This window comes from Peromyscus eremicus, chromosome 2 (genome assembly GCF_949786415.1).
Source record: "Peromyscus eremicus chromosome 2, PerEre_H2_v1, whole genome shotgun sequence".
Taxonomy (NCBI): Eukaryota; Metazoa; Chordata; class Mammalia; order Rodentia; family Cricetidae; genus Peromyscus; species Peromyscus eremicus.
Genome location: NC_081417.1, coordinates 10,875,671 through 10,947,759, shown reverse-complemented (window position 1 = coordinate 10,947,759; position 72,089 = coordinate 10,875,671).

The window sequence follows — 72,089 nt, the reverse complement described above, 5'->3', positions numbered from 1 at the left end:
CCTTTATATTTGAGGTACGTTATTAGTGTTGTTTTTTGTTTTGTTTTTGGAAGGAATTTATTACGAGTTTAAGCTTCTAATACTCCAAATCATTCTCTAATATGATGAATTTAAGACCAACAAATCTGAAGAATTCTTAGATAAATACAGTGGACTTTTTTGTTGCATACACTGAACAACATGGTTTTACACTGAGACACATATACACACACATGGATTTAAAAGCAATATGTAAATGATAGACTATTAAAGAATAAACTTTTAGTAACAGCACTGATTATAACTGTAAATAACAGGACAAATGTAAACAACAGGATGTGTGATTTTACTGAAAGCCGACTATGTGCTTACAATTTTTCCAAATACTCATAGACAGGTTGATGGTAATAATGTATATTATTAATAAAGTTATTCTTCTAAAACAGAGTTTTTCAAAAATTTTTATTTGTTCTTTGAAAATATCAGACACATTACAATGTGTCTCCACCCTATCCACCTCATACTATCCCCTTTATCTCTCCTTAAGATTCCTCATCATATGGCCCTCACAGTTTTGTGTTTTCCTTTTAAAGCTTTTGTTTACTTTTTCATCTATGTTTTAATATACTGAGTCCAGTAAGTGCAACTAAAATGCATATTGGCAAATGGTCATCCATAGGAGCATGAGGAACCTGCCCGTGGCTATACCCCTAGAGAAAAGCAAACCTCTCCCATACGCTTCCATTTCTGCTTGCCTGCAGCCGTCAATGTCCAGTAACCCTCTTCTTTCCAAGCTGAGTTGTTTTTCCAGAAAAGGTTTCTTAATATCAGAAGATCAAGAACCACCTGTCTTACATCTTCCCTCTTAACTACAAGAATACATTCTTTCCATAAATCTGTTTCTGAAATAAGTACTAATATACAAATACAAATCACAAACAACAAGTATTTCCATTATACAGCAAGATGCCTCTACTGCTTAAAACTCCCACTTCAGTTAATTTTTATACAGATATATCAATTCACATATATACATTTGTCTGTACCAATAAATCATACAGAAATAGGCCCATTGGCACATATATTTATAAAGCCTATGCCTATATGTTGTCATAAATCCCAAATGGCCATTATCAGGGGATAACTCTAGCATATTAATTAATGTAAGTATATCCTTGGTACCTTGAAAAGCTCAAATATTGTAGCAGCGGAAATAGTTAAAGGAATACTAAGAGCTACAAACCCTCTTCCAGCCAGGACACCTCTTAACCACAGATGTAGTCAAAAGTACTCAGTGTCCATGCTACTCTCTTTGCAGATCTAACAAAATATATTTTTAAAATTTGTATTTCAACATATTAAACAGTAAAAATAAGTAACCTATTTGTATATTTTTCTTTATTTTGATATAGGGTCTTTTGTAACCCGGAGGGCTTTTGACTGGAACCTGATCATGTACTTTTCCTATATTGCTAGTGCCAGCCACGCTGAATTACAGGCCTACTTCACAGTGCTCAACTAATGTACGGGTATATTTAAAAACAAGTACTCATATCTTTAGAAATAGACATTAATTATTCATTTTCCTAATAGGTACCTTTATGATACTCCAAGAAATGAAGGTTCTGGATGTTTTGATTCCATTTACTTTCTCACATAATGTTATTTTCATGTTCTTTATTTCATCTTTATGTCTTAGTTTGGCTTGTCTAAGACAACTTTAGGTCAGAGTTTATTTGAAAAGTGACTTCAGAGAGAAAGTGATAAGATTAAGGAAAAGCCAAAGGGAGAAACTTGTTGACCAGGTCATGAGTTAGGTCATACTGAATTGATAGAGGCCCAGAAGAAAATATGTTCTTGTTCTTACCCCAGCACCTTTTGTGTTGTTTTTGTTTTTGTTTTTGAGACAGGGTTTCTTTGTGTAGTTTTGGTGCCTGTCCTAGATCTCACTCTGTAGACCAGGCTGGTCTCGACCTCCCAAAGATCTTGCTAGCTCTACCTCCCGAGTGCTGGGATTAAAGGCGTGCACCACCAACACCAGGCTAACCCCAGCATCCTTTAAATAAGACCTTATTTAGTAAAACAAGCTTTGTGGTTCTGATGAGTGTAAGGACCCAGACGAAGGTCATTCTGGGTTAAGGTAGACCCTCAATCTAATACTAGGTCAAGTGGAGACAAGAAAAGGCCGACATCAGGAAGGAGAAGGCCAAACAAAGTGAAAGTCAGAGCTTTGAGTGATGCACCCACAGGCTCAGGAACACCTGGTACGAGAAGCTGAAAGTGACAATGTGGGGGAGGGTTCCTCTTTGAGAGCATTTTCCAGAGCACAGCCATCCTGCGTCTTGGATTTTAGTCTTCGGCTTTCAGAACAATTTCAATTGTCCTGAGACAAGAAATTGACAGTAATTTGTTATAGCTAATATAGAGAATTAAGATAGGGTAGCTGTGGAATCTGTCTACTGGCTTCCATGTGAGGCATGCTAACTACTGCCTGGCATTAATGACCTCTCTGAACTTCTGAGTAGACTATATAGTGAGGAGCTGTGCTTTGCTGATGCCAGAGAAGGTAGAGGCCAGGACACTAGGGGTGGAAGGAAAGACGGGGGTGGGTGGGTGGGGAGGGTTGGGGCGTTGGGGGGTGTTGGGGGGACTGCAGCCCTGCATAGACAGTGACAAAGCCTGGGAAATACACTTGGTATTTTGTTCTATTGTTCACATAGTGTTCATTTCAATTTGTTATGTATCTCCTCAATTTGTATTATTTCTTATATTTCCATGATTCTATCTGAAATCATTTTTCTTCCAATGTAAATAATAGCTAACCATGTATTTTAATTTGGTCAACTGGCAAATATATCCTCTTAGTTTGCATGAAAATGTATTCATTTCTGGTCATCTTTGACCTCCATTTTCTGTTGATGGCTTATGGTGGGGGTGCAGAAGGACTCAGTTTTCTTCAAGGGGCTAGGCGATCATCCTCCAGTGAGAATACAGGCAACACAAATTAGACTTGGTATGTTTTTCTTTTCTCCTTTTCTTTGCCGGATGGATAACAAGGGTAGGGGTGTGGACCTGGAAGGACAGGGAAGTTAGTGTGATCAGGGTACATTATGTGAAATTCCCAAATAATCAATAAAATATTAAGTTGTTAAAAAAGAAAATGTGTTCATTTCATCTTTATTTGAGAATGTTCTTATACATGTCGATCTCTAGGTTGCTTGTTATTTTCTTTCACCATTTCCCAGACATTTCATTTTCCTCTGGTGGCATCCTTTGTGTAAAATGGTAGCTGATATATGTGTGTATACATATGGCTTTTACCCTGGATATGCTTCTATATTTGATTCCCTGTATTAAAAATGTCTGAATATATTATTTTAAGTACTTGAATTTCACAAATCCATACCTTTCTTCAGTCTTGGGAAGTCTAATCATTATTTATCAGTCTCGGATCCTGCTTAATTTTATTTATATTTCAATTGGTTAATTTTTCAGTGTGGAAATATCTTCATGAGTTTAACTATAGCTTTCTGATAACACTCAGATGACAAGTCACAGCATTCAACCAGCAAGTTGTTATCAGATGACGCCAATTCTGCCCCTGCTGTTTCCAGTATCTGGGCCATGTGTGAGTATGTTTCTCTGGCTCATTTTCTCCTCTCCCCTTAACTATAGACACTGGATACTGATGCTGTCAGAAGGTCAGATGATACCATCTTCCTACAAAGAGCAGCTATTCGTCTTGTGGTAAGTAATAAAACTAAACTCCAGAGCTCAGCATTGTGTCATACAGCCATAACCCCAGCATTTGAGGAATAGGATTGAGAGTTCAAGGCTAGTCTGTGCTACATAGCAAGATTCTAACAAACAAACAAACTGCATAAAAATAAAGAACAACAAAATTGATAAAAATGTATTCCCCTGATCAGGAAAAGTTCTCTTTGGTGTCTTTCTGGGGCAGCTTCTGCAGCCTCTACTGACTTTTTAGGGGATAAAAGCATTTGAGAGGACCATCAAGAGTCTTGGGGTTCACCTTCTTGGCGAGCCCTAATGATTCATCTTCTCTTTACTAAACATTGCTGACAGTCCACTCCTGCATCAGTCAGCTCCTTCCACTGCTCACCTGATGTAGTTGCGGTGCTGGAAGTTGTCTCCAGGGACAAAATGATCAGAGAACTTGGGTGGCCCTCCAAACTGTTCTGCTTTCTGGGGAAGCTGGGCCCCATGATCCTTGTGCATAAGATTGTTCAACTCATATATGAGCAATTGGCTTGTTTGTCTTTTCCTATTTTTGCTTATTTGATCTAAGTCTTACCACCAAAAGTGGGATCATTGTTTTAAGTTAGAAATCCCAACGGAGTGTGTATTTGTAGGGAATGAGATCAGCAGGAAGAGTGGGAACATTTGTCTCTGAGTATCTCTGATGTTTTGTTTCCTCATAATCATTAATGCTAAGACTATAATAACTGGCATACCTCTTTCGAAGGAGGAAGAGTACAGTGAGCAGAAGTCCAGATACTTTAAGGGATTGCTACTATATTATCTAGGCTGCTCTATTTTAAACCTCCACAACACTATACAAAAGCATGTTGGGTAATTATTTCTTTTAATTGATTATTATTTAATTAAAATAAGCTAAAATTTTAAAATATTAACTTATTACTATGTACCCATAAGTATTTTAAGTTCAAAAATTAGATGGATAGAGAAGATGGCATTAATAACATATAGACAGACAGATGGTAGATGACAGGTAGATACAGACAGATTTCCTCCTCTTCCTACTAAACATATAATCAAGTTGATTTTTTTTAAAAAAAAGTAATAACTATGAGAAATCAGACAAGAAATAAATGTGAATTATATCATGAGGATTGTAAGTTTTAAGGAAAATATAATGACATAATAAAGACTCTCAGTGTAAGTGATACTGTCTAAATGAGGTGTTACAGCTGTTATTGTGATAGAGTTATTTGCCACCAAAATTTCTACTAAGATTAGTTAGTCTCATATGTTTTATGATCTCCTCAGGGGAAAGCACTCATCTATTCAATATGTTTATTCCTCCAATGTATCATAATCACCATTATAAGTCCCACTGCATACACTATATGCATTTGTCCACACATAGACCATTCCAGCCAATAAATAAGTTTTGAGAACAAATTCTCTTTTTATGAAGGCACCATTCTCAAGCAAATGACAGATTAGAGACACTTGTTATTACAAATATTTGTATTTTTATGTAAACATGAAACATAATGGGCTTTTCTCCTGATAATTTCCAAGAGGAAACTGGGCAATGTTTTGTTGTGGTGTTCTAGTTCTGTTGTTTTAGTCAAAGGTATTAGAGGATTCAATTATCCTAAGTCATTTTTAAGATTACATGCTTTCCAGTTGCACATTTATTTATGATCTTACTCTAAAGCAAGCCAGAAAGAATAATCCATCACTGAAATGCTCTTTTTACAAACAACAGTAAGATCATGGATTTTAAACACTAGATGCTTTATGAAAAAAATGTTTTTGTGATAAAACCATAATTTTAAATGTGAAATATCAGTTTATTCTGAAACATAATTAGATAAGAAAGCATTATAAATATAATCTTAAAGTCTAAATTAACACAATGTTATGCTAAATTCAAGAAAGTAAGTTTAGATCTATGAATATATATAAATAAATACATATTTCAGAAAATAGCATCATGCTTTAAGAATCCAATAAAATAGACTAAATACCACTTAAAGTACACATGATGAAAATAACAACTAGTTATAAAATAAAACTTGAGGGAGGAGATATAATAGCAACAAAATAGCAGTGATGTTGAAGAAGGGAAACTTAAAAAGAGATGGCATCCATATGCAAGGAGAACATCCAAAAGTTCTGGGAGACACAATGACTAAAACACTCAAGGTTCTGTCCTGTTGTTTTCTGGTTCTGCTTGAGAGGATGTAAAGGCCTCACACATGCTAAGACTGAACTACAAAATGAGTCACATGTGCTGCTCAGTACCACTACATGGTTGGACATCAAAATCCAATGTGAATCTTATCAAAATATTCATAATATTTCTAGATTAATATAAAGAACAGGGTAACCTTTGTTAAAATCCATCCCACTATAAAGCTAAGAATATAAAAAGAGAATGGCACTTGCTTCTGACTAAAAAAAATAAGACAGTAAATCTCGTAGTATATGTAAGTCTAACTCCATGAGGCTGTTTGTCCACTTGATAAAGAATTTCAATTTAAATAAGAAAATGTGAACTAATCAATAAATTAAACAAGGACAATAGGCAAGCCATTTCAAAAAATAAGTTTGAATTCCTATTTCACATGTAATAAATTTCAAATGGGCCAAAGAATTATAGTTGATAAACAACCATAAAATGTTAGGCAAAAACAAAATGAAACAACAAATCATTCAGCATTATTTTATAACTTCAGAATAATGAAGGCATCTAAAGATGGTACCAAATTCCAGAAGACTTATGATAATGTATTAATAAATTCAAGTTTGCTAAATCATAATATTTCTTCTTGAAGAAAAGACATAAATCCAAAACAAGAAACTGGAAATACTTGTAACTCATATCACAAAATGTTAATTCTTTAACATTTAAACATCGACCAGTCACTAAGGATAGAAGAGTTATAAAACACATGTTTTGGAGTATATGGAAAGACAGTTCATAGAACATTAAACGCAAAGACCTGTCTCTTCTCCCTAAAGTGAAGACATGCTAAAATAAATGTTATTTATAATAAAGGAAATGTAAAACTAATAGTTACATTCATAGATCATTTTCCCTTATGCATACTGGCAAACAGCAGATGGTTAGCTAACACAGACATTTGAACTCACTGCAGAAAGTGTCACTTGGTACAACTTCATGGGAAACAACTTGATACTACTTATAAAACTTTTATTTTAAAACTGTTATTTCTTATTCCTATCTATACTTCACTGTTTATGAGACTATATAAATTCATAAACATGTATAAAGTAACCATGCTTAATTTTCTTCACTTAAACATCTTTTCTATTGCAAACACTTAGAAGGAAATCTGTTTACATCACTGATGGATGGATAATAATACTAAGACATAGCCAGGTATGGTGGCACACACTTTTAATTCCAGTACTCAGGAGGCAAAGACAGGGGTATTTCTTTGATTTAGAAGCAGTGTGTTCTACATAGAGAGGTCCAGTCCAGCCAGGACTTCAGTGAGACTCTGTCAAAAAAAAAATCTCTAACGTATTTTGTAGGAATATAGATGATGAGAAATTTATTTTTAGCAAACTTTCCCTAATGGGTTGAATCATGTCTGAAATTTGTGTTGAAGCTCCTACCCCAAATGCTTTCAGAATATAATTATGTTTGGAGAGAGGAGCTTTAAAGGGGGAGTTAAGATAAGATGAAGTCACAGGGGTAATTCTCAGTTCAGTGAGTGCTGTTCTTACATGAAGAGATAGTATGGAAAGAGAACATGTATCTGAAGGGTGCCATTGTGATGGCTGTTTGGAGACCTTTATCTGAAAGCAAAGGAGAGCTACCACAGAAGATGCCACGTATGTTCACAGGTAGACACATTTCTAAACAGTCTTATTAAATAAGAAACACAGAGCCAAATACAGGGGTAATAGCCAAAGAGATCAGAGAAATAGCGAATAGCATCTGACTAACCTTAGCTTACCACCACGCTGTAGCTTCCCAAGAGAGCTTCTTCCTGTCTAACCTGTGCTTTTATTGCCTTCCTGTTCTGCCTTCTCCTTGGTTCTAAGCCCAGCCACATGACTTCCTCATCACTGCCTGTCTATTCAAACATCCAGGTCTCTATGGTCGGTACTGGGATTAAAGTCTCGTGTCATCATGCTTGGCTGTGTCCTGGACCACACAGAGACTCTGGCTGCCATGTGATACAATTAAGAGCATGGGCTACCACCACCTGACTTCTGTTTATGGGTCGCTATGACCTCTGATCTCCAGGCAAACTTTAATTATTAACATACAAATAAAATATCACATTTCAGTACAAATAAAATATCACCACACCCATACCTTGAACTTGGATTTCTAACCTCTAGAACTGTGGGGACACAGACACCTTTAAAAAAATGTCTGATATATGGGATAAGAGTTGTTATGTTGACTTCATCAGCCCAATATATGAACATTTCTGTAAAAAATTACATTTATATGCATGTACATATGTGTTTCCTTGAATGTTTTTAACAACTAGTTAAACTGGTTGGGTGCAGTGGTATCTCTGGTTGTTGATGAAAAGATGAGGGTGACACTTGTGGAAGGAGATAAGTCCTTGGAACTGGGAGGTCCCAGAAGCATCCCCTGTCTGTCTATTTGCACGTAACCTGGGTAATATGCAAACTTAATATGCCACCAAGGTACAATATGACAATCAATGACATCCTAGTATCTACAAATGAACACATAATGACTATTACATTGTTTGATGTTTTATTTGCATAGGACAAAAGTGATAAAATATTGGAAATATGAGAACACTCTTTATCTAGCCAAAAGATTAGTATTATGCCATAAAGACACAAATTAAAAAGATGCTGAGGTTATGGACATGATTTAGCTCTGTCCTGAGCAGGAAAATACAGCTAAACTGTAATTCTATTGGTTATGGGCAGATGGTTTAAAGTTAGCAAACAATAAAGAGAGGAAACAGGAATCTCCTATTTTATTTCAGTCTTCCCTGTCAAAGAGAATGATTTTCAGGCTGGAAAGAGTGGGGAATATAATGTGTATGGGGAATTGAACCTGAAAAATAAGTGAAGAGATTGCAAGAGAGCACCCAACTACTGAAAATGAATGCAATTTTCTAGACCCAGATGAATTCTAAGGTGGTGTGTGAACTGGTACCTGAGAACCCTTGGCTACCATCAGTAATCATTTAGAGGATGTTAGGGAAGAATAAACATTGTCCTGACTTCACAAAGTTCCTGAAGGTTCCCTCTGTGAAACGTAGGTGCATGTTCTTTTTCTTTTTATTCTTTTGTTTCTCAGAGTTGTTATGTGATTCAAGAATTTTAAGGCAGCAATCCATAGAAAATAATGAATTGATTGAGATGGGAGGAATCTTACAGCAATAAATATGAACCAGGTTACATCCAGGGGGAACTGACCATAGCATGCCAAGAGTAAAGTTGGTATGTTACTTTTCTCTGCTCTAATAGTTTGTTCTGCTCCATCTCTCTTCTTTTTATTTATTCATTTTTATATTAGTATATATTTACTCCTATACACACTTATCATTACCTCAGCCTTGTTTGAAATTGCATAGATTTTAGACATACCGAGAAAATTTACAAATCAGCTAATATTGACTGAGCATTGTGCTGAACTTTTCTTAGAGATGACCGAGTTGACAAGGGGAAGCTCAGTCCTTACTACTGCAGTATTTGCAGCTAACAGAGGCAACAGATAAATACATTTGAAGCAATCATTGGCTGCTGAACCTTCCCCATTGGAGAAGTTTGGCATCAGTGATGTCATTGAAGGGATGCCTGTGAGGCTTCTTGAGCTTCCCTCCCTCCCCACAGGAACATGACTGATTTAAAATGACTGTAATTATCTATAAGAGGTATGAGAGGTGCTCTGGAAGATTCTGCAATGTGAACCTATAAGAAGATCTGTGACAGAGAGTGCTATGGCAGAAAGCATAGAGAATTCAGGGGTTATACAACGGAGGCTCTAACCTAATCTACAATATCAAGCACACGATTTGATTTAGTAGAAGTGACATCATGCTGCTTAAACTGTGAAGACGAGTAAGGGAACAGGTGCGAAAATAAATAACAAATTTTGCAGATAAAGGAACAAGTACCTGCCAAGTTCTAGAGGCAAGATTTAGTTCTAGGAATGGACTCTGACTAGAGCACAGATTGAGAATGGAGGGATATAACATAATGAGCCTGCAGGGAATGGTGTAAAGAGCCATGCAATTACCAAAGCACAGTCTGTACTTTATTCTTTGAATAATGGAAGCAAATATAGATACTTAGTGCTAGAGTGTAACATCATCAGGTTTTTTTTATTTTTAGCAAGACTTCTTAGGCTGGGGAATGGATAGGAGGGGCTCCATCTGGAGACAGGAAGCCTGATGAGAAAGCTGTCGCCATGGTAAGAAATACTGGTGGCCTTCAGAGTAGAAATTCAGGAGGGAGGATGTCTATGAACTGTTTTCAAGGTCATATTGGTAGAACTCTGGGATTAATTGCATGAGGAAAACAATAAAGGGACAGTCATGGTAAGTTTCCAGGCTTCCAGCATGTACTCCTGTGTGGTATTTGCACCACTCACTGAGCTGAATTACTGGTCCTTAGCAAGTCTGGATTTTTGGGAGTAGATGAGGAACTCACTGTTGTCTTCAGGAGAGATCAAGCAACACTGTGTAAATGAATCTTTTTTAATGATTTCCTTTAAGGACTATATGGATACTATAATCTAAAATAAACAAATGCTTGACAATGCTTGTTGTTGTAGTTTGAGTGGTGCCTTCATAGGCTTGATTTGAACACATGGTCCTCATGGGGCTGTTTGGGAAGGTAGCAGAATCTACTGGAGGTAGAGCCTTGCTAGAAATACTTTATTTAGGGCCAAGTCCCTGCTCTCTGGGCTTTTTGATTGCAGGGTTAAGTAATGCTGCTGCTCCGTGCTTTCCCCATCATGATGGAACTGCAAACCAAAACAAATAAATTTTTTTCTTTAAGTTGCTTTGGTCACAACAGAAAAGAAATCAAAACATTCACAAACTTTTTCTACGCACTCCACCCCACCTCACAAATTCTAAATTAATAAACCTTAAAGTGGAGTGAATAGAATCACACAGAGATTAGTGAAGGATCCTGAAGGAACAATAGCAGTAGATAGAGAATAGTAATCCAACAGGATGACTAAAGGAGTCAAACCCAATTTAGAGGGAAAAAAATAAAAATAATAGTGTGCTACAGAAATAAAGTGAAAAAGTCTTCTAAGCATGAGGAACTAGTTCTTACTGAGAGATACAGGAGTGATGGCCAACATACTGGCTGCACCGATGAGAATGTACAGTTTTTCAAAGGCTAGAAAAAAGCACCACGCCTCGAATAAAATATTGACTATTATTAAATGCAAAATACTATACTTAGGTTCAAATTGTCAACTGGAAAATGGTAGCATAGGATTTGGGGTGTGTGTGTGTGTAGCTGGTGATACACCCAGATCTTTGAACAAGCTCAGTCTTAAACATACTAAATATGTACTCTGCCAGTGAGAAATATTGCTAGTCCTTATGGGAAATTTTTGTTTAATCAAAATACACAGAAGACTTCAGAGTCAGTGTGGTCCATAGCACAATGTTTGTCTATAATAACAGACATAACCCTGAAAAATAAATACAAGTAACAGTATATGTACTAAACAGGATATATATATATATATACATACATACATATAATTATTTATATATTATATGTTTATATGAATATACATATATGCATATAATAACAACTAATGAACAAAGAGATCATGAGTTTGAAAGAACCTGGGGAGGGATACTTGGGAGGGCTTGAAAGGAGGAAAAGTAAGGGATAAATGTAATTAAATTATAATGTCAAACTAAAAATAAAAAAAAATTAAATTAAAAAATAAAACCTTTTTTTAGATGCAGAATCATGTCAACAATATTTTGTCCTGATTAAAATCTAAATATTTTATCTAATCATTATTTTGAAAATCTTAAGGAAAATAGATACAATTTTTTCACCTCTAAAAAGTTTGTGTTAAACACAGAAAAACTTTTATTATAAATGATTAAAAAAGAACATTTTCCAATATTCCAGACAATTTTATAAAACTACTGGGGAATAATAGGTTAAAGATAAAAAGAAATAAAAATTTCACCAATTGACAGAATTTGTTCAAAGCAATCTGTTTCTTGTATGTGATGCCATTTATATTTGACAGTAATGAGATATTCTAGACTTGTTTCTCCTCTCAGCTGCCAGAGAAGGGGAGGCTGTACCTATACTGGAACTCGCTTCAGAACATCTACCCACAACATTTTATTCTAGCCAAACTCCTAGGGCTTTTTGATTCTGCCAGGAAATGAAGGAAAGAAGCCTAAGAAGAGTGTTTGAGTGCAGCTAAACAAGGCTGTGTGTTTTCCATGGCTCTTTGTCATTTAGGTCCAAAATAACTCACTACTCTTAAGCAAGGATAAGCTTTAAAAATTAGCCCATTTTCCTCTACCTCAGGCTTTAGTGTCCCCAACAGCCAAACCAAGCAAAGAGCTCATTTTGAAAGAACCCTACAGCAGACAGCAAATTACAGCCACAAAAGGTCCATTTGTGAAGGGACTGTCACCAAGGCAGCTTGTGGTTCCATACCTTATGACTGAGGACAAAATTCACAGGAGCCAGAGTCCTATTCAACATATTTCTTTTTTTTGAGGGGGGTATGTGCAGAACATCTTCCAGTAAAGCTTTTTATATGTAAGAAAATGGCTAAGCATAAAATCCTGGCCATAATACAGAGAGGGATCACATGGTAATAACTGTGTTTTATGTATATCTGAGGCATAGGGAATTCACCAGTGAGAAAGGAGCAAGTCCCGATGTAAGGTACTGAGCAGAGGTAATGAGACACATGGCAGAACGTAGATTAATATAAATGGGTTAATCTAAGTTATAAGATCTAATTGGGAACAAGCCTAAGCTAAGGCCAACTTTCATAATTAATAAGTCTCCATGTCATTATTTGGGAGCTGGCAGTCCAGAGAAAGTCTGACTACAGAGCATATGATAAAGATACAGGAGCCAAAATGAAGGGGCTCCCTCTACCCACATCAAATAGAATTTGAGCACCTCACTCATTAGGAATAATGAAGACTCTTAGAATCTTTCTGTCTCTTCTTCCTCAATTTCTTGCAGAGGTATCAGGTGAGGTTGGGCATATGTACATATGAGCAAAGTCAAAAGAACTCAGTAGGTTGTGTGTGTGTGTGTGTGTGTGTGTGTGTGTGTGTGTGTGTGTGTGTCTGTAAATATATGTATATATACATGTGACAATAATAGTTGAGGAGTCAGTGATTTGAAAAGGAATAAAGAAAGAGTTGGAGGGGGTATAGTGAGGGGAGAGAGTGATGTAGACTCAGTGTTCATGTTTGACAGCTCAAAAAATAGTTACATTAAAAAAAAAAAAACAGAATTTGGCCGGGCGGTGGTGGCGCATGCCTTTAATCCCAACACTCAGGAGGCAGAGCCAGGCGGATCTCTGTGAGTTCGAGGCCAGCCTGGGCTACCAAATGAGTTCCAGGAAAGGCGCAAAGCTACACAGAGAAACCCTGTCTCGAAAAACCAAAACAAAAACAAAAACAACAACAAAAAAAAAAAACAGAATTTTAAATCACCAAGGAAAAGAATAATCTATTAGCTCTCACCAAAAATATATAATCATGAATAAAAGATTAGATAGGTGCTAGTTAGATGATAGATAAATAGATAGATAATAGATTAATATACAAATAAGGTGGTCATTCAGATGTTAGATATATAGAAACTGGTGTAGTTGGAAAATGAAAGCTTTAAATTATCATAGTAAAAAGTGCATCAAGCAAGAACTATTGATAAGTGATTGACCTATAAAGTGGGATTTTTTTTAAACTTTATTTTGAGTTGTTAAATTTTTTAGGAGGTTTTTTACATGAGTAGGACATAAAGGGCCATAAAGATTCTACAAACAGTTTGCAGTAAGAAATCGGATAGCACATCAACTGTCATCACAATGAACATCAGCAATGAGGAGCAAGTGGATGACATGTGTCTCCAGACAGGCTAACCCAAGGAAAGCATGTTGTCACTCTGTATCATCTCAGGCACTGACCAGACCAAAGGTGAAAATGGTCTCTTTGCAAAGACAGAGGCGGCATTCACTCACAAGGCTTGTGTAAGCCAGCCTTGCTGATTGTTACTTGTAATCCCAGTCCTCAGGAGGTTGAAGCATGAGTATGGATGCAGTTTTGAAGAGGCCAGGCGGAGCTAGATGGTGAGGTCTAGGCCACCCCACCCTGGACTCTACTGAGAGGCCCTGTTTCAAAACAACAAAGTTAATGTAAAAAGAAAAAAGGCAACATAAATTTTTAAAAAATTGAAGAGAACTGGGAGGGGTGCAAAAACTAAATACAACAATGAATCCTGCACTGGGTGCTGTGGAGGAGATACACAATTAACACAGGTGAAGGAGAAATGGAACAGCATAGCATTTGGAAGTGCTCCATAAGGAGTGATGACTTTAGGAGATTATGTAACAATATTCCTATTCTGAAGAAATGTGCACTAAAGTCCTTAAGAGGAAAGAGTGTTTTTCAAGTAACTCACAAAATGATTCTCTCTTTGTCTCTGTCTCTGCCTCTGCTTCTCTGTCTCTCTGTCTCTCTCTCTCATGCCATTTTGTACTCTTGGAAAATAAATTCTACTTAGGATTGGGGCACTAACAAGAATATGCCAATAAGCATTTTCAAGGATCATAAAACAATTGCTATAAAATAGTTATATCTTACCTTTTGAATACAGACTGCTTTTTCTGATCTATGCTTCAAAACAAAATAGAGAAACTGATGCTGGTAGCTTAAATGAGTTTTCTGTTAAATGGTTTTACAGTCAATTTTCTTGAATCTTATATCAGATGTTCCTTACATGATAGAAACCAGAAAAGTTTCTCCTTTACCTATGATGGTCTCGAGAGCTCAATAATTATCTGATATTTAATAATTTACCTTAGAGCAGAAATACTGAGAATCTCTGAACTGTAAGAAAATATAAACCTGCAGGGTAAAGGGCAGGAAACAGCAGAAAGTAACTCATGTATTAAGTTGCAAGGATGAGCTTCAACCCTCACTTAGCAGCAAGACTTTATTCCGAAGAATGCATGTTACTATGGAAACATGAAATGGAAATCCATGTGTGCAAGACAACAATAAGGGATTCAAGTCTTACAAGAGGAGGGTGATGAAAACGCACGCGCGCATGCTCGCGCACACACACACACACACACATACACACACATACACACACACACATACACACACACACACACACACACACACACACACACACAGTATCATCTCTACAGGAAAGGAACATGAAGAAAACTATTAAGAAGCTACAAACTAAGACCTTAGGCCTGAAATGCTTGTGGGGCATAAAAAACCATTACAACCAGGAAATCTATGATGCTTTGTGGCCGTGTTTATCCTTGATGAAAGGCCTCGTTCAGCCATTCTTCGGAGTGCTGACATAGTCAGATGGCATAGCTCGAGGTGATGAAAGGGATTGATTTGTTCCTTGAGGTTGCCAGTCACTCATGCCATGCCCTCATGCTGTCTGTCTCTTCTGCCTCAGACATTTGGTATGCCTGGGCACACTATGGTGCCAGTGTCAATCACCCCAGCTAGGCCTATGGCTTGGGTATTCATTTGACTGAAGAAGCATCTTTTTTCCTCCAGAAATCATAATTTTCTCATGGGCAGTTACTTCTCCATAACACGGTCACTGAGTGGAATGAGAAATCCATTAGAAGGAGTGGTTTCTAATTTCTTTTTGGAGGATTTTTCCTTTTCAGGGCCCCCTACATCATTAATAAGTGGTACCCAAATCTAGGCCAAACAAGTCTTCTTTCTAATGATTATGAACCATAAATAAAGCTTAAATACAAGCCAGGCTGTGATAAAATAAAGAATTAAAAGTAAAGCAAATTGGGTTAATTAATCAGCCAGCACTGCCTGTCTCAATTCTATGAACACATTCCCTTCACCCAAACCCTGTGTTCTTGCTCTCTATCACAGTCTCCCAGGAGGCACTGCCTTCTTGATGCAGACTTTGTTTTGTTGTTTGCTATTAAAGAAAACTATACTGCAAAATTAATCACTAACCTGTATGGGTATGAACATACATACACATACATGTTGCAGATCTAAATGGATGCTAGTTTTATCCTTCTTGAAGAGACATTTATTCTGTACAATGTGCAGAGTGTGAATGAATTTGCAGCATTTAGTCCTATATGGGATGTTTTCATCAAACTCCTACCCTCAAGCTTCAGGATCTGTGTTGGAAGAGGAGGCAGAAAGATTGTAAGATAGGATGACACCAAGGAGACAGTGTCTTCCAGACACAACAGGACTGATGCACACATGAACTCCCATAGACTGTGGTAGCATGCACACGACCTGCACATTCTCAAGCCAGAAAGGGTCCTTCATAGACAGAGAAGGGACATTGTGGCTTCACCCTAACCAAGTAGTTATTTGCAATTGATAGCCACTGACAAAGAGAAAATCGATTTTCTTCAGTGAAGTTTCACTGGGAATATCAGCTGCACTCTAGGACAGGCCCAGTGCCCAGGAATAGCTCAACAACACAAAACAAATTCAATAGTTTATTGTGGAATTTTTTGGTTCATTTTGATTTGTTTGGCATTTTTTTCATCTTACTGGTTTTTGTTTGTTTTGATTTTGTTTTTTGTGCGATTTATTTCTTTGAAAGAGAAAAAGAACAACATTTGATGGGTAGGGAGGTCAGACAGGATCTGAAAGGAGTTGTGAAGGAGAAAAAACATGATCAAAACATATTTTATGAAAAAAAATTATGAAAAAATACAGTCTAATAGGTATAATTATTGAGATACATGAGAAAAATTTTATCTATACTTATTTCCCCTTTACTCTTTGTTATACTATCTTCCTCTCACTGTTAAAAATGCATACATGCATACACACAACCTATTATACACACATGCCCAGATGCATATACACATATACTTATGTATGCATATGTGTGTGAATTTATGTCCTTCCTAGAACTTTATATGGATTGACAAATAAGAACTCTGTATGAATTTCAACTATAAGTGTACTTTATATTACATATAATATAGTTTATAATGTGTAATTACAAATTAATATGCAATTATATGATAGCCAACAAACTAATGGACTATCTACTGCTTTGTCCTTATTTGCACAGACCCTGGGGATAAAGATATTTTCTAACATTTTGAAGGTGTGACTGCTGACTTTTGACTGCAGGAAACAGGCTGGTTCTAGAGTTTGACTCTGGATTTATGAGCTGCTCCTTAAGTCTGGTTTCTGCCTTGTTTCACATTTGGAATTTAGCATTGGGGCTCAAATCTAGAGTCTCTCAAAGGCACAGCAATACTCTATCACTGAGTTACAGCCCCAGATCTGCCACCTAGCTTTTCAGAGATCACAAGATTTTGTGTAAGAATTAGAGCTTAAGATGTTATTCTACAATGATGGTTAATTCAAGGTGTAGTTCTGGAAAACTACAGTTTTGAGAAGAAGCCACAAGCACAGCATAACCTTAATCTTAAATTATGGAACTACAGCATAATGGGACAAGCCAGAAAAGAAGCATCATAAATTTACAGCAACCATCTTTATAACTTGGCTCAGGGTTTTCTCTCCATCATTACTAGGATTGTCATTCAAGATGACTTCTACATCCCAGTGAACACCTGGTATTCCAGTCTTGTAGTTCCCTGGTCCCTTAATGCCAAGTGATATTTTACTCTCCTCATTCCTCTCAACTGCTTGTCTCAATCTTGGACATTATCATTCTTAGTAATGTCATCCCTTTCACATTTCTAATTCATGCATCATCTTCTCAGCTCCTCAGACACTGTTTCCGGCCCACTGCCCTACTCTGCACCCTCTGTTTATCAGGACCTGTAACCACCTGTCTCAAGGCACCTCCCAAATACTCCTCACTTCATTGCTCCTTCAACTCAAATAGGTATCTGGTCTTAATCTCAACCTAAATTGCTGTGTATTTGGGCACAGTGCCCTACTAACCACAGTGAGGACTATGCTTGGCCATTATTCATTCTCTTCCCTTGATCAATAAAGACATCCACACAGCTGCTACCTAATTGCCCTCCTTTCCACTTCCCTGCAAATGTCTTTTGCTACTGAATCATTTTCAACTGCACAACTTTAAAAATCAAAAACAGACAAGAACACATTCCGCCTTGCAATCCAGGTCCTTTTCATCTGCTTCCACTCTGAAGAGAACTATTTAAAAGACCTGTTTTCCGTATGGTTAGCCTCTCAGCTGTCTTCACATTCTTTCTTTGGTTTTTTCTATGGTTTTTCGCCTTTGCTCCCCTGGAACTCTTATTGAGATAAGAAAAAAATCACTGTGTTTCCAAATCATTTCTTATGTCTGTCTCGACTTATCACATTATGCGCCATTGGTCACTCTTCTGCTTTCAGTGATTCATTCTATCAGTTCCCTGAAGACCACATTCTGCTAGTTTTTCTATCATCCAATGGTCTCTCCTTCTTAGTCACTTCTTTGGCTCATTTTTCTTTTCAGTTTTGAATTTTGAAGTCTCCAATACTCAGTTCTATACATTGTCTCTCATGATCCATATGCTGATGCCATCAAAATTGTGCCTTCAGCCAAGACTTTTCATTGAACCTCACATTCATCTTTAATACTAATTTCTATAGTTTTCATAGATACTTCATATTGTCAGTAATAAATATTTTTATCTCAGCTCTCCACAAATTGCTTTCCTTCTGTTTTCAGCAAATGGTACAAATAGTGATATGTTTTCAGAGGATAAATCCTACTGGTCTCTTTCTCTCCTTACCCCAATCCATCTAATTTTTACCACTGTTTAACATTTCTACAATTACTGTTATAATCTGAGCTTTGGCTATTGTAATGATCTCCTAACTGGTCTTTCTACATCTATCTCTACCTGTCACTGGTACTCTGTATAAATGTCTGATTGATTCTCCCAATACAAAAGTCTAATATTATCCCATCCAAAATCATCCAACAGTATCTCATCAGCTGCAGAATAAAATATAAACTCTTCATGAGGCCTGTGAAATCTTTGTCTTTCTCATGTCTCCTATCTCTGTGTCTTCACATTCAGGCCACACCATACTATTCACACCATACAGTTCACACCATACCATTCACACCATGCTACTCACCATGCTCATTTTGCTATCTTGGGCTTTTTCTTTGCTATGTTCTGTATCTAGAAAAATATTTCTATGTATGAATTTTTCATGAGGATATATGATATATTTGGAGTGGAATATGTGAGATACAGTATTTTGATTATTGTCATTGTCCTACTTACTTTTCTATTGCTGTGATAAAATATTATGACCAAGGCAACTGATGAAGGAAGTTTATTTTGGGCTTACAATTTCAGAGTGTTAGAGTCCATGAGAATCATAGCAGGGAGCATGGCTGTAGACAGGCAGTCATGGTGCTTGAACTATGGCTGAGAACTCACATCTTAAGATAATAATCACCATAAGGCAAAGAAAGTGCTAACTGGGAATAGCTTTGGCTTTTGAAACCTTGAAGTCCACCCCTAGTAATATATTCCTTCAAATAACACCATACCTTCTAATCCTTCCCAAACAGTTTCACTAACTGGGAACCAAGTACTGAAATATGAACCTATGGGGTTCATTCTTATTCAAACCACCATAGTTATCACCTTCAAAAACAATTTAATTGCACCTTACATGTACTGGATTAATTATTTTAATAGTAAAAATAGGGCTGTAGTGCTTTTTAACTTTGTATTAAGTAGTAGCAGTATTAACAATGATGGCTTCTTTATCCTATGAGTTGTCAGAGGATGTATAGCACTATTACCTCTTAGTGCCTCTTACTACTCACCATGCCTGATTGGTATAGTGCTTGGAGAAATACATGTCGATTATTAACACTTTTGAGATTTGGTTTTAAGGTAGAGACTTTTAACCTCCATGTAAAACCCAAAATGGAGATCCATAAGGAAATTGCTAAGAGACTTCATATGTGGTATAGAATGGGACAAATAAAACCATGGTTGTAGTGCATCACATCATACTACTCCTTCCATCCTGTGCTTTCTTCCACTTTTAATACAAAGAGTTCCACAACAATAGAAGAGACTAACATAAACATAGCCCACCATGACTAGACTGAGTGAATGGTACAGTGTAGAACTCAGAACATCAACTTCTGGTCAGTGAACTCAGCTTTTAAAGAAATGCTTAATGGAAAATCTGGATCACAAATGGGTGACAATGTGTGCTTTAATACAGTGGGAGGACCATTTGGCTTCTGCAGTGGTGGTATCAAGAGTGAGGATGAAAGGAGAGGAGTGAGATCTCCTTGACTTCCAAGAACAAGCCTGTAAATTACACATGCTGAATGGTGACCTCAAAGTCTCAGTGACACAGGAAAGCAGATGTAGGTTCTAGTGTTCATAAGATTGCTGATAAGCCATTGCTGTTGACTTTGGATTAGCAAAGCTGGACAATGCTGGACCATGAGGCCCTCAGGCATGCTTCTCATACCATCATTCCTGAGCTTAGTCTGAATGTGCATTATTTAAAGGTAAATGCTATTCTCAGGCTAGATCTCAGGGGTAATGGACCATGAGGGAATATGTGATGCTCCTTGAGCACTGGACTCAGAACTGCCTGGTACAGCCTCAATTCTGCCACATTATAAGTCCATAGAAAAGCCCATTCTGCAGTGCACTGCAGAGACCCTTGGGGAACAGAGAAGAGGCAACAAGGGGGAATAACAATCAAATCTAACACAGGTTGAAATATCTCAAGTTTTGTTACAACCTGGACAAAAGAACAATGAAACTGGATGAGACAGGACTGGAAGAGAGCCGAATACAACAGCCTAATGGGAAATGTTTGCAGCAGTGCCGAGTAGGAGGGTAAGAGTCTTGGCTAATGCACCTACAGTGGTTAAAAAACAGATTAGAAGAGGGGAATTAGAGTATAGTATAGCAAGGCAGGACCACAAGCTGGATCGAAGTCTGGATGGAAGAAAAGAAAGAATAAACCCAAAAAGGCACTGTGGACCTGTTAGAAGGAAAGGGAAAAATCAATAAACATGATGGGTGTGGCTTCTTGCTCTGGAGTGAGTTTTGTTCCCATTTTATAAATAAGCCCTATGCCTTCTTGAGCTGACCGAGGTTGGCTGAGATGCCTTGCGTTTGACACATGGCTGCAGCATACTCTGTGGTAACACTACCTTGGACATTCTGAGCTGGAGAGCAGCACGTTTGTGCTCCTGGCGCCCTTTATCTAAGCTTCGCCATCATTATCACACTGCTGCTCTGCCATTGGGCGGCAGGTACCCACTCCGTCTCCCACTTTCACTGTTTCTTTCTTGACTATGTGTTTCCAGGGCTCAGAAACAATTTCAATTCTTTCCTTTGGAGTCAAGAGATAAAGTCAGCTGTAGCTTGTCCTGAATGAACCAACTCTGGCACTCACTACATTTAGTAGTCACCAATTGCAAAGCTTTGCATTTATTTTAATTAATTCATCTTTTAATCTTTTGACTTAGTAATTTAAGAGAATAGCTGGGTGTGGAAAAAAGTTCAAAGATTGAAAAATCAAATATTTGGTATTTAAAATGAAAAAAATGTAATCTCCACAGATAACACTGTGGGTACTGAAAACAATTTTAAGGGCAGAGAAAGAAAAGAGATCTGCTAAGATCGCTCCCAATCACCAAGAAAAGGAAGAGAGTCGGCAAAGGGAACAGGAAAACGATGAGAAGCCAGGTTTATTTTTAGTGTTTCTTTCTACAGAAGGAAATGAGGACATTTTTTATAACAAAGGCCATTTTATAAGAGATTGGATTGTGTCCTTTCTAGAGTTATAGAATCACTTGAGAAAATAAAGTGTTGGAAGTCACTGAAAAAAATATAATACTTGGTGAAGATTTCTAATAAAATGTGAAAAAGTAAGGATACATATCCTAAAAGTTTTTTTTTTTTGACAAATGCCCTGTGGAAAAGCAATTTAAGTCATCCATACTAGACCATTAGTGCTTATATATGCTGATATGCTGAGTTTGGATTACTGTCTTGAAAATTGAGTGCAGGAGTCCAAATATGTACACTTCCAAGTATATTAGAATGTTTTAAAATTAAGCTTAAGTATTTTCTTAAAGCATTACCCAACCATTGCTCTTGTGAGAATGATTACATAGTGAAATCACCTACTATAATCAGCATTGGGTTTTCTTAACTGAGTAATTTTCCGGTTTCCAAGAGTGCCTTTGTTACTGAGTATTTTACAGTGTTGTTTTTTTTCCTCCATCTTTTTTACTGAAGGAAGAGATGGAGTGATTTGACACACACATCAAAAGCAGAAAAGAAACATGTTAGTGGCAGTCACAGCACTCAGGACAGAGGCCAAGACAGGACGGTAGAGAGTTCCAGACCAGGTCACAGTATGTAGAGAGATCTTTCAAAAATCAAAACCCAAACCAACCAACCAAACAAACAAGACTTCTTGTTGATTTCTAGTATTTTCAGCATCCCGGGTTATGGTCTAAGTTAGTGCTGTGGGAGGGTATATAAATCCCCTCACAAGAACCCACTTGATTGCTGTCACATAGACATGTTTATTACAGGTAAACAGTGAACAGTAACATAGCTAACTGCGCAGAAGATGTAGAACCAAATAAACTGAGCTTCCTGCTTGCACAAAGGTCGGGAGGATACTCAGAAATCAAGTGCCAGCTAAAATACATACTCACACTGACACCTAAAGATGTGCATTTTTCTAACTGTGACCCACAGTTGACAGAACCATGATCTTCCATCTCCCACAAACCTTTGCAATTCCTGTAGAACATAGAACAATTTCTGCACCTTTAACTTGCTGCTGAAGATGATCAAGCACTTATTCCAAATTTTAGTGGTTAAAGATGTGTCCAAGAGAGACAAAATTAATGATAAAAACCCTGGGCTATTCTGACACCATAGTCCTTACCCACCCAGGAGAGAGCATTTGCTCAGCAGTTAGTTAAACGCAAGTTTTTCATGCCATAGTTTTCATTTATTCATGCATTGGTAGCTTAAACATACTAAGTATAAAGCAAACATATGAAACTAAGTGTTTTGTATTTGTGTTTTTATTTGATTTGTAGAAAAAGGGGGTAGCTTAATAGATTTCACTCAATATATTAGATCTTTCTTAGTCAGGGTCCCACGGTTCAAATGATTTGATTCAAAACACAACTTTGTCCTACTTTTGGAAAAGTATTCATGATTGATCAAAAGCTTATAAAGTCGTGTGAAAGAATAGCTCAGTGGCAGAGGACTTGCCTAGCATGCATAAAGCTCTGGGTTCAAATCTCAGCATCCAAATATAAAAATATCATAATGTCCTGTGCTATCACACAATGTGTGTGTGAGTGTGTGTGTGTGTGTGTGTGTGTGTGTGTGTGTGTGTGTGTGTGTATGTTGGATTTTCAAACAATCCATCACTTCTGTTTAGACCAGTTTGGAGGAATCATTCCTTTAGAACAGAAGCTCAATATATGGAGGAAAGCCTTCTTTCAAAGGCCTGTGGTGTAGGCCTGTGGTGTAGAACAAATCAAAGACAAAGTGTTAAACCTGGCCAAGTTCAAATCTTAACTCTACTATCTGTGTGGTCTTTCAATGCGAAATCCACTGGCTGGTCTTCAGCTTACTGTGGTTGTTTCCCCAGCTTTCCAATTTCTGTATTTCTTCTTGAATGGGATTTAGTACACTTATATAATTCAATGAATTTATTCTTTCCAATAAAGTTACATAATTTATTGAAATGGTTTTCCTATTATTTCCTTGTTATTTTTTTTAAAATTGTACTGTAATCTCTTCTTAGAGCTGATGTTTATAATTTCCATCTCCTTTCGTTTTTTATTGTGTGCATATGTGCCTGTCTGTTTGTATGCAGGTGTTAGTCCACATGCATGCACACAGATGTGGGGCCCGGAGGATAACCAGTTGATGTCATGCCTCAGGTACCATCACAACTGTTTTAGAACTTTCTGGGTAGGCTAAACTGGTTGGCCAGTGAGTCCCCAGGATCCGCCTGTCTTTGCCTCCCTCAGGCTGGGAAAGAAGTGCAGTGTTTTATGCATGCATTCTAGAGATCAAACTCAAACCATCATGTTTACAAGTTGAATGCTTTATTGACTTGCATAACTCCTTGTCTCTCTCTTTCTCCCTCCCTCCCTCCCTCCCTTCCTCCCTTCTTCCCTTCTTCCCTTCCTCCCTTCCTCCCTCCCTCCCTCCCTCCCTCCCTCCCTCCTTCCCTTCCTTTCCCTTCCCCTTCCTTCCTCCCTTTCTCCCTTCCTCCCTTCCTCCCTTCCTCCATCCCTCCCTCCCTTCCTTCCTTCCTTTTTTTCCCTTCCCCTTCCTTCCTTCCTTCCTTCCTTCCTTCCTTCCTTCCTTCCTTCCTTTTTTCCTTCCTTCCTTCCTTCTCTTCCTTCCTTCTCTTCCTCCCTCCCTCCCTCCTCTTCCTCTCTTCCTTCCTTCTTTCCTTCCTTTCTTTCTTTCTTTCTTTCTTTCTTTCTTTCTTTCTTTCTTTCTTTCTTTCTTATCAGTCTGGCCTATCAATTTTATAAATGTTCTCAAATAAACATATTTTGACACCATTGATATTTTTGCTTCTCTTTTTCTGTTTCTTTGACTATATATTGCCTTAATGTTACCTTACTCCATCTCTTTGCTTTAATTTGCCTACTTTCTCTAGTAATTAAGACATGCACTTAAACACGGGGAGTAACGTGATTTCCCTCCAACAGGCATCTGAATTTAAGATAACAAATTCCCCCACCCCAGAAAAAAAAAACATTGCTTTAAATTTATCTTGTGTTTTTATTTTCATTTAATTTAAAATATGTTAAAACATATTTATCTATTAATTTATTTATTATGTGTGCGTGCAGAGTGGTAAGTGTGTGCAAGCCATGATGTGGGCAGGGTGGTGTGTATAAGTGATGATGTGGGCAGAGTGGTGAGTGTGTGCAAGCCATGATGTGCTGGCAGAGTTCAGAGGACAGCTTTAGAGGTTTGGTTCATTGGGATTGTCCTAGGGTTTTTATTGCTGTGAAGAGACACCATGACCATGGCAACTTTTATAAGGAAAACATTTCACTGAGGTGGCTCACTTACAGTTTCAGAGGTTCAGTCCATTATCATCATGACAGTGAACCTGGCAGCATGTAGGCAGATGTGGTGCTGGAGAAGTAGCTGAGAGTCCTACATCTTGACCAGAAGGAAGCAGGAAGTTGACTGACTGTCACACTGAGGGAAGCTTGAGCAAAAGAAACCTCTAAGCCCACCCTCACAGTGACATTCTTCCTCCAATAAGGCTATATTTCCTAATAGTGCCACTCCCTTTGGGGGCCATTTTCCTTCAAACCAGCACAGGGGTCCAACTCAGGTCATTAGACCGCAGTAGGTGGTGTTACCCACTAGGCCATCTTTCAGGCCCTCCTCCAAAGTGTTTCTTTCTTTCTTTTTTTAAAGATTTATTTATTTATATACACATACAGTGTTCTGCCTGCATGTATCCCTGCAGGCCAGAAGAGGGCACTGGATCTCATTACAGATGGTTGTGAGTCTCCATGTGGTTGCTGAGAATTGAACTCAGGACCTCTGGAAGAACAGTCAGCACTCTTAACCACTGAGCCAACTCTCCAGCCCCAAAATGTTTCTTAATCCATACTTTCTTGATGCAGCCATCATGTTAAAGCTCTGTTGTCTTGGTTCCATGTATAAATGGGAAATAACCCGAGCTATTTCTGTAATGATTGGGATTTATCATTTTCTTCTTATATTTCATTCTTCATTCATTCTTAATTTCTGTCCTTTAGTTCACAAAAAGCACGGTTACTTTATGTGGTGAATTCCTTCATCCTATGTGATATTCTTTGCTCTGAAATCTACCTTGTCACATATTACTTTAGTGGCTCCCCTACTCTTCGATTTCATTTTAGCGTGTTGAGCTCATTTTCCTACTTTCTTTTTAAAAAGAAAGGGGAAAAGCCATTTGTTTGTCTTTATTACTAAAATTTGAATATTTGATTTTAGTATGTAACAAATAATCTGATTTTATTATTTATTTATTTATTTATTTATTTATTTATTTATTTATTTATTTTGGTTTTTCGAGACAGGGTTTCTCTGTGTAGCTTTGCGCCTCTCCTGGGACTCACTTGGTAGCCCAGGCTGGCCTCAAACTCACAGAGATCCGCCTGGCTCTGCCTCCCTAGTGCTGGGATTAAAGGCGTGCGCCACCATCGCCCGGCCTGATTTTATTTCTTATAATTTAATTTGACGCCTTGTCCTTTAATAAGAGTACCTGTGTCATTCACATTGAGTGTGATTCTTAACACAGTTAGACTTAAATCTGTGCTGTGTTTCCCATTTGCAGTATTTCTCTTCAAGTCCTCCCCAGCTTCAACTCTTTCTTCCTCTTCCTCCTCTCCTTTTACCTGTTTTTGAAATAATTGAATATGCTTTATTATTCTGTATTAGGGTACCCAAAGAAGAAGCAATAGGATTTGGTGTTTGTGGATATGTATGTATATTTATCTGTATGGATTCGGAGAAAGAGGCATTAAAGAATTGGTTCGTGCAGCTGTGAAGGTAAAATCCAAAACCTGCAGTGAACTGGCAGGCTGGAGACACAGAAAAGAGTAGCAAGAAGTCAGGAAGGCAGCCTTATAATAGAACTCTGTCTTCCTCAAGAGGGCCAATCTTTTTTATGAAAGCCTCTAGTGTTTAAGAGGAGGCTAGCCCACATTGTAGAGGACAGATTTAAATATCAGTGTAATCTAAAAACCAAAATGACACCACAGAATTAGGTAGAATAATATTGGTCTAAGAGCTATGTCCTAGCCAGGTCATCACATAAAAATAACCACCACAAGTATGCTTTTAATTCATTTGTTGGCTTATTAGCAGTAACTCACTGTCTTATTTTAATGTCTACCTTAGGGTTCATAATTAGCATCTTTAACTTTTTTGACAGTCTATCTTCATTAATACACTGTGCCTTGTCTCTCATGCTATCAGCCATTCACAAAGGTGACTTTTATGTTACCACCTCACCTTAGGGCTAGTATAGTCAGATATTTATTCTGCATTTTTTATAACATGTATACATTATATAATTTCTCTATAAAAATATTCAATTCTCTTTGAAAGAGTTTTAAATAAATAAAGAATTTCATTTGGCACCACAATCAGCATCCTCCCCTCCTTTTTAGACATTCGAATTTCCATCCAGCATGTTCTCTTTTTCCTGTAACTCCCTTCTACATTTGCTAATGCAGGTCTCTGCCAATAAATTCTTCACCTTTGTGAGTTTGGAAATGATTCTATCTCAATTTTATTTGTAAATTATTTATTATATTCATTTATTTGCGTGTGGACATGCATGCGTTTGTGTATATCTAAAAATTTCTTACAAAATTCAAGTCGCCATCTCAAATAGCAATTTTTAAAACCAAATATTTTAATGCAGTATAATTCAAACATTTACCAATTTGATAAATGCTGAAGAATGATGTAGAAAAATATATTTTTTCTATAATTCAATTGTATGATTCTATAGGAGCAGAAAACTTGGCCTGGCAAGATGGCTGCTCAGGCAAATGCCTTTGCCTGATGATGAGCTGGATTTGCAAAACCCAAATGATTGAAAGAGGGAACTGACCCCCTTCGAGCTGACTTCTGACCTCCACAAAAGCATGCTCACATACACATGCTAAACAAACAAATGCACTAGATTTTTAAAAAGAGGAGAAAAATTGTCATATTAAATAAAAACATTACATCTATAGCATACAAAGCCTTAAATCTGACCTGAGGTGTTCCAAGGACTCTGGTTCTTAGCATTATGCACTGTGATGTGCTCATTGCACAGTGTACATGTTGAATGTTTAGAACCAACGCTTCAGTGAAGTCACTCAAAGTTCTGCAGGTGAGAACATCTCAGATTCATCACACATTTGATTTGATTCTGAATTATCTTTTGATCATTGTACATTTAGAAATAATTTACATGTGTGTTGTTTTAACTTTAGCACAGTGCTGAGCCTTAATCTACTATTTCAGCCAGCAATTGCGTCTTCACAGTTACAGACCTGCTTCTTTGGCAGGTGCTGGCTGCTCAGGCAGCACCCTGGTGGGAATTCTGTTCCCCCAGGCACTGACCCTGTTGCTGCCACTAAAAGTAGCTTAACTAAATCTCTATTGCTCCATATATAAATAAGAATCAAGATTTAAAGGTTGAGTGAAAACCTGTGAGCTCAGAAGGACAGATTAGCAACTAGCTAACCCTCTCTCCTTGCTGGCGTCTCGGAAAGAGATCTCCTTCAGCTTAGCCAAAGCATAAAAAGCCACGCCACTCCAAATTCCTCCAGGCTACTTCCTGTGCATCTCTCTAACTCTTCTGGATGCCCTCTGATGCTCTCTAGCTGTCAGCTAGTTGCAAACTCAGCCTCCTGACCCAAGGTTAATTTTATTTAATTAAAGCAAATGCAAACTCAGGGTTCACAGTGTGATTGAATATCCTCCAACACAGGTGCTGACTGTTCTGTGAGTTGCACATTCAGGTAGAGCATTGTGTCATGTGTTATCATGCGGTATCATGTGGTATCATTACTCACAATGTAATAAGTTGACCTTACTTGATGTCCTGTGAATCAAGATACTTCCTGTTTGTCTGAAAAATGATTTTTCTCCCTCTGTCTCTCTTTGATACAATCTTTCTGTTTCTCTGTCTCTCTATCTCTCTCTCCTCTGCTCAATTTCATTAATATTTTAATTCTTAGTTTTAGAAACTAAGACATGAACTCAAACCTTATAAGTTAAGACTATCAACATAATTGACTTCAGATCCCCTGTAGGTCATTAGTCGAAAGTTTCTAGATATTAAGTTATGGGCATAGATCCTAAAATCCCTTTCTAGAGAAGTTAAGCACAATAAAACTCTTTTATATAGTAAGATGTAGATATTTCCCATTGATATTTTTAAATTTTAATTGAAAATAGTAATTATACATATTCATGTTGTTCACTCAATGTGCTGATTTGGTGAATGTGTATGCATTGTGTAATGATAAAAATCAAGGTGAAATTGTTTATTTCTTTAATTGTATTATGCCAATCCATTATGTAGTGCCTTAGAAAGGACTAATGAAGGACTAGGACTTTAGCTCAGTCCTGGAGCAGTTGCACGGCATATAGTGTGCTGTTGGGATGCAGTGTCTGAGACATTAACCGAGGAAAATCAACCTTCCAGACTCTCACATGCCTATTGGGCTCAGAAGAAACTGGTCCTGGATAACTCCCATGGCCACTGGAAGACTGTGGTTCTTGTCTGGCTGTTGGCTGGAGATATCAGTTCCCAGAAGAACAGCAGTTATACAGCACTATCATAAGATGAAGCCCATTTGCTCAGAGTTGGGCAAAGGGAGGGAGAAGATGGAAGTCCCACTGCTCTGGTGTCCTGATCTTGGAAGTAGTATTCTATCCCCTGGAAGGCACACACTGAATCGAGCTTCACATTCAGGGGGAGGGAAAAAACAATGTGAAAACCAGGAGGAAGTCGGGCTGATGGAGCAGGGTAGGGCTGCACACAGTGGCCACAAGGCTCATTTTATACTATAGGCTCATTCTATAACTAATTTCAAGGGCTATATCCTTTCAAGAATTTTATATATTTTTTAATTTTTAGAATTTTTCTGTTTAATTGCTTGATTTGATTTTTTTTGTTTGATTCCTATGCTGAAAATTGTGGGAATAGAGTAAAAATCATAGGCAGAGATTGGAAAATACTCCTCAATAGTCAATAAGAATTGTGCCCATCTTTAATCTTTCTTTCAACTTCAAAATCAGAAACTCAGATTTAAGCTAGGAAGATGGGGCTAGCTTTAAAATGACCTCATCATCATGTGTGGGAGCAGATGCTTTATGAGAAGGACAGGTAGGATGTATGGAAAGTATAATTTTTACTTTTGATGAAAAATTTCAGATGTGTGTCTTTTGTAAAATTACTTTACTTTTAAAATAGCAGTGACACTTTTTTCTCTTTAGACTGTATAAATCTTTTGCCTTTTTAAAATAGCAATGAAACAATTTAAGTTAAATGCAGTCATAATATATTCTTTAGTAAAACACTGATACTGGATAATAAGGAATGAGGTATCTGAAATAATAAATGGCAAAAATGAAGTTAAACATCCATATTCCCCATAATTTTCAAAGCTTACATAAAAACTATGAGCTATGTGAATGGTTGCCTTCAATCTAAAATAAATTTATGGAGAATGCTTTAGACATTTAAATAAAATAGCTTAAAATGATGTGAATAGTTTTTTTCTATTTATCTTATCACTAGATACTTCAGTGCTAGAAGGCAAAAATTCATTTTCTACCTTTTCTCTATGAAATGTAGATTCATATCTAAAGGCCAATGTATGACACTAAAGAAATGTAATAAAGTTTGATATAAACCTGATTACCTTCCATCTAAAAAAATAGAACTGCAAGTACTACCAACTTTGTGCTAGAAATATAAATTAGTAAGAAACTACTGTTGGTTCTGAAATCTTCTACCTAAGGAGAAATTGTCCCAAGCACTAATTCCCAAGGACACAAATGATCTATGTAAGAAAATTCTAATTTTCCAAAGGGTATAATAGTTCTCGTGGTCAGGCAGGAAACCATGTTTGAGAACAAACACAATGTCACCATACTAACTTACATGTGCCTTATGGTTTACATGTTATAATACCTGCAAACATAGCTTGTTCTATCCTTGTTTTGGCTAATTACTTGCTACCTGTTGGCTCTAAGGACAAAGTAAGACCCAAGGTTTGTGCATTTCTCTCCAATTCAGTTTTTAGTCATGGAGACAGCTGTATACCATGTGGAATTCATGATTATTTCTGAAGCTGCACATAACTCTGTCAAATTTTCATGCATGTACACACACACACACACACAAATATGAATACTTGCTCTTGTGTGCACACACACACACACACACACACCACTATAGTATATGCAAAGTACTTCTTCCAACTGGCAAGACTAAAAATATCAGAAAAGTGAAATCAGAACTTGCATACTTCACGTCCCTCCAACATTACCTCCATCTTTTCTACTCCTTCCAAACCAAACAAAGCAAGAGAGGGGGTACAGAAACATAAAAAGTCTCAGAACATTTGCTTGGATTCCTATGTTTTCAGTTTCAGTCTGTCATTGCAGACTCACACCTTAGCTAACTCACAGGATTGGAAAACAATGGGATTGATTTGTACTATGGATGATTCTATAGTGTAGAGTGAGTCCCGTCTGAGGGTGTGAAGGTGACAGACTTCAGTAGGAAGCAGAGAGTTACATATCTCTGGAATTTTGATCAGGTCTGAGGCTGATTGTTAGACTCTTGATATATGGGGCTGTGGCAGTGGCTGCCACTCCCTGTTAGCCACAAAATCACAAAGGAAACAATGGGCATCATAGTGTACTTTGCTGCTCAGTTGTGACATTCCTGGATTAAGTCTCTTAAATATAATTTTGACTTATAATGAGTTCAACAGGACATAAACATACTGTAATCCAGGGGCATCAGGATTCTGGGTGGGATGTCAAATCATTTGACTTAGCCTTAAAGTTCTAATGGGTATAAGAATTATGATAACTATTTTTCTTGGACATTCTGATCAAGAATCGTTGAGATAGCAATTTTAAAAAATCATTTGTTCTGTTTGGGACTGAGTAGCTACCTCTGTCTACAGACACTTTATAAGTCATGATGTTATTGGCATAGAATTTAATTTCTCTTTGCTACTAAACCATATCTTGCGTGTGGCTTAATGTTCATGGTTTTATATAGTGGTTTGTAACTTTTAAATTGTACCTTGTCTGTATATAAGAAAATTATATGTTTTACAGATTCACACATTTCCTTTTGGAACTACTGATAAGCTCCAATAAAAGTAGAACTTTTCATTTTGAGGAAATAATTACAGGTTATTTTCTTATTTTCTCTCTCATGTTCCAAATTAGTAATGCTGATTTCTTGAGCTGATACAGACTTTGATATTCATCACTTCTGAGAACATGCACTCTGTAATGGGTGTAAAAATAATAGATATATAGAACAATAGATAGAAGATTGATGATAGATAGATGATAGAAAGATAGAGAGAAGATAGATATAGATAGATAGATGGAAATAGATTCTTCTACAATAGATAGATAGATAGACAGATAGATGGAAATAGATTCTTCTATAAGATCAAAATTAGCCTGAATCTGTACCAAGGATGTTATTTCTTCTTGATGGCTAACATTTGGTTTTGATAATTAGAATGAAAAGCTTGCCAGCTTTCCAAAATTTAGTTTGCTTCTAGTCTGTCACAGTTTTCAGATAATACAAGAATACAGCATTTATATATGCTTCATGCATAAGGATTTTTTATGTTCTTAATATAGTGATTTATGACAAATTCATTTTTAATGTTTCTAGCAAACTCTGTGCTCCATTTTTGGTGAGTTACCCGATACCTTCTGCTTCCAGCACTTTATGAATTGAGGTAATTATTAAAATTACATGAAAGTAATTCTAGCTTCAGGTTAAATAGTAAAGGGAAATTGATCTGTTTAATTACCACCAAATATTTTAACTAAAATATATCAAAAATCTGTCATTACCATAATGTGGCTTAAATATTTTGTGTGAAATCTGAGAAGGTAAAAAGTAAAAGAAGCTACCCCAGAAAGTGTCATGGGCCCAAAGAAACTCTCAGAGCCACAGAGCAGGAGACTAGGGCAGGGGCAGCATGGTAGGGCAGGGGCAGCATGGTGAGCAGGGGCAGCGTGGTAGGGCAGGGCAGCGTGGTGGGCAGGGGCAGCGTGGTGGGCAGGGGCAGCATGGTGGGCAGGGGCTGCATGGTAGGGCAGGGTCTGCATGGTAGGGCAGGGGCAGCGTGGTAGGCAGGGGCAGAGTGGTGGGGCAGGGGCAGCGTGGTGGGGCAGGGGCAGCGTGGTGGGCAGGGGCAACGTGGTGGGCAGGGGCAGCGTGGTGGGGCAGGGGCAGCATGGTAGGGCATGCCTCTGTTCTCAGAACTCAGGAGGTAGAACTATGTGAGCTCTAGGTCAGCCTTGTCTGTGTTGTTCTGGACATACCAAGGCTATATGATGAGACATTGTCAAAAATAATAAATAAATAAATATCAGACACAGAGAGAAACTGAAACACTATAAAAGGACAAAAACAATACACAACCTCAATATCTGTCAACAATTACTTTTTAAAAAGCATAAGGCTTTCTTGATGAGATAATACTAAAGATACAATATGTTAAACAACTAGAAAATATGTGTGTTGTTTTAAAATAAAAGAAAAAATGGTGTTTAGTTTTCAACTGCAACAGCCTATATTACTTTGGGAAACTGCCAGACTCTCCTGACTAAAACCTCAAAGGGAGTTTCTCGTGCCTGGCACTGGGGTTTTTCTTTTTGTTAGCTTGTGGCTCTTGAGAGTAGTGTTATCACCCCAAGTAGTGTAGTGTATGTGTGTGTGTGTGTGTGTGTATGTTTAAGTGAACATAATCTAGTATGTTTCCCTCTGTTTTTTCTCTCTTCCTTCCATTTCCTCCCATATTACCATCTTTCTCCCATTTTTCCCATGTCCCTCTCAAAGCATGTGAGTCCTGTTATCCCCCTCTCTAAAGTTCCTTTTCCTACTTTTAGATACCGGCCATGATCCCTGTGTATTTTCTTGACTTTGGGAGTTTTTCGCTGTGCTAGGATCCACAAAAAAGAGAAAAAGTTACATTTGTCTTTCTGGGCCTGGCTTATAGTCCTCCAGTATAATCATTTCTAGGTCCATCTATTTAAACCTTCAGATTTCATGAGTTCATCTTATTTACAGCTGAATATTTTCCATGCTGTATATGTACCATATTTTCATTATTCATTCATCAGCTGAAGGATATTTAGGTTGTTTCCATTCCCAGATACTTTGAAGAGAACAACAGTGAACATGGCTGAGCAAGCAACTGTGGAAGAGAACATCAAATCCTTTGAATATGTGCCAGAGAATACTTGGTCAAATGATAGTGCTATTTTAAGCTTTTGAGACCCTATTGACTGAACACATCACACACCTTGGACACAGGACTTTGAAGAATAATGCTAGAAATGATCTAGAAACTTCCTCTCTGAGAAGTAGCTCTCACAGTATCTAAAGGTGCCATGCACGTTGCCAAAGGAAGAAAAGCAATCAGTGATCCTACCCAGCTGTCAAGCCTACAAACAGCAACAATGACAAGGCTTGTGAGATCTCCCCAATGGCGCAATAGTGGCACTTACACCTCACAGGTAACCACCAGCTGTCTAATTGGTTGCACAGCCCACCCTATAACAGGAAATTCACACCTAGCACTATAAACCTAGCCAAATCTCCATGGATGGTGAGGTCATGGATCCAAGAGGAGAAACACCTAATGCTACTTTCTTAAACCAGTATAACCTCTACTGAATCCTACTGCTTACCCTTCTGCCTACAGATAAGTGCAGCTTTCACCCCCTCATCGAAGAAGCAGTTTCTTCTGCGAAGCAGGAACTTGAAGGACCATTTTGTCTTGCAAAGTTTAGTCATCACCTTCCTATGGGTCCTGCATGTCCAGTTGATGCAACATTTTGTCAAGCAGTCCAGGAAAGAACAGTTTCTTGCCCAAATGGCTATTTTTGCCAAGAAGAAGATAAACTCCATATGGAGTGTCTTCAATACCCATCTTTCTCTTTGAAGTAAATCGGTCCTGTCAGGAGCAGATGTGTTTCACTGTCCAGAAAGTCTAATTTTTAAAACATTTTAAATGCCATATTCTGTAGGTCTTTGAAGTGTTTGAAGATTACCTAACTAATTAAATTATATCTACGTATACCTAGAAAACTTAACACAACTATAAGTTTGATTATCATAGAAAACTAATTATCAATCTGTATTTTTAAATGATCCTTTACAATTTAAATGAGTTACATAAACATAATACCTTAAACAAGAGTAGGAATATACATACAGTATAACCAAATTAACTTTAAATTTGTATCAATAAACTAAAATCCATATCAATGTAAAACATTTCAAACAAGTTGTTGCTCTTTAAAAGTAGATTCAATAACCTACTCTTTCATCCTATCATATCTATGTCCTATATTTCTATATCATATCCCCATTTATTCTTTTAGAAAGATATTGACTATGACCAATAACAATTTGTAACCAACAACCTAAACAAAAACAAACATCCATAATCCATTTTTGGGGGAATGTGGGTGTAGTTTTCTAGGCTACTTCTTGCTGATAAAGGGCACTGTATTCTTATGGGGATCCTGAGAAAATTAAGAATTATAGTCAAGTCCTGACTGGAATAGTCTGTGAGGCTGCGTTGTCTGAGCCAGTTGCCTTGAAACCATTCTGGATGTTGGATCATCTGGGCCATAGTGTCATTGGAGACATTTCAGGGGGTCTTGGCTGGTCAAATCGGATCCATCTTAACCTGGAAATCCATAGCCTCTTGCTTTCTGTAGAAACAAAAGCAGAGCCTTCTTTCCCAAGCAACATATCCTTAGATTCAAATTTTGAAGTTAAGATACCTTTAAAATATACACATTGGTTTAATGGAGCAGCCTTTACAATCAAATGTCTTTCTGGAGGAAAAAATTCCAAAGACAATATAATCTAGAGTCTCTGTGTGATTTCTATCTTTACGTGGCTTATTTTTTAATATTACTTTTACTTTCTCTTTAAAGGCTTTATTTTTTAAAAACTTTCTATTTCTTTATATAGTTGCATATATTCTTTACCTCTCTCTTTCAAGCCTACATATATTTTTACACCCATTGTAAACTGTTTAGAGGTTTATTTAATCTGAATCTGTCTTATTGTGAACCTATTCCTTTAAACTGCAATATTACTAGGACTGAAATGGCAGCTTTGGCTTCTGGCTTTGCCCATCTCAGCTTTCCAACATGGCAGAACTACATTTACTGACAGCTCTGGAGGAACCATGCTCTCTGCTGATTCTGGGAGGCTATGGGTCTATGCTTCCATCCAGCAGTGTATAACCCAGAAACCTTTTTTTTTTTTCTTATACTAGCAAAAGTTAAATCTGCCAAGCAGTGCTCTGTGCAACTTGGAGACACCACTGTGTATTGTGGTGGGAATCCACAGCCATGCTGCAGTTCAAGCCCGTACTCCAAGAACTGCCATAAAGTATCTCAAGCCTGCATGTTGTGGCGTCTTACTGCCCACATGAGACATGAAGGAGGAACCTGTTTGGGGCTCTGTTTAGAATTGCTTATTAAGTATTCTCAGGTTTCAGGTGGAAACTCGAGCCATTGGGCTCCATTTGTAGCTGAAGTTTTCTCCAGTCCTGCCCAGGCCCATGGACCCCACAGTTGCTTATAAAATAATCACTCAGAAGCTTAAATCAATTAAAACTGCTCAGCTATTAGCTCAGGCCTATCACTGACTAGTTCTTATACTTCAACTCAGCCCATTTCTGTTAATTTATATATTGCCACATTTTCCATGGCTTTACCTATGTGCCATTACGCTCCCTGGATGGTGGACTGGTGTCTTCTGACTCAGCCTTCCTGTTCCCAGAATTCTCATTGTTTGCTTATCCCACCTATAATTCCTGCATGGCGACTGGCCAATCAGTGTTTTATTTATCAACCAATCAGGGCAACACAATCACAGCATACAGAGCAACATCATCCATCACCATGACAAAGGCACTTATTGAAGAATGGGTTTATTTTGGACATACAATTCCAGAGGCATCAGAGACAAGCACGGTGGGACAACGTGGCAGCAAGCAGCATGCATGCTGGCTGGAACAGTGTCTTAATAGTTCACATCTTAGTCCACGATCAGGGAGCAGAGACCACGCTAGGAATGGCAAAAGTCTTGAAAAACCTCAAAGCCTGCCTCTTCCAACAAGTCCACTGCTGGGTCCAGCATCCCCAGTCTAATTGCATTCTAAGCTACAATCTCTCCCTTGCTTCCCCTCACTCCTGCATGCTTCTTTGCTTGCCTGTCCACTAAAAAGTCACATATCTGTGCCAGAACCTAATGCTGACTGTAAGAGAACAGAGGCAGGATTCCACAGAGAGAATGTGGCATTAATGGAAACAGATCTTCCAGCCTGGCAGAATGCCATCTCTTAACCTGCAGAAACATATCTTTCACTATAAAGTAGGCAAATTCAAAATTATTTTCCCCCAGGGGAAATAGATTGGCATTTAGGACCCTGAGAAATGTGTAGATAACTTTGTTTTTCCTGGAACAGTTTATGTTGCATGAAGTAACTGTGTACTAGGCATGCAACTATGAGGAGTTTTGGAAAATTCAAACATAATGCCAATATTGAGAAACAGTAAGGCATGAAATGCAAAGGTATCATTTGCAACAAGTCAACACGCTTTCAATATACTTAAAATGAGTTGAAATTGTATGGGTACCAATTCCTTCTTCTATTAGCTGAAACTCTTTTTGACATCAACAATAATTGTCATGGCCTTCTATTAAAAACACCCTTCAGAAATAAATGTTATCACTTATTTCACATTGGCAAAGTGTCAACTGATTGAAAATAATTAAACTAACTCCCAGACATTGCTATAGGTAGCAATCATCCTTTTAAATTATTGTATGACATCAGTTAATCTGTCCTTTATATCTAACATACTTTAAAGTTGAATTATTATTTTAAGAATTAACCTGTAGACTATATTTGAATTTTTATTTGTAATAGGCACAGTCATAATTTTATATATTTATAGGGTATGGTGAGACACATACACACACACACACACACACACACACACACACACACACACACACACACACATATATATACATATCTCCGAATAATTAGTATAACTATAACCTTAAACACCTTTTCTTTCAGTAGGGCCTTAAAAATCCTCTCTACTAAGCTTGGGAAGATGTGTGGCCCCATCTCCCAGAAGCTCAGGAACCTTCACAGTAGAAGGGACCAAAAGATCATAAAAGCCAGAGGTCAAGGATGACCAAAGCATTGTCTTTAGGACTTGACAGAACCATTAAACTCATAAACTCACAGCAGCTATGGTTGTCTGCAGAAAACTTGCACAATATTGATCACCAACATCCTGGGTCACCACTAACTAGAATCATTTGGGTTTTATTTTTAAAAAAGGCATGAAATTGGGAGGAGGGAGGACATGGATGTGGATCTGGGAAGGATGGGGGAAGATTAGGAGATTAAATTATTGCACATATGTATGGTAGTCATAAATAATGTTTAAAAATATTTTATTTTAAAATCCTCTCCAACAGTTATTTCAGAATATTCAGTTCCTTTTGTCAGCTGTAGCTATCCTGCCATGTTCTAGAACACTAGGTTATTGGTTCTAGCCAACTGTAGTCCTAATCCCTTACCCAACTTCTATTTACACCCGCCCCCTCACACACCTGCTTCTCAGGCTCTGGTAACCACTAGTTAATTCTCTTCTTCATGAACAGTCCTTTTTGGAAGCCCAGTTTGAAATCCATCCTGAAGTTTCTATTCTCCAGAAGGTGATTTTATCCCTAGCATGCATCCTTTCATATAATGCTAGCCATGCCAATAAGTTGCATGACTTATCCTTCATTGAAACATTTCCTGCCACAGAATCCATAAGGAACTGTTTAATTTTCTTTCAGCTTTATGTGTTCTGTCTCTCATCCTTTTGTATCTCATTGGATTCCACTGAATGATTTTTACTTCAATCATTTCACATGATATTCTAGAATGTGTTTGCAGAATCCATATCCATCTAGTTATATCAGACATTTTAGCTAAGTGTGACTAATCATTAAAAGAACAAGATTAATCAATATCAAAATCAAAGAGGCCAAACAGAGCAGCAGAACAAATTTTACACACTGGGTGTGGTACATTTTATCTCTTTAAATAGGAAACATAAGGGAGTTATAGCTTCTAGAAACCCGTATGCCTCTGGAAACAAAAAACAAAGAAATCTTAAAGGGAAATCATTTTCATCTGAATGCAAGGATGTTGACAATGTAATCTTTCAGTCTTCCAGAACATAGCCAAACTGGAAGCTAATTCACTGCTGGCTGCTGTCAGAAGCAATCTAACTTGTCCTCAGAGAAGCTGCACAAAGAGCATTGTTCATAACTAAACTACCTTGATAAGAAGCAATCCTCCCAGTGTAATTAGGAAATACAATGGCCAGAACCAGAGCCGAGGTTTTAATAATAAAAGACAGTAAATCCTCTTTATAACTTCCATGACATAAAAGCAAGCTGAAAAAGAGGAAGTTAGGCATTCCAAACCGATGTTACCTCACAGCTCTTACAAACAGCAAGTTATTTTTCTAAACAGAAAGAAATGGCAATATCTTCCGAATGTCAAATAACTTTTATGGAAATTCCAGTGGAATGCAATTTGTGATTAATTAATTCAGTAGTAATTATTAAACACTATATTCTCAAATATTTTTTCCAGACTATTGGTAGAAATGTATTCCTTCTCTCTAGCCACTTTCTGTGAATAAAGATAGTATGTGCTGTGTCCTGAATTTTGCTGTGGCTGCCAGGGTGGCTACAAGCTTTATGAAGTCTATGTGGTTCAAGCCCTGATTTCTCAACACAGGACTCTTTATGCCTGATGGTTAGTTCAGAAGAGCCTTTCTTTCAGCAGGTTCTAAATGTTTTATTAGATTTGGGCCTCTGTTTTTATCTGCCCGTTGTTCACAGAAACTCAAGTTGAAAAAACATGTTCTTTGCCTTTGGACCATTCTACAACAGCTACGCCCATGGTTTCAAACAAAGACAGTGGTGTGTGTGTGTGTGTGTGTGTGTGTGTGTGTGTGTGTGTGTGTAAAAGTAAACACAGGTTACTATATGTGTGTGTGAGAGAGAGACAGAGAGACAGAGTTGTGTGAACACACCCGTACACACAGAGGCCGGAAGAGGACAGCATGTGTCCAGCTCTATCATTCTCCACCATAGCCTTTTGTATGTGAAACAATCTCTCATTGAACCTGGACCTGGGCTAACTGACTGACCAGCAAGCTGTAGCAATCCTCCTTCCTCTGTTCTCACAGAGCTGGGGTTACATGTCCATGTGTTTACAACTGTTTTTTTATGTAGCTTCTCAGATCCAAAACTTAGGTCCTCCTGATTATTTAGCAGTATCCTTTTCCAATGAGCTATTTCTCAGGTCCCCTAGACCCAGATTTTATTTCAAGTTATGTTTCTATCAAAGACTTAATTTAATCAACATTCTTCCAAGATAGTCCGAAGTTACTGAATTTTTATATAGTTTGTGTACTACAGTTGTACTTTTTGGTGATTGTCACTTCTTTGCATTAGATATTTCTTTTTTAAATATTGTTTGTCTTAAATTTCAATTAAAATCATAGAACCTGGTGGGGAAGACCAAAGTCTACCTTACAAATCAGACTACTAGCTTTTATTGCCGGTCTCTTCACATCCTTGGCATGTAATTTTCATGTATTGTTTCTCTGGGAAGTAGGTAGGATTCTCTAGGAAGTAGGAAGTAGATGATAGTAGGTAGCTGAAGGGGAAATCTCTGTTCTTTGCTGCCTTGTACCTGAGATGCACCGGAGCCAATAGCTTTATGGCTTGGTCTCCACCAGGGCATGGTTTAAAAGTGATGTGAAACTTAGCAGTAGGGTCCCTCACTCTTCTTATCCCTCCTTTGTTCCTTGTCTTATAATGGCAGAGGTTTTATTGTTGACAGGCCCACCACAGGCCCAAAACAACAAGACCAATTAGCCAAGGATCACAATCTCCAGGACTGTGAGCCAAAATAAATTCCTTTCTCTTTATAACTTGGTTTTCTTGGGTATTTTGTTATAGTGTTAGAAATATGGTTAGCCCCATTCCCAGCATTGGAGAGCTGTTCACCACAGTGATGTTCTTCTGAACATGAATGACATGTGGACAGTTCTATCTTCTGTATATTGAACACCACCGAAGCACAACAGTAAACAAAATGTTCTCAAATTTTAGTTAACCTATCTGGAAGTTGGCTCCTTCATTGTTAGCTAGGGATTCATTCTGAAGAAGAACTGGCCATGTGGACAGGACATTATCTGCAGGTTGTCTGAAGCTGATAAGCCTAGAGGCTGGAGTTACTATTTGGATAAGAGTTCTCTATGCTCATATGTTCATTTTCCCTCAAGAAGAAACATACTATGCAGTTCTTTTCACTCACCCCTGTAGATCACAGGAAGAGCAATCTCTTAAAGGTAAATCCCACTATATAATAGAAACTGGTTTTCAAACATTTATTCTTTGATAATTTCATATATTTGTATTCATTCATATATCCATACAAATATATAAACTTATCTAAGAATTTGATTGCAAAATTATGCATTTCATGTATATAGTCCCTTTGGATGAGGTGGGACTTAAAAGTGTCTTCTCCATCCATAATGGAATAGTGATAGATCCAGTCTTGTACAGGTCTTGTGCAGGTAGTCATGAGGCTGTGAGTTCATGGAGGCAACATCTGTGCTAAATCCAGAAGAAAGTATTTTACAGCACTCCTTCCTATCTTCCAGCCCTTACTTTCTTTGTTCCCCTTCTTTTCTTGAGCCTTGGAGGGAAATATAGATATCTCATTCACGGATTACTCAAAAGTCATTTGTTCTCAGTACACTGACCAGTTATGAAGCTCTACATTGATTATTGTCCACTGCAAACAGACGCTTCTCTGGCCAAGGGTGAGAGAAGCACTGAGCTATGAAACTAGCCAATCAACCACAATCAACGCTTCCAGCTCCGCTCCAGTTTCCTTGCTCTGTATCCTGCAGCCACAGTGTATGGTGTCTTCAGCAATGGAGTCTTACCATGTAGTTCTGGAGGGCAACCAAGAGGAATGACAAGAGCCTATGCTATCGGGGAGGCCTCTGGGACATCTCTGACTAATAATTCAGAATAATAACAACTGACACTGAAAATTTTGTTTAATAACCCATGGCTTCTAGGAATAGCAGCATCAAACCATATCTCCCTTCAAATTATTTTTAACATATTTTTAAAACTAGCTTATAAAATACTAGTTTTTCATAATGCTTTTTCATGGACTGCTCATTTTGGTTAACCCTCTCCACAATCCTCCAGCCTCCCCTAACCTCTCACTCTTACCCCTATATAAACCTTTCCACTCTAGCATTCCCTTCATCTCATATCACTTGTGTTCAAATACTCCCCCTCCTTAAGACACCCCCATGCTCCCATTCTAGCTTCTGAGAATTTTCAATACTCTAAGTCAAACAAATCTGAAAATTCTAAGGTAAGAGCCATATATGAGACAGAACGTGTGGACCTTGTCTTTTAGGACCTACCTTGTCTTTTAGAACCTACCTTGTCTTTTAGGACCTGCCTTGTCTTTCAGGGCCTGCCTTGTCTTTTAGGGCCTGCCTTGTCTTTTAGGGCCTGCATTATCCCACTCAACATAAGACTTTCCAGGTGTATCCATTTACTCACAAACTCACAATTTCATTTTTCTTTGTAGCTGAATAAAATTCCATTGTGTATGTTAACATACCACATTTATTAGTTTAAGAAATGAAGTGTCAAACTAGACATAACTTGTCTGTTTTATAATCACTGAAAGAATTACTTGTGTTAGCAGGTTCTACTATGGATGAACCCACTGGCCTGGGAACTGCCTACTAGGAAAAGCTTTGCATATTCATATTTTGGATCTAGTTAGATAGGGGTTTATGAGCCAAAGATAATTCTATAAATGGCTTGACTCAGCTTTTGTTCGACAGTGCTAGGTTATTCTCCAATGTTAGGAAAGTAAAACTAACAAAAGACTGTCCTAGCTATTATTAAAGCATAAAGAGCCAGGTGGTGGTGCTATGTACCTTTAATCCTAGCACTGAGGAGGCAGAGAGAGGTGCATCTCTAAGTTTGAGGCCAGTCTGGTCTACAGAGCAAGTCCAGGACAACAGCCAGGGCTACACAGTGAAACCTTGTCTCAAAAAACCAAATAATAATAATATTAATAATAACAATGATTATATAAACAACTACTCCTTAAGTTAGTGGCTTAAAGTATCTATTTGCTCCTGGATATTGTAGGTCAGGATGGCTGATCTCTGCAGCATGAGGTAGCCTGATCAACAAGCCTCAATGTCCTGGAATGACTTAATGCCAAGGTTCAGGAAGACGATGTGAAGTCTTCACTCAGTTCTACAGTTGAGAGTGACTTCAGGCTGAACCTCCTCAGAGGTCCACATGTCACATTTGACCTGTGCCCCCTCAAAGCACAGTAGCTCCAAACATGAGAATAACAGAAAATGGGGAAAATGTTTCACATCTTCTTGTCCAAGGTTGAGTCATTCTTCATCACCTACACCAATATCGACACCACAACAACAAAGACTCAAGAAGAAATGCTGCAAATACCACAGTCATACAGGAAATGGTAGAGTGTGTGGCCTGTATTTAGGCCACTGCAGGTCCAAAGATGACCCCAGAACAATACACTTCCATGGATTTCAGGAAGACCTCAGCCACTGTGAACAGTAAATAAGCTGAACAAATACTCTGCATGGAATCACAGTGTAAACCAATCCAAACTCCTTATGTAGTGAGACCTTGAAAAATTGACCAACTCCTCTATTTGTCCATCCCTAACAATATTTCAGTTTTATGTAAGCAGTAATTGTCATATATCCTCTGAATGCAAAGCTCCATGTTTATGATTCTGGGTGCAGCAGCAGAGAGGCCTTTCTTTGTTGTGAACTGTGGAGAACATGGGGGGCAGAGAGAAGTAGGAGAGCAAGAGAGCAGCAAGTGGATGGGGGGCTTTATGTAGTTCAAAGCTGTTGTTTTAGAGTTTGTTAGTCATAGGCCCCATTAGTATTGGTAATTTACTTACAAAAATATGACAAAATACCTTTTATTCTGCTGTTTTCAACTACATCAGCTAAGAGTCAAAGGTCCTATACCTGGGGACTATCTAACATGAGTTTTGAAAAGCAAAGCAAGGTTACATTTATATATTTGGGGGCAAGTAAACAAATAGACAACATCTGTTCCCATGATAAAAGCCTCCAGTCAAACTTCTGTGCAGAAAGCCACATTACAATTGATGAAAGAGTCTATTTTTATCCAAAATAAAGGGAATGCTTTTAGTGTTCAATCTCCTTAGAAGGGATAGTGTATCTATTGTCATTGTCTCCGCTTTATGAGATGACTGAAAACAAATGGAGAAGAAATAATCAAGGCATAGAATCACTGTACTCACCTAGTGTTCAGTAGGAGCTAGGAAAAGTCAGAGTCACAGGAGACAGTATGGTAAACATGGATATGACCCTTCACTGCTAGCAATAATAATCCGTATTAGTTTTCTCAAGAAACTGTTTCTAAATTTTATATATCTATCATTTATCTATCTATCAACCATCTATCACCTATTACACATGTGTGTGTGTGCGTGTGGGAGAGTGTGCATGTGTGTGTGTGTGTGTGTGTGTATGTGCGAGAGACAGAGAGAGAGAGAGAGAGAGAGAGAGAGAGAGAGAGAGAGAGAGAGAGAGAGAGGTGCCTAAAGAGAACATAGTTTAGCTTGCATGAATCAGTTCTCTCCTTCCTCTGTATAGGTTCTAGAACTTGAACTCAGACCATCATGTCTGACAACAAGCACTTTTACTAGCTGAGTCATCTTACCAGGACTTTTTCTTTACAAATTTTCATCAAAGATTTCTCAATTAGGAATTAAGAAATAATCTTATCCAGTCTGATGGTACTTCAATTCAACCTAGTTTGGGATAATGGTACTGAAGAAAACTGTGTCACACTTGGCTATAGAATCTATAAATTCTGCTAATACAGAGTGAATCATTTATCATTGAGATAGGATTGTTTTGTAAGGTTACTTAGAAAGAAATAGAAAGCTGAATGGAGTTATGCCACATGAAGTGATGATGTTCCCCTTAGGAGCCATGGCAAACCTGACAAGAATCCCATTGTGAAGCTTGGGAAACTTCCCAGAACTTGAAAGTAATGCCCTATTGCTAAATACATCATTTATTACATAGTACTTGAAGGGATCTAGCTGGCACTGACCTAGAAGTCTCCTCCCTAAAGACTAGCTATCATTGTATGCAAAAAAGCATGTATGTTTCCAAAGGAGAAAAATAATTAACATTCCTATGTACATGTATAGTTTATGAACCACAATGATCAGCCATCGAGATATCCTTGATGGTCCAATGCTAACAGTTTTATCTTGGGGTTAACCAACAGCTGTCTAATTGGACTTGGAGCCCAGTCAATGGAAAGGAATTCTTTCCTGGTACTGTAAACTTAACCAACTACCCATGGCTGAAAAAGTCATAGATAGTAGAGGAGAATCTATTACTGTGACTTGCCTAAATGGAAGTAATTTTATTATATTCTAAATACTTAGTCTTAAACCCATGGATAAATATAGCACTCACCCCTCACCAAAGAAGATTCTTTTTGGAAACAGATGGAAATTGTTAGCAAAATAAGTAATTGATAAAAACAACAGACATGAGGGTCCCATTCCCAGTGGGTACATCTATCACACAGCCCCTACATCTAAAGCTCAGAGACCATCATGGAAGATGGGACAAAAAAAAAAAACTGTAACAGATAGAGAACCAGGACATATAAATGTAGTTTAGTGTAGTGAGTAGCCATTCCAGCTTTGATCTGGAAGTTCCAACCCCCATTGAGGCTTCGGTAACTGTCACGCCTACAAGGCGGGGCCAAGAGAAGACTCTGAAGACTCAAGATCCAGATGTACCGGCTCTCTTGGTTCCTGGACCCTGGACATTGTAGACTGAGCAGAGTTCTCCAGAGAACACTGCCGGATGGTGCTACGCCTTTCCCAGACTCTGTAAACTATCCATTCACTTGTAAGTTACCCCACAAAATAAACCTCCCTTTTAACAATGTGGAGTGGCCTTAATAATTTCAACAATAGGTTAGTGTCTGCTAGACATGACAGTGAAACTGTAACCATGAAATCTCAAAAATAAGTTTCCCTAAACAAGACTTTAATAACAACACCACCAGTCAGCATGCCAACTTGGATAGGGGAAACTTCATAAGGTCCCATCCTTAGATGAAGACTGATAGGCAGTCAGTGGCTACTAAAAAAGCACAAACAGTTTTTTTCCAGGGCCAAGCTTCCTGGTAGATTATTCAATCCCAAGTAGTCAGCACTAAATATGTGTACATATGAGCAAAATTAAACGGACTCAGTACTTTATATATATGTCTGTGTGCATTTGTAATATGTGTGTATATATTTGTATATATAAACAATAATAATTAAAGAAGATATGAAATTTAGAGAGTGTGAATGACATGGGAAGAGTTGGAAGGTTAGAGAGAAGGATGAAAATGATGTAAATACAGTACTATTATATAAAATTCTTGAGTACATATTTAAAAAACAAAATAATGAAGCAGGACTAGAGAGGCAAAGGAAATGGAAGGAAAGTATAAACATCAGTATTAGAAGTAAGTACAGTATAAATATATGAAAAATATTAATTTATATATCTAATTCAAATATTGATTATGTACTAAATCAAGTATTGGTAAAACAAAAATCTACCCACAGACTGATAAAGATGAGGAACAAAATTAATGATATCTCTGCATTTAGGAAATTATGTAATGAGTAAGACATATCAAGCAAAAAATAAATAGAATGTAAGATGATTCTAAAATGGGATTGCTGGGCAAGACTTCATCATTGTATCTTCTAAAAACCAGCTTTAATGAATAGTGGAAGGGTCAGTTTCTTTGGATTATTATCACAGCTTCTGGAAGGGACAAGACCTTTCTGACTTTAAACCAGCCAGTGAATGGCAGAAGAGGAGCTGTTCATTCATACAGAACAGGTGGTAGTCCAAGGCAGGAAACAGAGTTTGAAGGAACTCAGAGAAAGCCACTGACAGGTAATAGTTTCTGGGGAATGATGTAAACAAGATGTATAATATGTACTAGCTTTCACAAATTTGGTGTAGTATGAAGGGGTAATTAGCTTTATTCTGAAATATTATGATTCTACAAAATATATTGTAAAATCCATACTCAAAAAAAGTTAATATTTTCATATAATTTAATTGCCTCCAAGAATAATTGTAAGAATATCTCAGAGCTATGTCCAGCATAAAGATCAAAATCTCAAATGGCATGCTTTTGATCAAAAATTACCAGGTCAAATCTCAAAAGCACATAAACAAAAATTAATGTAAAATGAAGAAGAAATAACCAGTAATCAAAACTGCATAAGAACTGACCCAGATGTTTGAATTAGAAGGCAGGAAAAGGATTTTCTATATGCTATAAATGAACAATTTGAAATGCACATACAATCAATAACAACACAGTAGAATCAAACTATTAATGTCCTAGGGACAAGTTTTAAATAACTAGCAATATTTATGCATTGACAACTACAAATACTTTCAAGAGAAATCACTGAATACCTGAATAAAAGAGAAATGTTTCAATATTCCCTAGCCTAACCAATATTCCCTAGTTGAGGATTATAAGCAAACCCTGTGAAAGGACCAGCAGTTGTCTTTGTATGCATTGTAAGCCAAATGTAACATTAATATAAAGCTAACACAAGTTTGTGAAATATCAAGGTTGAAATCCTATGCTACCTTCCATCAAAACTTCTTATAGAAATATCATCAAATATATGACATTAGCATAGAAAATAAAAATGTATAAATGAATCAAAAAGAAAGAAAATCCAGAAATTATAGATCAAAGCATAACTCACTTTAAGACAATTACAAATGCAAACAAGTGGGGCAAAGAGACTTTTACATTGAGTCCAGGTAAATAACTCCTGCCTATGCAGGAGCAGAAGGAACAATTCATATCTTAGACCATGTCTTTGCATTTCTGGTGCTGTAATAAAACATCATAACCAAGAGCAGCTGGAGGAGGAAAGTGTTTATTTCAGCTTACGCTTCTATGAAACTGTACATCATTGAAGGAAGTCAGGGTGAAAACTTAATTCAGGACTGGAGGCAGGAATTGATGAAAAGGCCATGAAGGGGTGCTGCTTACTGGCCTGCTCCCCATGGCCTGCACAATCTGCTTCTGTATATAATATAGGATGACCTGTACATGGTTGGCACTACTCAGGTTAGTTTGGGCTTTCATATATCAATCACCAATCAAGAAAATGCCCCCAACCTTTGCCTACAGGCACCCTGATGGAGGCATTGTCTCAACTAATGTTCATCTTCCCATATAGCACTAACATATCACGTTCACCATAAACTAGCCAGGACAAACCATAACATAAAATCAGAGTGAATCATAGACATCAATGTCACTCTAAAATTATAATGGTTTTAGAAAAAAACATAGGGAAAAGTTTTTACCTTGAGGTAGAAAAAAAAAGATATTATGCATAATATAAAATAGCCATAAAGAAAAAAGCTCTATAAGTTATAGTTTTTCAAAATTAAGAACATCTGTCATCCAATACCTAATGTTGGGAAATTGAAAAAAACAAGCCACAAATTAAAGAAATTCCCTTCAAAGAATAAATCAAACAAGTGACTTATATTCAGTCTACTTGATTAAAAAAAAAAAAAACTTCTCTTAAACATAAGACTAAGATAGCAGACAAAAAGAATCTATTTTCAATACAAGGGAAAAATAAAAATAAAGAAAGCTGACCGTTTAATTTTTATAAATACTCTAAATATTTAAACTCATACATCATGGTGAAAGATACAAGGATAGCAAATGAGATAGAAAAGATATTCATTTTTCCACTAATTAGGTAAATGCAATTTAAAAGCATAATGAGATGCACATGGATTAGAATAGCTAAATACAAAGACTGCACTTTACTAACTGTGAGGAATGGGGGAGCAGAGTCCTCAAATGAATTATAGTTGCAACTGAAAAAGGAAACAAGCTAATAAAACAGAATGACAGATTTATAAAAAATGAAATAAAAGGAAAGTGCATCTTCCATGTTACCAAGGAGCTGGCTTGGGGCTTTTGGATTTACTCTGCTGGGAACAGCAAGTAGGCAAGGATATGCTGAGTGAGAATGGCTGCAAGGTCATTTGAAGTTCACCTGGGCTTGTCTTGCCTGGGTACTGCCAACTAAGGCTGGTGCAAATTGTCTTCAGTGGTTGCCACTGAAGCAAGACCTTCTTGTGCAGGTCTTGTGGAAGGAACTGTGGCTTCTGTTGTAGGGATCTTCAAAGCTGGATGTTCTCATGGGTATAATGACAGGATACTAGATGTGGAACAAGGATGACTGGACTGCTACTCACATCACCAGGCAGGCTACCTGGAAAACAGGACCCCAAGAAAGACACAGGGATCGCCCAATGACAGAGAAATGGAATGAGATCTACATGAACAGCCTGGACATGAGTGGGGGTAGTGAAGGGCGAGGGTCGAGGGAAAGAGAGCTTGGGCAAGTGGGAGATCCCAGCTGAATCAACAACAGAGAGGGAGAACAAGGAATAGGAGACCATGGTAAATGAAGACCACATGAGAATAGGAAAAAACAAAGTGCTAGAGAGGCCCACAGAAATCCACAGATACCCCCACAACAGACTGCTGGCAATGGTCGAGAGACAGTCCGAATTGACCTACTCTGGTGATGGGATGGCCAAACACCCTAATTGTCGTGCTAGAAACCTCATCCAACTACTGAGGGATCTGGATGCAGCGATCCATGACTAACTAGGCCCCAGGTGGATCTCTGGGAGTCCAATTAGCGAGAATGAGGAGGGTTTATATGAGAGAGAATTGTTGAGACCAAGGTCGGATAAAGCACAGAGACAAGTAGCCAAACAAACGGAAACACATTAAATATGAACCAATGGCTGAGGGGTCACCAACTGGATCAGGCCCTCTGAGTGGGTGAGACAGTTGATTGGCCTGATCTGTTTGGGAGGCATCCAGGCAGTGGCACCGGGTCCTGTGCTCATTGCATGAGTCGGCTGTTTGAAACCTGGGGCCTATGCAGGGTCCCTTGGCTCAGCCTGGGAGGAGGGGACTGGACCTACCTGGACTGAGTCCACCAGGTTGATCGCAGTGTGTGGGGAAGGCTTTGCTCTGGAGGAGATTGGAATGGGGGGCGGGCTGGGGGGAAGGTGAGGGGGGCGGGAGGGGGGAGAACAAGGGAATCTGTGCCTGTATGTAGAACTTAATTGTATTGCAAAATAAAAATTTAAAAAAAAATAAATAAAAAAAAAATAAAGCTTTCCCAAGTGGCCAGACTGCCATGAGGGGACTTCAGCTGTTCGCCACAGATATGATTACTTTGTTGGCAGTCACACATAAAGGGTCTGTCTTGTTCTATTCAAAGATCTAAATGGGCAGCTCTTTCCAGTTGTCATTCATTCACAAAAAGTGAATAAATATATAAGTAATTAGAGAAAGCTCAAAATAATATTAACATTCTTAACAGCATTTAAAGATACTTACCAATGCTTGACCCCTGCCCCAGTTCCCTAAGCATGATTGGGCCATCTGGTCTACCTCAATGTGACTTTGCTATTTCACTCTTGATAGTAGTAACCCAAGAGAAGAGAGCATTGGCATCCATATAACAGGCAAAATGAGTGCCCCAACTCTGTTGTAATAATCAAATACTAGATGAAAATCTAAAAGCCTGTTATCAGATCATTTGTACACTGGTACTAGGATGTCTGCAGTAGAAGACTACTCTAGTTACTATGATCATGAACTGTTCCCTCAGGTTTCTTTGTTTAAACTTGCTGTCAGGGAAGGGGCACTATTTGGGGGGTTTGACAGCAGGAGCTTGCTGCATCATGTTATGTCACATGAGCAGTCAGGAAGTAGAGTTGAGAGAGAGAGAGAGAGAGAGAGAGAGAGAGAGAGAGAGAGAGAGAGAGAGAGAAGAGAGTCAGGCTATAAGGCTTATCCCCAGTGACGCACTTCCTTCAACTAGGGCCTGTCTGTTAAACTTCACAACTTCCCAAACAGTGCCTGCTCTACATGGGTGGATTACATCCCCTTAAATTGTAAGCAAAATAATTCTGTCCTTCTTTTAGTTGCTGTGAGGACTAGCACTAATTGCTAACTCTACAGGATATACAACCATTTAGAACACAGTTTTCTGCATACAACTGTAGAAAAATCACAATTACTGTGTCAATTGATGTTTCAAGGCCCATCTTAACTGTGTGTGTACCACTGCCTAGTTATCCTGCACTGTGTAATATAGACAAAGCAGTGTATCTTTCAGTTCTGCTGAGTACCCACAGTTCTCTGTTCTTGATTGGAACTTGAGGTAAACATAAATCTTTTTCCCTTTATGCTGCTGTTGTCATAGCATGCTGTCACAGCTACAGGAAGGAAACCAAGGCAGATGCTTTGTCAGATACTTGATCATAGTGATGAGTGCTGTGGGATGGTCTGTATGTCAAATTACTCTGATTGGTCAATAAATAAAACACTGATTGGCCAGTGGCTAGGCAGGAAGTATAGGCAGGACTAACAGAGAGGAGAAAAAAAAGAACAGGAAGGCGGAAGGAGACACTGCCAGCCGCCATGATGACAAACAGCATTTGAAGATGCCGGTAAGCCACCAGCCATGTGGCAAGGTATAGATTTATGGAAATGGATTAATTTAAGCTATAAGAACAGTTAGCAAGAAGCCTGCCACGGCCATGCAGTTTGTAACCAATATAAGTCTCTGTGTTTACTTGGTCGGGTCTGAGCGGCTGTGGGACTGGCAGTGAGAGAGATTTGTCCTGACTGTGGGCCAGGCAGGAAAACTCTAGCTACAGATGATAAACATAAGGATAGAGAAATAGATACAAAGACGCTGGGCCATTGCTGTGATTAGGTACTACAAGAATCCTGACAAGATGGTTCTGAGGCCTGTTGAAGGAACATGGAAGACTTTCATGCTATAGGCTAGAGAAGACCTAGAAACCTATAAGCAAAGCTTGATGGGCCATTCTGGTGGGAATAAAGAACAGCAGAATGCAAGTGGAAATGTGGACACACACACACACAAACAAAAAAAAGAAAGAAAGAAAAACAGATTCAGAAGGTTTCAGAGAGAAGAAAACCCCCTGGGAACTGGACTTGGAGGCATTTTTATCATATTCTGACAAAATTACACTTATGTTCTGTTGTGTCCTTAAAATTTGAGTGAGGTTAAATTTAAAAGTACTAAGCCACAACGTGATGAATGCAATTACTCTTAGTTGGTTTTATGGTGAAGTATAGCAGAAAAATGTGAAAATGTGTACTTTTGTGAGTAAAAGATCCTGAAAATGGCTAAAGTTGTACACAGTGTAGAAAGTAGGGTTTTAGCAATGCAGCTGGAAAAAAAAAAAAAAGATTAGTTCATCAATGGAGAAAACTTGGGCACTGTAGTGGGACAACTGGGAAGTGCTATGAAGGTAAACCCCAGCTACTGTCTCTCAGGTAAAATAATTCAACCCATTTGAAACATTTTCACTTGAAAAAAGGATTCCTGAACACAAACAACTGCCAGGACACCATTTCATCATTTGAGCAGGGCTGTGTGGGGAACTATTTTCCCGAATGCAGTCAGGCAGGTGACCTGATGCTGCTGAAGCTGTGACAAGGGGACAGACTATACATCAAACTGGCATCCTGATTTAATATGATCCATATTGTGCTAGCTTTTCAGGCAGGCAACTGCAAGGATGAAGGAGTCGTAGAGGTTTTCACCCCAATTCTGGAAACCTGCCAAATCCAGCTAATTAATGCATAGCAAGGTCGGATCCTTTCATTGAGCTCAGAATAGACTGAGTATCAAGCTTTGAAGGTGAAGCCTAAGTTGTAGTGAAGACCTCATGATCGTGGAGATGCCAGAAATAGCACATTTACCAAGAAAGCTGTGGGAACTGAGCACAGCCCACCAAGACAGCCCACAATTCCTATAGGCAACAGCACTGGAGAAGAAGGGCTACCCAAGCCTGTCGGAGGCCAGATGATGTCATTACAAACCTGGACCTCGAGCTTCATAGTGTGGTGTTTGGCTGCTGCATTTCGGTCTTGTTTTTCCCTGCTATTTTCTTGCTATTTTCCCATTCTTCCATTTTGGGAAGGAGATGATTACTCTTCACCATTGTATGTTTGTATGTAATGAAGATGACTACGCCATGCCATCGTACGTTTAAGGTCTGTGCTTTTTGTTTAATAAGGGCCCACAGTTAAGAGATTTCCTTTAATTTCAGAAGAGACTTTGAGCCTCTGCCTTTTAAATGGTGTCAGAATTGTTAAGACTGTGGGGAGTTTATGACATTAATTGAATGCATTTACTCCTTGCGATGGCTCTGAGCCTATGGGAGTCAGGAGCAGAGTGTGGTGATTTGAATGTAAAAAGTCCTCAACAAGGGCTGGAGAGATGGCTCAGAGGTTAAGAGCACTGACTGCTCTTCCAGAGGTCCTGAGTTCAATTCCCAGCAACCACATGGTGGCTCACAACCATCTGTAATGAGATCTGGTGCCCTCTTCTGGCCTGCAGGGATACATAATAAATAAATAAATCTTAAAAAAAAAAAAGTCCTCAACAAGATCATGTGTTTTAATACTTGATGTGGTAACATGGCAGGAGGTGTTGTAAAGTCTTTAAGAGTAAAGTCTAACTGGAAGAAGGAGGTCATTGTGGAATGAATCTTAAGGTTTCCAGCCTGATGTAATGCTCTGGCTAGTATGTCAACTTGACACAAGTAGTAGTCGTTTCATAAGAAGAAACCTCAACTGAGAAAATGTCCCAACCAGATTGGCTTGTGGGAAAGCTTGTGGTATATTTCCTTGATTAACCATTTGGGGTGGTGTAACTTCTAGGCAGATGACCCTTATAGTATAATGAAGCAGGATGAGAAAGCCATGGAGAGCAAGCCAGTAAGCAGCACTCCTCTCTGACCTCTGCATCAGTTTCTGCCTCCAGGTTCGTCTTGAGTTCTTGCCCTGACTTTCCTTGGGCTGTGATGTGGACATGTAAGCTAAAATAAACCCTTTCTGCCACAAGTTGATTTTGTTCATGGCATTTTATCACAGCAATAGGAACTCTAAGTAAGATATCTATGTTCCAGCTAGACATTATTTCTTTCTGCTTCCTAACTGCTGACAGGGTAGAAACAGCTTTTTCAAGCTCCTGCTCTCATAAGAATGCCATCCAGAAATTCTTTCCTGTCATCATGGACTATATGCCTGCAAACCATGATCCAAAATAAAATTTTATTTTCTGAAGTTACTTAATTAGTTATTTGGTCATATCAATGTAAAGAGCATTTGATATACTGAATAGTAAAGGAAATATTATTGGCAAAAAGTGAATCTCAAGCTAGAAAAAGATAACACTTTCTATGACTGCTATCTATAAAACTTTTATAAATGCAAACTAATGCCTGGGTGCAAGGAGATGGGAAATGAAAGAGATTGTGTGCAAAACTATTAGCCCTGATTTACTCTCTTTACAACCAAGGGCCGGAATAATTTGTACATTGTCAGAATTTGTAGCATGCAGTACTTCCTGAAGGTTGTAGTATGAAACTAATAGAGGAAAGTTGTTCTACTTCTTGTCCCACAGGTTTGAAAAGCAGTGGGCAGCTCAGTTAGGGAGTAGACAGCCCACCACTCACACCTCTTGCATGTTCACTATAAAAGAAATACTAAGAAGAAACAAGAATAGACCAAAGGAATACTGGGCTTTGATTTTGAGACCTGAAGAAACTGCAAAAGACTTCAAGGCAGCCATTTGGGTGCAGTGTTCAGCCCTTCTGCTGCAGGTTAAGGACTACCCATCTGGGACTGCATATTGGTCACCAACATAAGCAATCCTAGGCCAGTTTATCCCAGAAAGGTTCTGAACCAAGATTCCCACCCACTTTCTTGTCACTGAACCCGCTTTTCAAATGAATTTTGTTTTTTCAAAACCTTGTCTTTGAATTTAATTAGCTACCTAGTTCTAGCAGTTGGAACTTATTTCTGTTAATACCTTGATTTTTATTGAATGATTCAAATGTGCAAACATATGTCAAACTTACATGCAATTTAATATATGTCAAAAATAACACCACTATATAATTGGTAACAAATGTGTTCTAAGACTTTCCAAAGATATTATGATTGAAAAGAAGGTTGAAGACTGTCTTAAGGTACCTTACATTTAAATATGAGGTAAAAAAGGATGACCCTGTAAAAAAATTACACAGAGAAAGCAATGGAAGGATTAGGAAGAAAAGATGCCAAGGAAAGAGCTTGTCAGGATGGAGGGGAATCACAAATAGTGGTGAACTCTGCTGAAATTCGGGGATGGGACACTGCTGTGCCCACTGATTTTGGATTATTGGAGGCCAAAGTGGCTCCAATGAGATCATCTGCTGAACTGTGTACATGGAAGTCAGATAGGAATGGAAGAAATTTGAGATGAGGATCTGGTGATGTTGAATGTGATTATTTTTTTCAGGAAGATGGCTGAAAGGGCCCAAAGTGGAGCTGGGAGAGGATTCATTTCATAGAGATTATGACGTGATGTGGCGTGGGAGGTGTGTGTCTCAGTTAGAGAGACACAGAGAGAAAGGAAAGAAGTAAATGGTTACCTAGTACCAATTCCTTCAAAAGTGAGCAGAAAAAAAACTAAAGCTCAGCTTGATGAATAGTCTGCATAAGAAATCTCTGTTTGCAAGATGAGAATTATTTCTCAAAGTAGTTCCTGCAACATAGTCCAGATTTCAGTACGTACATTTGTGGAAAATAGATGAAAGTATAGACTATTTCATTAAGTTACTCAAACTAGCTAATGATCACAAAGCTATAAAAGAAAGTCTTATTCTACCTGAATTCTCATCAAACTTCAATCTGTATTCTGAATTGTAACTATGGTAAAAATAATTTTTTAATTTAGGTTTTTCATTAATAAAATACTTCTTAAAAGTTTAAGAAGTCTAATGTTAAATTTCTTGTTTGTAATACATTAGTTGTCAATTATTTTCTATTGAAAGGATGGAACATATAACAGATTCAGAATATTACGTTGTTTTTAGAGGTTAGTAGATGTACAATTTTAGTACCTAGTCTTTCATGTCATTTCCCATTAAATTAGGCTTTTTACCTCTTTTTGCATTGTTATAAAAAAAAGCTGAGACAGGAATAACTGATTAGTATACTCTGTATAAGCTTTGTAAAATTGTTTTGAGGCCTTTGTAAAAAAATATATGTTCAAAATACATTGTACATATGTCTGAAATTTTCAAAGAAAAAGTAAAATATTATATAATTTTAGAAAAATTACATTAGAATTCAAAGAAAGTTTTTGCATTGTGATATTATTTCTCATTTCAACTGCCCTGCATAGAGCATTAGGAAAATGACAAAGCCAAGGTTCACCTCAAAGATAAATAATAAGATACTAAACTAGGTGTAAAAATAACCTGTGACTTGCTTTTGCTGGAGTTGCAGAGTGCTGGGAAAGGAAAGAACCCAGCTGGTTTGGTTATGTGGTAGAGAGTACCTCCAAACTGTGCCTTAAAACTAGGACTTGTGGTTTGTTTCGACTTATCTAGTAGCTGCATGATAGATTGTAGGAGTCTATATGCAATTTTGAATTCACAACAAAATAGTTGTCTTGTTAAAGGTTCAGTTTCATTTTTAGTTTTTGGAGTAAATTTTTGGAAAATTCTTGATTTTTATGAATTTTACATGTTAGATTAGATAATATTTAGTAATGAATATGACATGCAGCAATGATCAAAGTATGTTTTGGGTAGAGAGAGTATAAAATAGGTTTAGTATTCTACATAGAGTCCTTGCCCAGCAATCAGTCTTTGTAGAGAGCTGTGTGGTATTATGGCTACCCACAGCAAGGAGGCAACAGTGCAATTAGTCCAAAAGGATAGCAAGTACTAAAGCTGGAGGGTCAGTCACACGGGGACTAATGAGACACGTTCTCTGGAGCTTTTGCTTACCATTCATAGTGCACAAGTGCCAGGTACTTTTCACCAGCATTCAAGCATAAGGTCATAGAATGTTAAAGAAAATTCATCTTAAATGGCTGAAAGAGTGCCTCCAACTTTGTGAAGTCAAAGGTTTGAGTCACTTGAATTCATTCTACACAAGGATTTTGAAGTTGCTACTTGGTTGCTCTACCAATTTTCTATTAAAGTGGGTGCTAATAACTTCTGGATGTGGGTTGAGAGATGTGAACATTCTGAATGTGATATGGTCCGTTAAGTGTGTGACTTCATCATTTTCAAATCCCTGCAATTTTTATCCATCCTCAAGTCCTATTTAGATAGAAGCAATTGATGCTGGCCAAATGTGTAGGATATCCTGTTTCCAGATGCAGTATCCACTTGGCAAATACAATGTGATCACTTCCTTCATGAAAACTTGGACAATAATATTGTCTGGAACATACGTGTATAATGATCTTTACATTTTTATTTTTGTCCCAGAATCTCCTAAATCAGGGTAATGTATATTCTATTACTTTAACAGAGGTTTATAAACAGGCACAAGTTCACTGTGTGTCATTAATAATTTGAATAATTTTTCTTTCAGATTTTGTATTATTACTACTTAATAGGTTTAGATAAGTTGTGATTCTTAATGATGTTCTTTGACTTTCAAATGAATACATTATATAGTTCTTAGGGTTCTATGGTTCTTGAAAATTAGAAAGTTTGAAGATGTTTAAAATCTTCTGAACATAAAATATTAACTAACTCACCTGAAGCAAAACTTATTAAATAAAAAATATCCAAATTTGTTAGAAACCTGGTGTTAACAATAAAAATACCAGATTTTATTTGCTTTCCTACAGATTTCAGACACTCTGATACAAGGGTGATCCAAGCTGGAGAAACATATGCCAAATTTGAGATGGGAAATAAGTACAAAACATTCCAAATATTTCAGATTAGTACAGATGTATTTTATAAAAATGAATTTTGCCCCCTGTGAAACCTACTTCTATTATTTATTATACAAAACTTCAAATGTATAATAACATTAAAAAAACATTATTGATGTTTCCTACCCTAAGTGACAATTATTTTCTCTATAACATTGCAGTCTTGCCTAGATATTTTCCTTTCCCAAGATTAAAAAAAAAAATTGAATAAGAGGCCTATTCTTAATTATAAATGTCTGGCCTTAGTTTGGCTTGTTTCTTGCCAGCTTTTCTTAACATAAATTATCCTGTCTATCTTTAGCCTCGGGGCTTTTATCTTTCTCTATTCCTGTATAACTTTTCTTTTCTTGTTACTCTGCTGTGTAGCTGGGTGGCTGGCCCCTGAAGTCCTCCTTCTTCCTCTCTCATTCTTTCATTTCTTTTCCTCCCAGATTTCTCTTTCTATATATTCTCTCTGCCTGCCAGCCCCACCTATCATTTTTCCTGCCTCGCTATTGGCCATTCAGTTCTTTTTTAGACCATCAGGTGTTTTAAACAAGCTCAATAACACAGCTTCACAGAGTAACTCTGTGAAGTAACAAATGCAACATAGGCAAAAGTAACACACCTTAAAATAATATTCCCCAACATAGGTTCCATAATTCTGATAGATTGATATTGCCTATGCTTGTGAAATAATTTATATAGAGAAAATATAGCTATTTTAGACATAAGTATAATGGATGGATCATGAAATTCAACCTTCTTTTCCAAATGAGGAAACAAAGATTCCAAACTTGCTTTTGCTGCCATGGTTACCCTAGTAGTTAGTAGAAGTCAGAACTTGAGCTTATAATTTTCTGTTCACTCCCTCCCCACCATGCATGCATTATATTTTTTCTCTAGCCCAAATGATTTATGACTCAGAACAGCCTCTAATGAGTGAGATTTTCTTACTTCAATCCTGTTAAAACTACCCCAAACTCTTTACTAAGTTAAGTTCCAAGAAAGAGTAGAATCTGCGACCTGGAAAGATAAGTTTTCATAAGACATAATGACAGGATCCAGAGAGTTTACAGTATATATGAAAGTAATAAGGAAAGCCTTCAGCTGTCATTTATGTCATGTGTAAGATACTTAGTGAGAAACATTATGGTGGTTCTATACTGTAAGTAACATCTCAATGAATATACAAAATCAAAATCATGGTAGTCCGAATTTCTGAGAATAGTATTTTAAAACTAAAAACTAGCAAGTAAGTCATCCATCCCCATACTACTTCTCTCCTCACAGTGAAATCTTTAGATTTCATCATTTGGAGAATTAAGTAGTGAGTCCTTTCTGTTTTCAAGTATTGAATAGAAAAACAAACATTTCCTCTGTAGCAAGCTTTCTTGTTGGACTATCTTTGGAACACCAGGCTGCAAATAATGACCCAGCGCCTTATTATTAATTATAAATGCTTGACCTTAGCTTAGGCTTTTCCCCAACTTGCTCTTATAACCTGTATTTTTAAAAATCTGTGTTCTGCCAAGTGGCTTGGCTACCTTTTCTTAGTATGGCACATCTGACATACTGAGTCTGCTGGCAAAAATTTGCATGCCTAGATTCCTCCTCCTTTTCCTCTCTCTCCCCAGAAATCCCACCTATCCTCTCCTGCCTAGCTATTGGGCATTCAGCTCTTTATTTAACTAATTAAAAGACACCTTAGGAAGTGGCATATCTTTACAGTATGCACAAATATTCCCCAACATCCTTGTCTTAATTTTTCTCTCTTTCTATATCTTACATCCTTCCATATCTGTTTTCTGGCTTTTATGAAGAAATTGCCAATAGCTTGAAACAATTAAACAGGAAGTTAAGAGAACAAGTTTGCTCCCTGGACTGTCTTTATTTCCTGGGAAACTAAACACAGTTGCCCAGCAGAGCACTGCAGGAAATAGAGGATACTTGGGACTACTGTTGAGAGAGTGTTACAGCAGGGTTGGCTAATCTTCTTTTTTGTTGACAGGGTTTCAAGTTACTGCAAAAGAATGATGCATCTGAGTATGTTTATCCAGATGTTTGCAGAAGTGGTTTGTCAGAGGAAGGAAGACGTGCCAGCGTGTGTGAACATCACCACATGGGCATGGATTCCAGATTAAATTGAAAGGAAAAGCATGAGCTGAGCACCAGCATTCATCCCTCTCTGATTTCAAACTGTGGGTGAAGTGACAGCAGCTACCTCGCGTTCCTGCCACTGGGTCTCTCCTGCCATGGAGGACTGTATCTCTTCTTAACTCCCTAAGCAAATTGTGTTTCTTCCTTGCTTAAGCTGCTTTTGTCTGGAAAAATGAAAACAGTAGTGATACAACAATTTTTATTACAATTTTAAAATTACTTATTCGTTTTTATCTATGAGTATTTTGCCTGCATGTAAGTTATCTGTGTACTACATGCATGTTCAGTGTCCATAGAAACCAGAAGAAGTCAGATCCCCTGAACTTGAGTCAGAGGCAGTTGTAAGCTGCCAGATGTGGGTGGTGAGAATCAAACTGAGGTCCTCTGCAAGAGCAGCAAATGCTATTAACTGCTGACCCATTGCTCCAGCCCCTGATTCAACAGCTTTTAATAGTCCAAATGTACTAGACCTAAAAGAAGCTTTCACATATTAGAAATAGAATGCCCATGTAAACTCTTAAGCAAACTGGTAATTCAGCTGTGAACTGTGGATGTCCACACAGTATCTAGATGTAAATCTACCATCAAATAAATGAGTGGAGAGTGTGTCAGTTCAGTTCTAAACCTCATAGTTTTCTGATTTTGTTTTGTTTGTTGTCAGAAGTCTTTAAATGGTTCACCTTTGAAAGGGAGTAGCCCACCACAATCCTCAGAAACCTGTGAAGGTAGTCACCACTCCACTACCTAGTGTGCCAATCTCCTCAGAAGTGAGAAGATAATTTTGGTCATTATAAACACAATAGTACATTGTTGCTATAATGGTTCACAGTCATATAAAGAAGACAGAGCAGAGTGAAAATAAGGAGTTGAAAAACATAAGGATGGCATAGAAATTAACTAGTCAATACAGGAAAAGAAAACTGCGTATAAATTTATATTTTGTAAGTAAATTTTAATTCTCCTAGAATGTAAGAAAAATTAATCCATATTTGGAAACTGTGTCTTATGCTACAAATAATATCTCAGTGAAACACAAAAGCAAAATTATGGTAGTCTACATTTCTGAAAGTGGTATTCTAAACCTAAAATTAATTTCAACATTTAATCATAAAACAAATCTAACAATAAGAAAATAAATTCAGCCACCTGAATTTCAAAGCAAAACATACTATATGAGTGTTGATTTCGAGTAAAACATCAAAATTATAATCATGGGATACTTAGAAGTAAATTATAATGAGAGTTATGTGTCAAAATTTGGGAATGCACTCCTAACTTTTTTCCAGCAAAAACCATAAACTTAAACTAATTTTACCATTAAATAAGCAAAGAACAATTGAATTAAACTGAAGTTAAGTTTAATGAAATAAACCAGTAAACAATACACTGAAATTTCAAAACTTCTATATTTATGTAAAAGTTTCTAAAGATATAGCTGTTACAAATGACAATTTCCCTGGAATTATCCTTATACTTAAAAAAATTTCCTTGTCTCTCAAATGAGAAGTGATCAACTGTTATGACTTGTTTAGGTCAATAATTTTTCTCAATCCAGTGTCATATCTACCACTATAATTTCTTGCCATCTGAGACATGCACATGGTCTCTAATGGACATACCTACTAAAATAATATTGCAAAACATCAAGATGACATTGTCTGATGGTGGGATCACAATTTTTTGACTAAAATAATTAGTTTTCACCAAACAAATATCTGTTACTACCCAGATTGTGTGCAATCAAAAGTAAGTCCTAAGATGTAGCTCAAGGTATTAGCTCTTATTACAAATATTTGCTTCTAAATATCTTTCAGCGATTTGAAATTTTTCTGTTGAGAATCCTCTGTTTAGCTCTGTAGTCCATTTTTTAATTGGATTGTTCTGTATTTTGATGTCTAGTTTCTTGAGTTCTTTATATATTTTGGAGATCAGCTCTCTGTCAGATATGGGGTTGGTGAAGATCTTTTCCCATTCTGTAGGCTGTCATTTTGTCTTATTTACCATGTCTTTTGCCCTACAGAAGCTTCTCAGTTTCAGGAGGTCCAATTATTAATGGTTGCTCTCAGTGTTTGTGCTACTGATATTATATTTAGGACGTGGCCTCCTGTGCCAATGCATTCAAGACTACTTCCTACTTTGTCCTCTATCAGGTTTAGTGTAACTGGTTTTATACTGAGTTATTTGATCCACTTGGACTTGAGTTTTGTGCGTGGTGATAGATATGGATCTATTTGCAATCTTCTACATGTTGACATCCAGTTATGTCAGTGTCATTTGTTGAAGATGCTTTCTTTTTTCCATTGTACAGTTTTGGCTTCTTTGTCAAAAATCAGGTGTTCATAGGTGTGCAGATTAATGTCAGGCTCTTCAATTTGATTTCACTGGTCACATGTCAGTTTTTATGCCAATACCAAAGTGTTTTTATTACTATAGCTCTGTTGTAAAGCTTGAGGTCAGAGGTGGTGATGCCTCCAGAATTGCTTTATTGTATGGGATCATTTTAGCTAACCTGGGTTTTTTGTTCCATATCAAGTTGAGTATTGTTCTTTTCAGGTCTGTGAAGAATTGTGTTGGGATTTTGATGGGGATTACATTGAATCTGTACATTGCTTTTGGTAAGATTGCTATTTTTACTATGCTGATCCTACCTATTCATGAGCACGGGAGATCTTTCCATTTTCTGATATCTTCTTCAATTTCTTTTGTCAAAGACTTAAAGTTCTTGTCATACAGGTCTTTCACTTGCTTAGTTAGAGTTACCCCAAGGTATTTTATATTATTTGTGACTATCATAATAGATGATGTTTCTCTGATTTCTTTCTTGGTCTGTTTATCATTTGTATATAGGAGAGCTACTGATTTTGAATTGCTTGACATCCTTAGTCATCAGGGCAATGCAGATCAAAACAATTTTGAGATATTCAACTTACACCTGTTAGAATGGCCAAGATCAAAAGCACTGATGACAGTTTATATTGCAGAGGATGTGGAGCAAGGGGAACACTTTTCCACTGTTGGTGGGAGTGTAAACTTGTATAGCCACTTTGGAAATTAGTATAGTGCTTTCTCAGAAAAGTGGGAATCAATCTTCCTCAAGACCCAGCTATACCACTCTTGAGCCTATACCCAAGGAATGCTCAAGCATACCACAAGGACACTTGCTCAACTATGTTCATAGCAGCATTATTCATAATATCCAGAACCTAGAAACAGTCTAGATGCCCCTAGACTAAAGAATGGATAGAGAAAATGTGGTACATTTACACAATGGAGTATTATGCAGTGGTTTAAAAAAAAAAGCAATGATACCATGAAATTTTTAGGCATATGAATGGAACTAGAAAATATCATCCTGAGTGAAGTAACCCAAACTCAGAAAGATAAGCATGGTATGTATTCACTCATAAGTGAATACCAGATGTAAAGCAAAGGATAACCAGACTATAATCCACAGCTCCAGAGGAGGACCCTAAGAGGGACATATAGACCTCCCCATGAAGGTGAAATAGATGATATTTCCTGAGTAAACTGGCAATTGGGGGCAATAGAGGGGATGGGATGGGGGATGAAAGCATAAGGGAACATGATGGTTGAGCTGGAACAAGGACAGAGTGGGAGAACAATGAAAGAGCTATATTGATAGAGGGAGACACCATAGGGATAGGGAGAAACCTGATGCTAGGGAAGTTCCTAGAAATCCACAAAAATGACCCTAGCTTAAACTACTAGCAATAGTAGAGAGGGTGCCTGAGCTTGCCTGCCCTGGTAATCAGATTGGTGAATACCCTAACTGTCATCATAGAGCCTTCATCCAGTAACTGATGGAAGCAGATGCAGAGATCTACAGCCAAGCACTAGGCCAAGCTCCAAGAGCCCAGTTGAAGAAAGGGAAAAGAGATTCTATGAGCAAGGGGCATCAAGATCATGATGGAGAAACCTACTGAGAAAACCAAACCAAACTGGTTGAAATGCATGAACTTTAGACCAATAGCTGTGAAGCCTGCATCAAACTGGACTAGGCCCTCTGCATAAATGAGACAGTTATGTAGCTTGGTCTGTTTAAGGGGCCCCTGGCAGTAGGATCAAGATCTATACCTGGTGCATGAGCTGGCTTTTTGGAGCTTGTTACCTATGGTGGAACACTTTCCACAGCTTTGTACCAGGCTTTGCTGTCTCCCCATGGGAGGCCTTACCTTTTCGGAGGAGGAGAGGGAGATGACGTGGGGGGAAGGCTGTGGAGGAGCAGGAGGAGGAAAAAGAGGGGGATCTGTAGTTGGTATGTAAAATGAATTAAAAATTTCTTAATAAAGAAAAAAATTCTAATAGAATCCTATGGTGATTATATTTTCCCTGGGCTATATACTGTTTTGTAACATTTTATGAGTGCCTTGATCTCATTGCTTATTATGACTTTGATTATATTATTTATATCCTCTTGATTAAACTTATTATTTTAAAAACAAAACAAAACAAAAACTAAGTATTTACTTCTCCTTAGTTAAAGGCTAGGTTCCTTCACAATTCATTTTGTTATAATTCAGGAGAAAGTCAAAGACATTTCAAAATGTGTAAAATTTCAAAACTTTTTCTAGAGCTTAAACATTTCTTGACTCTAGTATTAAATGATACTTATTCATAATCTGTTCCTAACTTCATCCATAATGGTTTCTAAAAGAAATGACAAAAATGGAGAAGGAAGGAGGGAGAAAGAAAGTGTTGTGGGGTATTTGTACACTGTGTGAAGGTGTATTGCAGCTGAAAGGCCAATAGCTAGGCAAGATTTTGAGAGAGAAAAAGGAAGATGAGAAAGAATCTATGTGTGCAAGAGATGCCAGGAGATAGGAAGAGGAAACAGGAGGTGCATGATTGAAGAGAAGTGACACGATATGACAGAATGTAAATTAATATAAATTGATTAATTTCAGTTATAAGAGCTAGTTAGAAACAAGCCTAAGCTATAGGGCAAGCTTTCATAATCAATAAGAAGTCTCCATATTATTATTTGGGAACTGCCTGGTGAGAGAGAAAAAGCTTCATTGCATATGGCATCCACTGTGGAGGCATGTATATCCACATAGGGCCTGAGAAAGTAGTCTCTCCAGTAGGCTAGCATGCAGAGGCACCTCTCTTTCTTAGAGGCACTGCTATTCAGCTGAGCACTTGAGCAGCCAGCATTGGGTACAAACTCTTGCTTCAACCAGACACAAGAAATTCTCAGAGCTTGGGCAGGAAAATGCAGCTCCAGGGCTGGTAACCCCTGACATGAAACTAGGTTCTCACAGAACTGAGGAATATGGAGGCAGCCACTAGCACCTAAGCAAACTGCCCAGAGTTAGCCTAACAGTGTAAAATTTGGCCCATAGGGTCAGAAGAGTCTGTAGATAAGATTTTAAAAAAGCCAGGTCTAGGCTGACAAACCTCTGAACAAGTTACAGTGTATTTAAAACTGGACTTAGATGCTAAATAAAGAAAAAGAAAATGGATATATGCTGGGAGCCTGCCCCAGCAGTTGACAGGTCCCAAGAGAATGTAAGGACTCAGTGAGGAAGGTGAGCCAGATCACAGTGGTCGAGAGAATCTTGTAGCCTGACTGATTAGCAGCCAGAGTGTTTATTTATTTATACAGAATTCAGTAAGCAAGGATACATTCATGTTGTTCCAAAACATAGATCATATCATTTTTGGTTTTGGACCTGTATTTCACTTCCTCAAGCTCATATTTTAGCTATCATTAATAAACTATGACAGAACAGAATTATCATTTCCAAGCACTTTCCCTCAAGTTTTGACATCATTAATAAAAAGAGTTATCAGTTTTACTCATTAACCCCATAACCCAATTTTTAAGAATCTAGATGCATATGACAGCCTGTCCTGAGGCTGATAGCTTTTGTGGCTATAAGGACACTAGACCAAAACAAAAATCTCCAAGCCAGTCCAGGGAAACTGACAAGTCCTAAGCAGTGTATTATTATCTCTTAATGGTCAGAGTGCCTAAGAAAAGTCTCAGGACAAAAAATAGCTGCTGCACTTATTATTTAAATTCTGTAATAATACAATGTTTATATTTTATATATTTATATAATTTGTTTATATGTCTAATCCTGGTATTCTGTTGGTCAAATAGTAGCATAGTGGCTCTGTATGTGCTAATTTTTCTAAGAAAGGGAGGACATGACATCTTATTTTATTATCTTTCCACTCCTTTATTTATCAATGTATCTCTGTGTAGGGCAGAGGTAACTTCAGCTAATCTAACTTTATTTCTGTATATGCCATGTAATTGTCTGAATGTATAATGGAAGAGGCTTGCAATCTGATCTGTGGCCAGCTCCTCTAGCCCAGTGAATCATGTTGACCTTTTTAAGTTTAATTTGTTTTGAATATCTTGTTCCTGAATAAGTACAGGGGCAGATGTTTTAAGAATGTCTTATAGTCTCAAAAAGAGACTTCTGGCTTCTTTATGTGTGTCATAACCTCCAAGGTATAAGGAAGACCTTCAAGTAGATAAGGATATCTCCCCAAACACAGGAGGGGTAGTATTTTAGGATTTTCCTGGAGAAGCTTAGAAGCAGTATTCCTGGGAGAAGGCATAAATGCTTCATAAGAAATTTTTGATCAATCCAATATCCCCAAATTGTACAAATATAAATAAGTCTCCAAATATGTTACAGGTAAAGATGAAAACCAAAAGTGACACAGCAGCAATCATGTGACTCAGCTGTGCTGGATCTTTTCAAGCAGCTGTGCTGGCTTTATGACTTTTGCCATTCCCATAAGATATGGTTGTGCCAGATATAGAAAAAAAAATAAAGAGTTTTTTAAAAAGAGAGTAAAGTAATATAAAAAGAGTAAGTCATGCAAGAATGGGAAATACACAGGTCATCTTAATCCTGTATGGTGCTTTGCTGACTTCGAATTTTTAAATGTTAATATACAAAAACAATAGCTGTTGAGAGACATTGGATTATGGAAACTGCTAAACTAAGCCAACCTATATATTTTAAGAATGCCCTCACTTCAAAATGCAAGTTAAAAATATGTTGCATTGGGGGAGAGTTTATACCTTTGTTTTTGCATGGAACAAAAAGTTATGGTTCTCTTGAAAATTAATAAAGATCAGATTTGGTTGGGGGAGACCTTCTAAAAATCTTGACTACAGACATGAAAAAAGAAACCAAGAAAAACTACTGGACAGGTGATTTATATGCTGATCCCTCTATTATGGGAACATCTCTGAGATCAGGTGAAACATGCTAAATGTTGTTGTCTACAGAATCCTCATTACTTACTACTATATGTCATCTTTTCATAAACATAGATAGAAGCTTGGTTATACAGTCCAAATTGACTTATAAAGATGACAGATGCCAATCAACTGTCCCACCTGTTCAGAGGGCCTGATCCAGTTGGGGGCCCCTCAGCCATTGGTTCATAGTTCATGTGTTTCCATTCGTTTGGCTATTTGTCCCTGTGCTTTATCCAACCCTGGTCTCAACAATTCTCGCTCATATAAACCCTCCTCATTCTCGACAATTGGACTCCCGGAGCTCACCAATTGGACTCCCGGAGCTCCACCCGGGGCCTGGCCATGGATCTCTGCATCCAGTTCCCTCAGTCATTGGATGGGGTTTCTAGCACAACAATTAGGGTGTTTGGCCATCCTATCACCAGAGTATGGCAGTTCAGGCTGTCTCTTGACCATTGCCAGCAGTCTATTGTGGGGGTATCTTTGTGGATTTCTGTGGGCCTCTCTAGCACTTTGCTTCTTCCTGTTCTCATGTGTTCTTCATTTACCATGGTCTCCTCTCTGATCTTGATCCAGCTGGGATGTCCTGCTCCCCCAAGCTCTCTTTTCCTCAACACTCGCCCTTCATTACCCCCACTCACGTCCAGGTTGTTCATGTAGATCTCATCCATTTCTCTGTCATTGGGTAATCTCCATGTCTTTCTTGGGGTCCTGTTTTCCAGGTAGCCTCCCAGGTGTTGTGAGTAGCAGTCCAGTCATCCTTGTTCCACATCTAGTATCCTCCTATGAGTGAGTACATACCATGTTTGTCTTTCTGAGTCTGGGTTACCTCACTCAGGATGATTTTTCTAGATCCATCCATTTGCCTGCAAACCTCATGATGTCATTGTTTTTCTCTGCTGAGTAGTATTCCATTGTGTATATGTACCACATTTTATTTATCCATTCTTCAGTTGAAGGGCATCTAGGTTGTTTCCAGGTTCTGGCTATTACAAACAATGCTGATATGAACATAGCTGAGCAAGTGCCCTTGTGGTATGATTGAGCATTCCTTGGGTATATGCCCAAGAGTGGTATAGCTGGATCTTGGGGGAGATTGATTCCCAATTTTTTAAGAAAGCACCATATTGATTTGAAAAGTAGTTGTACAAGCTTGCATTCCAACCAGCAGTGAAGGAGAGTTCCCCTAGCTCCACATCCTCTCCAGTATAAGTTGTCTTCAGTGTTTTTGATCTTAGCCATTCTGACAGGTATAAGGTGGTATCTCAGAGTTGTTTTGATTTGCATTTCCCTGATAATTAGGGATGTTGAGCAATTCCTTAAATGTCTTTCAGCCATTTGAGTTTCCTCTGTTGAGAATTCTCTGTTTAGTTCTATAGCCCATTTCTTAATTGGACTATTGGGCATTTTGATTGGCTTGATCTGTTTGGGAGGCATCCAGGCAGTGGGACCGGGTCCTGTGCTCAGTGCATGAGTTGGCTGTCTGAAACCTGGGGCTTATGCAGGGATGCTTGGCTCAGCCTGAGAGGAGGGGACTGGACCTGCCTGGACTGAGTCTACCAGGTTGTTCTCAATCCTCAGGAGAGTCTTTGCCCTGGAGGAGATGAGAATGAGGGGTGGGCTGGGGGGAAGAGGTGGGGAGGGGGGAGAACAAGAGAATCCATGGCTGATATGTAGAATTAAATTATATTGTAAAATAAAATAAAATAAAAAAGATGATGGATGCCTTTTACCTGCTCAAACATAAACAAAAAATCATCTTTAGCTGACTTGCACACACCACAGATTCCATACTTGTGTTACCACACACACATACACACACACACACACACACACACACACACACGTACTTTAAAAGTTTATATGTTTTCAGAGAAAAAGGACCAGACACCAATAAAGACAAGTAGCTCAGGTGATCCAGCCTCTCAAAATGTCTCTGTTGCAGCTTCCTTAAAATTCTGCATCCAGAACAACTTTAAAGAGGCTAGCTGAGAAGATCCAGCCTTACAAACTATCCAGCTAAGATTTCAGATAAGCTCTATACTTTCCCATCACACAGAGACTAAACAAAAACCAATACAGCTAGATCTCACATAATTTGACCATTATCCTAATTTTTCATGGTCCCCTAAAGATGCCATCACCCCCAGACAGCTGAAAGCAGTCTAGAAAACATGATGCCTCTATTGCCAAGAGGTGAGGTGGGTGGCTTTTTGGTCCTTTGGTGGTTTATGGATGTTTGTCATCAGTTAGGGGGCTTGGTTACAAGTTGTTATTGGCTATGCTCAGGAAAAATGTTAAACAAAGGAGATTAGATTCAGGGATCTATTTCTGAAAGGAAAAGAGGAACATAGTATAGAAATGATGAGATAAGAGGGTGGATTGTTGAGTCTCCTTTTGATCTAAAAAACAACTACCAGTCTCAAATATTTTACATTAGTACAGGTTTTTCTCTATTGATACAAATTTAAGGTTATTTTTGTTATACAGTATATATGTTTCTATTTCTTTTTTAAGGTATTGTACCTAAATATAAGCTCAGGTAAAAAATGTAATGTAAAGTTCTAGTCCTTAAAATATATTATTATAAAACATTTAGGATAATTAAGAAGTGCAGATTAGTATTTAGTCATCTATAACTATCAAATTTGTAGTCATGTTAGTTATGTTTTCAAGGTTAAACAGACATGTTAAATAGATAGACAATCTTTTTGCCCAAACATTTCAAAGACCTACAGAATAGCACATTTACAGTGTTTTAATAACATAAGGCTTTTCATGATAGCAAAACACATCTGCTCCTCAAAGCACCGATTTACTTCAGAAAAGGATGATGGGCATCAAAGAACTTCCATGTAGAGTTGGGTTTTACTGTGACAAAGCTAGTCACTTGGGCAAAAAACTATCCTTGCCTCAACTGCTGACAGTATGCTGCCCAAACTGGACAAGCAGGACACAAAAGAAAGTGACTGCCGAACTTTGCCAAGACAAGGCAGGACAGTCCTTCAAAATTCCTGCTTCACAGAAAAGTCTTTCAGATATTCTAGCCCTATAGGCTGAAGGCAGATGCCCCAATATTACAAAGGAGGCTTGGATGACTGTCCAAGCAGATGGATGTCTCTGCCATTTCTATAATTTTGAAAGTTACTTGCTCTGCACTTCCTGTTTACTCAGGTAACATACTTTCTTGAGTCTCTGACAGAGAATGAAGACTAGATAGTATACAGGTTTTCTTGTTGCCAAATTCAGAAAAAAATAAAATTTTATAAAGATATAAAGTTTATAAGGTTGAGAAACATAAAAATTCAAGTTGTTTATCTAAGATGTTTTTAGGTCTAAAAAGATATCTTTAGGATGGTAATGTCAGTTATGATAGAAAATGGTTTAGATATAAAACTTTGAACTCACTAAGATAGGATAGATAATACAGTACTTTCTCTGAATTTGCTAAATACATATGGACTAACCATTGTGAATATAATTCTTACTTGATGATTGTTCTTATTATATATAGTTTTGCTATGTTAGAGTTAAAACCTTTCCACTTATTTAGACAAAGGGGGAAAATGTTGTGGATTATTTGTACACTGTGTGAAGGTGTATTGCTGTGATTGCTGTAATAAAAAACTGAATGGCCAACAGCTAGGCAGAAGGTGCAGGTGGGATTTCCAGAGACAGAAAGGAAGAGAAAGAGGAACCTAAGCATACGGGAGAACTTAGACTCAGAGAGGAAATAGGAGCTGCAAGATGGAAGAGAAATAATACCACGTGGTAGAATGTAGATTAATAAAAATGGGTTAATTTAAGTTACAAGAGCTATGTAGAAACAAGCCTAAGCTATAGACCAAGCTTTCATAATTAATACAAACCCTCCATATCATTATTTGGGAGCTTGCTGGTGGAACAGAAACAGAGTCATTACAACGGAAGGAAAGAAGCAAAGGGAAGATAGGCTGATCAAGTTCTCAAATGACAGAGTTATGAAATATTTTATGCAAATTAAAAGTAATCTCCAAGTTAGCATAATTGGTTATGTTTTGAATTAAAAACATTTACAGGTAAATATCTTAGTAAAGTTGGTAGGAAATATACCCATTTTACCTATAAAAGAAATGGTGACACGTCATAATATATCCACTATTATCCATAATATGCCCTATACAATAAAAAACTGGTATTCAGCTGAAATTTAATGAGATCATATAATAAATTGTCATTTCTTTTCTCTGAGATTCAAAATACCTATTAATATAAGTAGCTCTTAAAGAAAATTTTTTTCTAATGAAAAATAAGGATTTTATATAACTATTTCAGTCAGATTTTTATCAGTGTAACAAAAGATCTGAGATGGTTAGCCCACAAAGAGGAAAGATGTATTTTGGTTCACAGTTTGAGGTCCAGTCTATGATTAGTTGGCCATATTGAGCCTGTAGAGAGACAGCACAACACAGTGAGGGTGTGTGTTGATGCAGAACTGCTGACCATCTGACTAGGAAACGAAATAACAGACAAGGGAGGGTCAGCTGTCCCACAATCCTCTTCAAAGGCACACTTCCAAAGACCTAGGGATCTCCCAATAGGCCCTCTCAATAATACCAAGTTGGGGGCCTACCTTTTCGGCAACATTCACCATCCAAATTATAGCAATCATATTGTCTTTTATTCATTAAGACGGTCAGAAAATGTAAGTGAATAATAACTTGAAAACTGCAGCTAAGGAAATACAGTTTGTAGAATGAAACAGACTTAAAGTTGTGTACTCACATTTAGTGACTGAGATATTAAGTAGTCCACCAGCCAAGTAGACATATGTTCTTAAACA